We start from the raw sequence: 72,089 nt of genomic DNA, 5'->3' as shown, positions 1-72,089 counted from the left end.
TAACACCATGTCTAATTCAGAGACGCTTGCTTTGCGGTAACCCTTCTGTTCATCTCAGAGCAAAATAAACTTTGCACCGCTAAGTTAGGATTAGTTTTAGTTTAACATAAGGCAACAAGATGGGATCATTTGAAAGTTTTTAAGTGTGAAAGCCAGAGTGTTGGTAGCAGCGTGAAGTTAGGATGTCTCATCTATTATTGAACGTATTACCTCGAGAAGGGGTTGCTAAAATATACTTGCGAAATTCACGTTTTATGTGCTAGTATGTAAAGCAACAATATATTGTTCAAGTATTTTACATACGAGTATTTCGTTTTTAGATATTTGTTTAAGTTTGCTGACCTATCTATGTCCTAAAATGACCGATTCAAAGAAAATTTTACGATAATAGTATCCTGCTTAATTTTAAAATAGCATCTTATAAATCATTAAAATTTGAAGGTTATTATGTAAAGATACCACCTAATTTCATTTTTTATGAAGTGGAAAGGGAGTTAACGTATACACCTACATATATCCTGGCCGTGTTGAGATTCTAATTACACAAATTATCTTGCCCCAAACTAGGCATAGCCTGTTACTATGGGTGTAGAGACACAGATATATTTAATACAACATACTTACTTAAACATACACAAATACATATAAACACCCATGACTCTAAAACAAAAATCCATATTCTTCATATAAATGATAGCATCTACCGGGATTCGAACCCGGGACCTCTAGCTTAGTAGTCAGGGTCACTAACCATTCGGCTAGATGGGTCGTCGTATGTTGCAATAATCATGAAACACACGCTTTCCATACATAAATGTCCTTTAGCAGGTTACTGTGAGGCCATTATTAAAAGTGTAAATTAAAAAAAAAACTTTAAAAGTAGGAATATTACTAAAATGTAAAGAAAAACCTTTCTCTATATTATGGTATACCTTCCCAATAATAGATTATTTTATGTTAATATTACATTTATTTATTTAGAAATGGCTCACCTCCTAGATTGTTATAAACCATGTCTTGGCTTATTTAAATCTATATATGAGTTCTATGTGATAAAGAGGTAACATTAACAATTATTTTATATTTTTCAATTCAATTAATTGAGCTTTTTGACTTTGTTGTAAATATTATATTGTCAGGTATGTTACACTACTTTTTTTTTATGGAATAGGAGGACAAACGAGCGTACGGGTCACCTGGTGTTAAGTGATCACCGCCGCCCACACTCTCTTGCAACACCAGAGGAATCACAAGAGCGTTGCCGGCCTTTAACTACTCGTTAGAAGTAGTATTTATTTACGCATAGTGCCTAAGCATTTGTTGTTAGCAATATTCTTCAATTCATAATGTTGACTAAGTTAAGTTATTAATAACAGTTTCTCAATATTGTTTCGTTATGAATTTAATATTTATTACAAGCTGACCCGACAGACGTTGTTCTGTATATAGCAAATAAAATAATATTTTTATATGAATTTGTCAATAATATATCATAACATCAAAAATTACTTCGTAAAATATGCACCCTGTTGTCTTAATGAAATTGTTTCACAGCAGAACTATCAAACCGTGCGTCAATAAATTCTCTCATAGAAATTATGTATGGTCACATCAAAGGAAAAACAAATTTGTTGTTTTTATTTAATTCTCCTTATTTAATTTAATTTATTTAATTTCCTTTTAAACCTTCTCTGGACTTCCACAAATAATTCAAGACCAAAATTAACCAAATCGGTCCAGCCGTTCTCGAGTTTTAGCGAGACTAACGAACAGCAATTCATTTATATATATATAGATGTCACTCGCACCCGCATTCTTGCCAAATCACTGTCTACTGTTCTAAAACTTTCTACCGCTTCATTTGTTTGTTAAAATCATAATTATTCGAAATTGCATAAAAAATGTAAGTTTCACTAAATAAATTCCAATCTTGAGTCTAAACAGTATTGATTCGAAAAGATTTATATTAATATTTATTATAGGATAAACTCATGTACATTTTTTAAACGAGAGTATATTAAACTTTTAAATAATTTAATTAGGTTTGAATGTTGTCATTTTTAAATTAAACATTGCATTTTAAATTATAAGTTTGACATTATAATTTTACGATATATGATTGCTTTTTTGCTTAAACGCTTCAATCCAAATCGTCTCCAAGAGATTACAATCATCAGATGACTCACATAGTATGAATCTATACTAATATTATAAAGCTGCAGTGTTTGTTTGTTTGTTTGAACGCGCTAATCTCTGCTACTACTGGTCCGATTTGAATGATTCTTTCAGTGTTGGGTAGTCCATTTATCGAGGAAGGCTATAGGCTATGCTTTTTTTTTTTCAAAATTAGGGATCCGTAATAAAATTGGTATTTTGTAACACAAGGTGTAAAATCGAAAACCTATTTTTGCGTGCACTGCAAAAACTATTGACAATAGAACAAAATGATGTACAGGCTATAATATAGGCAATATTTTATTACTTATAAAACTATCGCGTGAATTATACTTTATATGGCAAAACAACGTTTGCCGGGTCAGCTAGTAAGATAATAACGGACAAGTGCGAGTCGGCAGCAAAACCGAGGGCTGCACTGTTGGATTAATAAATCAAATATTTTTTTATGAGAAAAAATGAAGACGAGCAACACGTTGATGGTCGTGATACGCCCGGCCATGACAATAAATAAAACGTTTAATCAAAGATAACTACGATCCATTGTTAGTCAATTTATAATCTAATTATGTTAGTAATTATACCTACGAGAAGACATATTTATTTTTATTAAATGGTCAACATACGGACAGTCCCCGCTGTCGGCTATCGCCTTTAGATAGCTGTTACTGCTGCCTCGTATTCGGCGGAGTAGAGAAGCCGCTTTTTTACATAGAACGGCGCTAAAGCTATCAGGCTACAAAAACGTAGCAGCTCCAACAGTGCTCTGAAGGCTTTGTGATACTGGACTTGCATGGCGCTGTACGATTTATTATTATAGCACGCCCACAGGCTACTTGACTAGAGCGATGTTCAGTACGCTTTAAAAAGACTTATTTTCACTTCTGTCGAGTAACGCGCGAATCTGCGTGCTATCACATTCGCTCGAAGTGACAGCGCCCCGCGTTCCCCCTACATATCTACATCATCTTTTAAGTTTTCGGTTACAAAGTGCCCAAGATATTAAATTTGCTCTACTCTTTTTAGAATGTAGTGGCGCTTAGAATCGTTTATCCCAATATTCGATATATAGAGCGGTATTGCTATTCACTTTTGCTACGGTACCCTACAAACCGAAGCAAAATAGTACGCGTATCCATCCTGTGCAAAGAAAACAACAAATCAACTAAAAAAAAAACAAAATCACTTTATTCATGTAGATCAAGGAAATGACACATAATATTATTAATGTCAAAACATTGTGTTTTTACATTTACCACCATGTCGGAAAAGGTTGAGGAAAAGCAAGTGGTAAGAAACTCATTGCCACTAATTTAAATCAACATTTACAGCTACATCGTTTTATGAATAATTTCAATTAAAATATTATAATATTATGTTAAGTGTTGCGAAAAAAATACTCAAAAGACAAATACACAATGCCGTACACGAGTACAGTAAAAAGACAAGAGTTGAGTAAATTCGATGCTTCAATCCACACACCGTACAATAATAAGTTATAATGCGAGCATTTTATTATCTTAATCTTAACTTAATATTATATATAAATTACGCGACACGTTGTTTGTCCGCGATGGACTCCTGAACTAATGAACAGATTTTAATGGGGATTACTTCATGGAGTGCAGTTTGGACCAACTTGAGAGATAGGATAGTTTTTATTTCGATTTGGTACTCATATTTATTTTTATTTTCAATATTTGTTTTGTATGGACATATTATTATGAGAGAATTTAGTGACGCACGGTTTGACAGTTTCGCTGTGAAACAATTTCGTTATAACAACAGGGAGAATTTAACGAAATAATTCTTGATGTTTTGAAATGTTATTGGAAAATTTATATAAAACAGTATTTTTTTTATTATCTAAAGAACAACGTCTGTTAGTTGACTATAAAAATATAATTATTTTTGTTTTAAAAACATGAAGTAGTGTAACCGGATCATCCAGCTGCTACTAGCAGTGATATTTAAGCGAGCATGATAAAGCCTGTCACGAGAACTCAAACAATACTCACTAAATACTTCTACTTACAATTTGACCATTTTGTTTTGATTTGCATAATATACATAAAATTCATAATTATTCATATTATATTTTTATTCAAAGCTCAAATCCTTTAGAGCAATTTATACCCAGGCTTTCTTATCATTTGAATAATCCTTTAAGATTTTTCTATAAGTTTTTGTTTAATACAGACTTTACTAAACTTAGCACCGCAGTTTACATTACTCATGCTCGTGAAAAAACGATCTCCCTCTCAATTTTTGATGAAAAAGGAAGGCTTTAAAATTTATAAAATAAAATTAACGACCACTGGGATTGCCTAGACTGGTATTTTGTGACATATTCGATACAATTTAAAAGTATTAGTACCTATTATGTGTAGGAGCAGTGTTCGTGTAGCGAAGATGTATTTTGTGTGGCTTGAGTAATTTATATCAGTTGTTTTTGTTTCAGGCATATGATAATAATGTAGAGTTTTTTTTTAAATGAAAATGAGGGACGAGACGAGCAAGATGTTCAGCTGATGTTAATTGAAACTTATTACCCTGCCCATTACAATGCAGTGCGGCTCAGGATTCTTGAAAAACCATAAAAATTCTGAGCGGCACTACAACTGCGCTCGCCACCTTGAGACATAAGATGTTAAGTCTCATTTGCCCAGTAATTACACTAGCCACGGCGCCCTTCAGACTGTAACACAGTAATGCTTACACATTATTGCTTCATGGCAGAAATAGGCTCCATTGTGGTAACCATAATCATCCTGTGCCTACAACTGGTAAAAAGTAGTAAGTAGTAAGTTCTATTTTTTGCTGACAAGAGTCCATTTAGTTGTTGCGTATCCCGTGTGTTTCCACCAGGTAACACAATTCGTAGTTAAGTAGAATGTTTCCATCATAATCAGTCACGGCGGCGCTCAGCACATTCATTATGAGTGATATTTTTCACACAGGTGTGGGGGGAGGCACGTCACGCAACGGCCGCCTCACGCTCAGAGCGACGGCTAAGAGAAATGGACACGAATTTAACTGAGCATGTACTTATCATTTTAAGTGTTTTTATTAACCTTTTTGAGCATTTTTAGTTCTTAAATTGATGTTTGGTATTTTCAACAGCAAATCAAATGTTTATTAAAGTGAAATCAAGGGGTTCTAAAGAGTTTACACCATAGAATACGTAATCTAGTTATAAAAAAGGAGGTAGGATCTAGGCTCTTTATAAAACAATGTATATTAGTGTTTTTTGGAATCGTCGTGAGACGACCTCTTACTAATAGTAATAATGTTCTAAAAGTAATGTTTGTTTTTGGGCTTCTTGAGTCACCAACGTCGTAACATTTAAATCTTAAAATATCGATTATAAATTATATTTTAAATAAAAATTACACAAATAATTTTTTCTACATAATATGTAAATATTATTAAGGTTTATTGAAAATCAAGGGTCTTCTACAGCAGCATCTGATGTCATCTCACGAACACATGAAGAGCGCATTGGGTTGATTTTCGGCAATCATTTGCCCCCATTATCATGAATCTATCACTGATGATGAAGATGCCCATGTCATCATAATGGGCACCTAAGATGGAGTATTGGACGCGGTATCAATTCTGTTAGTAAGATCGCCACCCATTTAGGCCCCAGCGATCAAAACCAGTAAAATACGGATCAGCTAGGCGGTGGTCAGGTGGTGAGCGAGCATGTCATCACTCCTCCTGTTGTTTCATGCGCGGGATATTACGGCCGTTGGTACCTGGGCGTGCTAGGGCTCCAGGTCCCACGGATGTGTGGACGTGTGGGCTCGTGCGAACATGCGATGCAGTCTGGAACACACGCACCGTCTCTAAAAATTTAGCCGCATATGCACTAAGATTCATTAAGATTTTCAAGCCGCTCACTACATTTAAAAAATTAAGTTGAATTTAGTAAAAGTCATACGCGGGACCTGATTAAATTGTGTAAGCAGAGACGAGCAACCGCTTGTCGTGCATGACTGTTAAAGTTTCTAAAATTAAATTATACTTCTGCCCGCGGGGAAATACTGGAGATCCCTATGAACCTTAGATGACAATTACTCTACTAACAAATAATATAGCCTCTCAGTATATTCTGATTATAAAATTATTTAAAGGCTATTATTATTATTGGTCGTGCAATTGCTGAACTACTAGCAGCGATTTTTAATCAATTTATCGAAAGCATCAACCTTTAGAGCTTGAACTCATTGTTTGTGTAGGGATGCTTCGTGAACACGATGGTTGTGATTATTCTCACAATTTGTAATTGAATCCAACAAATATAATGATTTCATTAACTATAACAGATCGACCTGGCACCACAAGCAGCACCCTTTCACAAGGTAACGCATGTACCAGCCATCGTACCCTTCGCACATATCTGAGAGAAGGAGACGATCCGGCACATTACGCCACCGCAAGCAATGCTACTCAATGAGCATGAAGAACCATGTTTTTTTATACGTACGTAACTAAAAATTACAAAATTAATACTCACAAAGGGATAAATTTAAAACGGACAAGTCAACAAAAGATGCAGTGACTCTTCTTACAGAAATTGTTGCCACCCATTTAGACGAAGGAAGAGCATGTGTCCGGAGTTTCTATTCCCATCCTACTGCGAAAACTTGAAGCATACGTGTTTCGGGGAATTAAACTGGAATGGTTTACCAGCTATTTATCGGATAGAATCTAATGTGTTAAAATTGGTGTTCAACTTATTGACCTGAGACTTGTGGCACCTTCGGCGTGCCGTGGCAGCATTTTAGGTCCTACCATCTTTTTATTGTATATTTATGATTAATTCATTACAAAATGCTGAAATCCTGGGTTACGCTGATGACACAGCTATTCTTTTCCACGGACACTCTTGGGGGATCGTTTACAACTATGTCGAGTAAGGTATATCGCTGGTGTCAAACTAGCTGAAATAGAATACTCAAACTTTGAGAACCTCTAAAACTAGATTCCAGTGCTTTTATAAAACTTCTGCTTCATCACGAAGCCAACAGCAGAATCTCAAACAACAAACAACTGCACTAGAATTCCAGCTTAAAAATGCACTTATGACCATATAATAATGAGACATCTTCGAATGTTCGTAGACGAAACATTAAGTTTTAGAGAGCACGTTGCTGCTGTCTGAGCTCGTTTAAGAAAATTGGTATACACTATTAAAACGCTTCGAGAGTCCGACGAGCTTTCCTTACTAAAAAGCATCTATGTAGCCCTCGGACAATCGTAAATTACTGCATTACTAGCCTGGGGAAGTACAAATTTCACCAACCTCATAAAATTGAAAAGAGTGCAAAGAGGTGTTAAAAGTAGCTTTGAAGATTAAATACCTGACGAACGATTTGTAAATCGACGCACAGCGTTCGAAAGATCTACCTGATAAGAGTATCGATGCATGTCCACAAAACAGCTCTGAACTCAACAGAGTATAATTACTTCTACATAATTAATTCTATCTCAAGCACTCTTGTCTCCTCCACCAGTATTGCTGAGTCACTTCTATTGGAAAATGATAAGGAATTTAATCAAAATTTCAAATTCAGTGTTGTTAGCCCAGTAGAAATAATTAAAACTTTCAGATCTTAAGAAATGAATAAAACTGTTGATATACCGGGCATATCTGTAAAAATAATAAATTCAGTTATTGACGTCATAGCACCATTTCTAGCGCTAGTTTTTAATAGTTGTATTGAACATGGCGTGTTTCCTGACCTTCTGAAATATAGTAAAATTACACCAATATTTAAATTGGGACTCGCTTCTGACCCGAATAACTATCACCCTGTTTCAGTGTTGCTGACCCTAAGTAAAATTTTTTAAGCTTACTAACTTTAACACTTATAAGTTACTTCATATAAAACAATTTGGCTTTACTAGGGGACGCTCTACTTCGGATTATTTTGAGGCCTGGGAGGAATCATAGAATGCACTTGGTATATTTTTTTTATTTTTATTTTTTATTTGCTAAGGCTTTTGATTGTGTTCAACATTCAACGCTGGTCAGGAAGCTATGTCACTATGGTATAAGAGGATCTGCTCTCGATCTTCTGATCTCATATTTAAATAAAATTATTCAGAAGGTCGATTTGAATGGCCGGAGATCTCCTGGGACTCTCCTCCTCTCGATATGGGGGTACCACAAGGGTCTATTCTTGGACCCTTCCTCTTCCTAATTTATATAAATGATCTACCTAACCTTGTAGAAAAATAATACAAGGTGGTATTGTTTGCGGATAACACTTCACTTATATTCAAAGTGAAACGAAGCCAAGTTTTATATGACGAAGTAAACAATGCTCTATCTGATATCGTGTACTGGTTTAGCGCCAATAACTTATTGTTAAATAGTCATAAAACCAAAAATATTAAATTTACTGCGCCAAATGTCAAAAATGTAGATGCGAATATTTTATTAAACGGAGAGATGGTAAAACCAGTGGAATCTGCTGTATTTCTTGGCATAGCTCTTGATTCCAAATTGCAATGGGGCCCGCATATTGAAGGATTGGCGAATAGGCTTAGTTCGGCAGCATATGCGGTTAAAAAAATTAGGCGGTTAACTGACATAGATGCGGCGCGACTAGTATACTTTAGTTATATTCATAGTATTATCTCCTATTGTATATTGTTATGGGGCAGTGCGGCCGATAATAATACCATCTTTGTGCTGAAGAAGAGGGCTAGAGGACCTAGGTTATAATTCGCGCGACTTATAACCTAGTTTCTTATGAATCATTAAGAGAAAAATTTAAAGAAACATTTTGACTGTTGCTTCTCAATACATTTGATAATGTTCTTTATGTTCATAAGCACAATGAGGAATTTTGTAGAAACTGTGGCATTCATAATGTTAACACGAGGAACAAACATAAACTTGTTATGCCTACTACTCGTTTGGGTCGAGTTAGTAAGTCTTTTGTTGGGCGATGATTCTACAATATAATTCCAGAAAATGTACAATGACGATGTACAATGTGTTACGAAAAAATTGTTAAAAAACATTTGTGTGGGAAAGGTTACTATAGCATAAACGATTTTCTTAATGACACCACGGACTGGGCATAAAGCGAACACCCTCAGGCTCTTTAATTTATTGAACGATATCACATTGTAACCCATATTTTTATATTAAAAAAAAGCCCGCTGAGTTTCTTGCGCCTATTCTTCTCAGGTCTGAGTCTCTTTTGAATGGGTGGTAGTTTTTGACGTTCAATAAGTGATTTTAAATCCTATTTTGAAGAAAAATATTTAAATTTGAAAAAAAAAAATGAATTTACTTAAAAACCGAGTATTCAAATTGCCTGATATCACTGTCAAAACTGCATTTGCACGTCGTTTTCCGACCTTTTGGTACCCCGGATTTATAGTAAACTAGTCCAGCTATGTAAATTTAAGGAACACTCCTTTTTCAAGACTAAAACTCTTCTTAAGGTACAATCCTAACGAATTCACGTATATGCACAACACATACACTTTCTTATACTAGGGGCATATCATCAATTAATGCGGGTACTAGACTCTTTGAGCACATCTTTGACGCCTGTTAAGAGTCACAGGATTCATTGGGCATTTTTTTGTGATTTGTCAAAAGCATTTGATTGCGTCCACCATGAAACTTTACTCCTAAAACTAAAACATTATGGAGTGAAAAATAGAGCCCTAAATCTGTTAAAATCATATTTAAGCGAAAGAGTTCAGATAGTCGATGTAACTGGCAAACGGTCTTCGGGTAAACCTGTGGGAATAGGTGTTCCACAGGGTTCTATTCTCGGTCCTTTCTTGTTTCTTATATATATTAACGATCTACCGTTTGTGGTAGATGACAGCCATGAGATTGTATTGTTTGCTGATGATACTTCACTTATTTTTAAAGTGAAGCGACGTGCGGATATTGATGACGAGGTAAGCAATGCACTCTCAAAGATAGTGCGTTGGTTTGAGACGAATAATCTGCACTTAAACAGTAAAAAACAAAGTGTTTACGGTTCATTACACCAAACACAGCGGAGGTACAAACCAACGTACTTATAAATGACCAGAGATTGAAACTTGTAGACACTACGGTCTTCTTGGGTATCACGTTAGATAAAAAGCTTTAGTGGGGTCCACATATTACCCATCTAGCAGATAGACTCAGCTCTGCGGCATATGCAGTTAGAAAGATTAGAGAGTACACGAATGTTGCGACCGCTAGATTAGTGTACTTTAGTTATTTTCACAGCATCATGACGTACGGTATATTACTATGGGGTCATGCTGCTGACATTGATATAGTGTTTGCTCTGCAAAAGAGAGCTGTTCGTCCTATATATCAGCTTGGTTATAGACAGTCTCTCAAAGAAAAATTTAAAGAAATAAATATTATGACTGTTCATTGTCAGTACATTTATGAAAATTTAATATATGTTCACAAAAATAGTCACCTTTTTGCTCTTAATAGTGATTTTCATTATTATAACACTAGAAATAAGGGATTGCTTGTAACTAATTCTAGTAGGCTTCATAAGATACATAATAGCTTTAAGGGTAAATGTATATACTTCTACAATAAAGTCCCAGCCACTGTTCAGGCATTATCTATAAATAATTTAAATGTTTTATAAAAAAATGGCTCTGTCGTAAATCCTATTACTCCACTGCTGAATATCTAAATGATCGGACAGCCTGGGACTAGATTGTGATTATTTTATAGCGATAGAAATGACTGTACAATATTGTATATTTTTATTGAAAAGAGCGCAAAAAAAAGAATGCTGGGAGAGTTTCTTGCGCCGCTTCTTCTCTCTCAGAGCGCCATTTGTTTCCGAAGCGGTAGTAGTATCTAGTACTATAAGAAATTACATTAAAAAGAATTCTAAAGGAATCAATTTTGAGAAAATAAAAGCCTTTTATGCCTTTTCACACAGTTAAAACTTTTGTTCTACTTTTGGTTTATTTCTTTATTTGATTAGTTTAGTTATAGTAATCATCTGGATGTCACTAGTCGACTGTATATTCTTATTTTGTGTTAATTTTACTATTTCCCCTACGAAACAGGCAAAGCCTAGCCAAAGCCAGGCAAAAATGGTGTCCTTGCTATAAATATCATAAAAGAAAGGAAATTCAAGAATATCACCTGAGAAAGTAGGCAGTTTTATAAGCGCAAATTAAGGTAAATGTAGTATATTATATATACATGACATAACAATAAACTTTTTCTTAATTCCAAGTGATTATTTTCCTTCTTCATAAATTAAGTACAATTGATCAATATACAGTGACAAATTGTAAATATCCACGGCAAATACGGCAATAATTCAAAATACTCACACAAATTACGCGACGCGACGCCGGAATGCCAATTTACTTAAGCCCGGCTCCGAAGAGACTGAGGGACCAACAACATAATTACAACGCTTATGCAGTGACAGTAATAACGTCTACTAATGGATACAGATGCTCCCCCTGTTCCTGTTTCCCTTTAAATCAGATGTTAATTAATGCCGATTGGACCGATTGTTGTGTAGATATTATAATGTGAAAGTTTAAGAATGGTATTATGTTTCTTCAATTCACGTGAACCAATTTTTATTCCCCGTGATACCGTCAACTCAGAGCATAAAAATGCTGTCACTTAAATTAAGTAAAGCCATTCTTAAATAGAATTAATATTATTAATTACATATCTCAGAAGATTGAATGAAAAGTGGTCAAAAACATTCTATTGAAAATTGCCACCTTGGGTTCACCTAGATCTTTAATATGTTTTGGCCAAGAATCTATGATTTTAGAGAGTATTTCCATGTTAAAGTCACTGCTTTTTTTGAAAATATATTTAGAGCGTATCTGTGTGTGAGTTAAGTTACATCTGAACTAGATGAAGCTCTATAAAATCTGAAATAAATGCTAAAAAGATTTTTTTATGTTGATAAGTGCAAGAGTATTCCCAAGCACGGGTGCTCCCGTTCACGAGTAAGGCGCATAGAATCATCTTTCGGTATTATTTTAATGAAGGGAGGATTCCACCTTGTGATGCTTCCACAGTCCACACGTTACGGCAATGACGAGGCCTGGCAGTGGAATTTAACCAAATAAACCCGAACATATGGCTGATAACAAGCTTCCCAAGCGTATTCTGTCGACATACGAACATACGGCTAATATCAAGCTTCTCAAGCGTCTTCTATCGACATACAAACATACGGCTCATATCAAGCTTCCTAAACGTCTTTTGTGGACCTTCGAACATACGGCTCATATCAAGCTTAAGAAAGAATTAATATTTGAAGTAATAATATGTTGTTACCCTTAGAAAATACGCCATTGTAAGTTGCTATAAATTTTCGCGTATTGTTTGAAAAGTTATTGTTACGTGATAACATTGGTAGTCTGTGAAAGTACAACTAACTACCCAGCTTTGTATTTTCATTCACAAGAATATAGACAATAAAAACTTTTACCTAAGACATTATATAAAAATATTGATTATTAAGATAAGTCATCGTGGAATTATATCATCTCTTCGAAAGTGATAGTTGTTACATAAAATATATTATCTATTATAAAACAAATGAAAAATCTTTATAATTAATTTAATAAATACATTTTTTGTAAACAATTGGGAATTCAGCATTTAGCATCCAAAATTTAAGTGTCTTAGGATCAGATGTAACATCTAACATCGTAGCCGTCTGAGATGAACTGCTATTACGTTTATCAGGCTATAGGGAAAGATCCAAACAAGAACTCGAGGAAAGTACTTCTCCAGCCGAAAGACATATCTGATACCAATTTTGAAAATTCGGTGGTTTTTTATTTGTAACTAATATCATTTAAGAATCTAACTACATACACTTATAAGCGATGAAGGTGGGCAATGGAGCTCCTTAAGAGATTGGATTATTTTAAGACTCACTATTTCTAGTTTTGCTCTAGCTTGAAATGGTACTGTGCCATTTTACTAAACTCTCCTAGTATTATTTTCAGTATTGTGTGTTTCCATCTAGTTGTCATAACACCAGTGGACCAGATTTACTAGTGGGGGGCTCCTTTGCACAGGATGCCGGCTAGATTATGGGTACCACAACGGCGTCTTTTTCTGCCGTGAAGCAGGAATGTGTAAGCTTTATTTATTATTTTATTGTTTCGGTCTGAAGAGCGCCTTAGCTAGTGAAATTACTGGGCAAATGAGATTTAACATCTTTAGTCTTAAGGTGACGAGCGCTATTGTATTGCCGCTCAGTATTTTTATGTTTTTCAAGAATCCTGAGCGGCACTGCATTGTAATGGGCAGATACAGATCAAATACCATCAACTGAACGTCCTGCTCGTCCCGTTCCTTAATTTCATACAGTAACATATACATAAATTTGCCCATAAACTCTTTTTCCTGCTTAAAGCGATGGGCCCTTTTAAAACTCGATGTTTTAAACGTTCTTAAACACAGTAACCGATAAGATTTTGTACAAAGAAGAGATCCGGTAAGCTGCGATCACACGACGGCGATATTATATTCATACTCCAACACGGTACTTTGGCACTGCCAACTAGATAATGTTGTGTGACAAGCTATAAGATACTAGCGATGTAAACTGATTAGGCAAAGCTTATCATTTATGAAGGACTAAGTATTTGCTATTTTATGAATTATTTCTACTGTCTCACTCGACCTCATTGAAGTGGAAACTAGAAAAATATGAGGCATTGTATGTGTGCTTACCCTTTGGAGGATACTTGCGTGAATCTTGTCTTATCGTTTGTTGAACACTTACAATTTTTTGTAGCTTCAAACTAAGTTAAATTAATAATTGACGATATTTAGTTATAGGAGTCACAAATTTATAATGATTTCACGTGTAGTGAAATCTTTAACCGCCAACTGAGCTTCGACTTGCCTCTAGCATAATAATTATAAGATACATAATAACTCACAATACATAAGCTAGGAGAGTTTCTTGCGCAGCTTCTTCTCTCTCAGAGTGCTATTTGTTTCCGAAGCGGTAGTAGTATCTAGTAGTTATTAAAAATGAGATCAAAAAGAATACTTAAGGAATCAATTTTGAGAAAATAAATGCTTTTTATGCCTTTTACATTCAGTAAGCTTTTAAAATATGAAAATTATTTTTTTTATTTTTTTTGCCTTTTTGTAGTTAATTACATGCCATTTAATAAACTAAATTATTGCCAAAAAATAAGAGATGAGACAGATATTAGTAACGGTGTTAAAAATATTGTTTTTACTCAGTAAACAAACATTATGAAACGAGGTGGTACCTGGCATCAATCTAATTCTTAAAAATATTGTGAGTACTTTCAACGTTTTAAATTATAAGTTAAAATTGTAAATTATAATGTTAGTTAAGTATAACTTTAACTTAATTAACCAATTTGAATGGACCAATTATTGATTTATACTAATTTATATTATTAATTATTAAAGGCTAAAACATTTGCATGTCTGTCAAGACAAAAGATGTGCGTACTCCAAATTTAGTAACATATAGCTATAAATACTTTTGCAAATTTAGCTATAAATACTTTAGTAAATAATTATGACTTCGGAATTTGTAGCTCAAATTTCAGTGGGTCATAAAATTGACATATTTCAACACGATGTGAACTATGTTCAAGACCTTTTCAGCGCGGTGCAAGTTAGTAAGCACACACAGTCCTTTGATATCTTCACAGATAATAATAATAATAATAATCCTTTATTTCAACTGATAATATGTGGTACAAAATGTTTTTGTGCCCTACCCTCTGCGATAGGATACCCTGAGTTGCAGAGGCTAGGTCCTTCCGAAAGGCTATCTATTATTAAACATAATTAGCAAACTCACTAAAAAGAGGTATGTGTGTGTGCGTGTATGTGTATGAGTGCGTGTGTGTGTGTGTGTGTGTGTGTGTGTGTTTTTTTGTTTTTTTTTTTATATATATATATAACTTTTATTTTTTTATATATATATTATAAAATGAACAGGAATAAATGAACAAATCAATTCGAAAATCAAACAAACATTCATAAGTGGCGGAGATCAACTACTGCTTCAAATTGATATAGTCATAGACAATATCTGCCGGATGTGGTTGTTGTGTGTTTCACAAAGCACAATTTTCGCCACGCCAAACTTTTATAACTTGTACCAATCTCGGTTCACCTAGCTCTGAAAACCATTTTAGCATAAATGTATGATAAGAATGATACTACGTAATATGGGAAATCAAGTTGACTCTATTTACAAAATTTGTTTATATTTATCCCTCTTAATATGATCTGATTACAATAATATTTTTTTACTGTATTAGCTTTATAAGTAGAAAACATTATGACGTGATTAATATGTATATTTTATAAAAGTAACAGTTGAAATTTATATTCAGAACATAATTAATTACATGTAATTAATTAAACGAAGAACTATTCACATAGCAAACAATACATTACAGTTGGAAATACTCCAGAGACTTTTCTTGTCAAATTAGAGAAGTAATTCGAGCATACATAATGCTCTTGTACTAATTTTATGTTTAGAAGATATTATTTAGTTGTTAGTTGTTATTTAAGTTTACATTACAATAATTAAGATAGGATCAGGATTATTTTGTCAGAAATGCTTAAAAAAAAAAATCGAAAAAAATGGCTTCATCATAGGGCAGGGTACTAGATTTTTCAGATACACCAAAAACTGAGAGTGCCGTTCGGCACCCTATTACCTCACCGAGTTCTGACCCTTATTTTGTTAATGAGATGACTTATTTCGCATGGTCTTATAGCTTGTTTCAATAGCTTTCTGATACATTCACTGAAATCATCCTAATTATAAGCAATCTATTGCTACACGTAAAATAATACGCATTGACAGAACGCTGATCGAGCGTCCAAATCATCCAAATCGCGATGATCTGACGCATACCGCGCGATTAGAGTTTCCCGGAACGGAAATTTTAAGTTATAGTATCATCTTTGCGCTACTTATTTATCTACATATTCTAATAATAAACAAAATATTGTTTTAAGTAAGAATCACCATTTCCTTCACGGGTCAGAAAATTTATACAAACAATTACAAATGTAATAATAATTTATGATTGATGAATATTCCGGTACAGTATAAGCAGGTGCAGTAATCAATAAAGAGTAATTTTAAATATTCCTAGCACAAAATCCTGGTTGCACCAGGAAATTTAAAGTGGACTGTAATTATAAAAGGGGTGGGGCACTCAGATGAACTGGAATCATTGTAGCTTTACTCTGGAATAGCCGGTACTCACCTCTTCTGCAAGATCCTGGGTTCTTCTATATTCACTTGAGTGTGCTGGCAAACCACAATATATATTTTGCGGGACACGTAACGAAGAAATCACTACGATCTCACTGCGGCAAACCTACAGGAATACGAGGATTTCCTGGATTTATAATTAAATTTTGCGGTGCTCAACTTTCGCGTGTGGTTACTTGACGGAATGTGCCTTGGACAACTGGCGTTACCAAAACCTAAGCACTGAACAAATCTAGTATCCATAGATTTTAAGAAAAAAAGACAATGTAAGCGCGTTGTCATTCTGAAAATTTTTATGTGTGGTAAATATTTTAATATCTTCTGTTCCCTAATAACGGACGATATATGTCGAGATCTACTTCTTAAACTCTAATAACAGAATCAAGCTCTGTGAACGGCTGGTGCTTCATTGTGTGTCTTCTACCGCATTAATCACGGGGAGTGTTCCGAAGAGCTGTTTAACCTGATTCCTGCCGAAGAATTCCACCTTCGCAGGACACGCCACAAGTTAGAATATCATCGCCACCATCTGGATGTGTGGCGGTCCTCCACAGTGCGGTTTTCAAGGAGATCTCTTCCACATACCACAAAGCTGTGGAATGAGCTTCGTTGTGCGCTATTTCCGGGACGATACGACATGGGTAAGAAAAGCGCGTACACCCTCCTTAAAGGCTGACAACGCTCCTGTGATTCCTCTGGCGTTGCAAACGAATGTCGCCGCCCCGCCAAGAATTCATTTTTTACTTCGGCAACTATTAGATACTTGGGTCATTTTGACACTCAATGGCATCTTTAAAATTTTGTAATAAACGCTTCGTGTCATTTTACATTGAGATTAATAAAATACAAAATACTTACTGATTTATGATATTATGTGACGCCAGTGTCTTTCATAGTTCTTGTAGTATTTGTACAAAGTTTTACGACGCAACCCGGCATTTTATTTTCAATTATTAGCTTTTTAAGTTTATCAGAACATTTGGCACGTCAACGTCACACATTGTTCGAGATTGGCTCGAGTACGCCCACTTGGGCGTTGTATTTGTGTTTAAATAAGAAAATACATTTCAAGTAGGCAATTCAACAAACACATTTAGATTCGTCAATTTTCCAAATGATACTTGCATCCGAAATTGTGTTAAGTCATTAACATAAACGAAATATGTCCCCAGTTGGCGGTAAACTAAACAGGCTACTCTCTCATCTCGTCCCGGCCCCAAATTTACTTGAATAAATTAGGGAAAAGGCGAAAACTGTTGAATTTTAACCCGACGCGGCGCGTGACCGGCTCACAAAATGAGACCCTACTGAATTTTAATATTTTATTCCTCCTCTACCCATCATATAAAGCAGCTGAGAGCTTGTTCGTATGTTTTATTGTGGAACACGAAATTCTCTAAATTTAGTTCTTAGGACTCATAACTAGAATATTGTTACTAACTTTGTCATAAATAGAAATATCAGCATCTTTTATTATCAACTATAACGCCTCGAACCTTATCAGTTTGCAAGTTAGACAACAATGTATGTTTTTAAAATAATAAAGTAATAAACATTAACCCCCTTATTCATAATGGTCCGCTAACTTTAAACTGCCGCTTAGGAGTGTTTTTTCTCATTCTGACTTAGGTCAATAGAAGAAGACAGAGTGAGAATTAGCAATGCTCTAAGTTAGCAGACTATTATGAATTAATATATTTGAATCAGGAAATATTTCAATTTGCGCCACACTTGGTTGATTATACCTCAATAATATTGATTGATTGATTTATTTATTTATTTATTTATTTATTACTTATTTATTAATTAATTAATTAATTTATTTATTTATTTATTTATTTATTTATTTATTTATTTATTTATTTATTTATTTATTTATTTATTTATTTATTTATTTATTTATTTATTTATTTATTTATTTATTTATTTATTTATTTATTTATTTATTTATTTATTTATTTATTTATTTATTTATTTATTTATTTATTTATTTATTTATTTATTTATTTATTTATTTATTTATTTATTTATTTATTTATTTATTTATTTATTTATTTATTTATTTATTTATTTATTTATTTATTTATTTATTTATTTATTTATTTATTTATTTATTTATTTATTTATTTATTTATTTATTTATTTATTTATTTATTTATTTATTTAGAATCACCAGTGATAATTACAATAATACATTTATAATTATTATGGTAATTTAAAAGGGTCTTATTACTAACTGCATTACCTTTTAAGGTGAATACCGCATGCTAAATTATGTGTGAAATAGTGACATAAAACAGTCGTATAAGTTATAAAACAACCATTCCATAATATAATGAAATTAAGAATTTAACAACCATCAAATTATTATAAAAACCCTTTAATGATTTACTTTATTATCTTCTGGGAATGAAAAACTTGTTACAAAATCCAAATTGTCATTATCAACATTAATAATAAATAATTAATTAATTAATTAACTACCCATAATATAGCGTCACAATTGTCGAATTTTAAAATAAAAAAACAGGTAAAAAACTTATTGTGAAAGTTCTACTTAGTACAATATTCATTATAAATAGACTTAAGAAACACTGGTAGGGACTATTAAATTGTCACACACAAAAACAAGTGATGAGACAAGCAGCTCTTAATTGATACGCCCAGCCAATTACAATGCAGTGCCGCTCAGGATTCTTGAAAAACCCAAAAATTCTGAGCGGCACAAAGATTGCGCTCGTCACCTTGAGACGTAAGATGTTAAGTCATATTTGCCCAGTTGTTTCCGAACTTCAGATCGCAACACAGTAATGCTTACACATTACTACTTCACGGCAGAAATAGGCGCCGATGTGGTACCCATAATCTAGCCGGCATCCGTTGCAAAGGAGGCTCTCCCATAGAACACTTTTTTATATCATGAAATAAATAAAAGTATACTAGATATTAATAGCGCTCGAGTGGAGAGTGTTTTTACCGCGTATACGCGAATTCAACCATCGACGTTGTCCATCCATGCGCTTTTTAAATTTGAAGTTTACTACTTTTATCTTACACATAATAAACTCGTCAAAACAAAATAAGTCAGCAAATAATTTTATCTGTTTTTATTGTATAGGTCTGTTTAGGTAAGGTATTAAGAAATTATTTGAACTTAATCAATAATCAAAATTATATTAATTATTTTAATAGAAAAAAAAACGAAAACGCATAGGAAAATTACTAATGAAAAAATTTAAACCTGACAATATTTATCCATTGCTGTTGCTAAATCAATGCGGTAGTTAGTAGCGAGTAGGGCCTCCTGTACTCCGCGTACACTCCATGAGCCTCTCTGGGACGCTTTCGATTAGCTGTGTCACTTTTTGTTTTGGTATGCGTTCCCAACACATTTTCAGAGCATTTATGAGCTCCTTTCGACTATTCAACTGGTTTTCTTTCAGGCTTCTTTTCAACTGATCCATAAATGTTCAATAGTATTGAGATCAGGGCTTATTGCAGGCCATGGCAGAACCGTAATATTGGCATCTGAAAGTGCTCTTTGAGTAACACGAGCCGTATGGGGTCGTGCATTATCCAGAATTAAAAAAAAATCAGCACCTACTCGTTGTGCAAATGGAATGACATGTGTGTGGATTACATGCTCAACATAATTGGCAGCATACAGTACAGTACCCTCATCCAGAATTACTAGCTCTGTTGTGCCTAGGAAGCTGATTCCATCCCAAACTGTAACACTTGGACCCCCAAACCGGTCGTTTTCAAGGATGCATGGTTCTTTACAACGTTCACCTTGTTTTTGCCATACGCGTATTCGTTTATCATCGGTATAAAACTTGATCTTGCATTAGTCTGTAAAGAGTACCTTGCTCCAGTTATCCATAATCCAGTCTAAATGCTCGCGAGCGTACCTTTATCGTGCTTCACGATGAGCCCGTGTAAGTTTAATTTGAACAGCACGTACCCAGGAACGATAGCCATCTCTGTGAAGTCGTTTACGTATAGTTTGATCACTTACTTGTGTACCAGTAGATTGTCGCAGTCGGGATTGTAAGCCCCGGTTGGTTACGGTACGCTCCCGACGTGCAGTAAAAATGATGTACCGTTCTTCATGAGCAGTTGTAGCTCTCGTTCTTCCTGATCCAGATCTCCTAGCAACACTCACTATTTCCTGAAATCGCTCCCACACATTTCTGATAGCTCTTCGCGACAATCCGACACGTATTGCTACTGATCTCTGGACTCTCTCTCCTGAAGCAGAGCTACTGCTCTTGCTGCGGTTTCCAGGTCTATATGACGTCGAGAACTAGCTATAGTAATCACCATTAATACAGAAATCGAGTAAAACAGTCTAAAAAGCAACCTCTTAAAACAAAACGTATAGTCAGACTATAAAAGTCAAGGGACAAAATTTGTGCAATTTTTTGTTTTTTCGTGCACTTCTCTTTTTTATCTACCCCAATTGAACAAACGCTCAAGTTGTCGCTCAACACATTAATAATGATTCGTAAAGATGACAACAATACAACCAAATTCTTTATTTCGCTAATCATTGCTTCTTGAGTTATTTTCAAACAAAAATTCTAAATGGTGGTCCCCATTTTGTTTTGACGAGTTTACAATGATAAGCCATATTAAGAGCGTTTTCGCACTACGTCCGACCCAAATCCGATCCGTAGTCGTATACATGTACGTGTAAATAACGAGTCGAAATAAATCTATGTAATATATACCAACGAGTAAAATATAAAATAATTATCAAACTTTGTATTGCTATAATCATTACTAAAACCTATAATTATTCTCTTCCCTAAATTTCACATTCATCTGATTATCTTAAAGCTAAAATTTTTGAAGGTTACACTTCTACCACGTGTGAATTGCACACATGTTTTTTTTTATTGCACGTAACACCAGCAGCTACTTGGATTGATTATTTTAATTCAAAACTGGATCGACTGTTCAGTATATGCATTTGGACTTTATCTTTTCAAAGAGTAAGTTTATCGAAAGATAGTATCTACGTTACACCTAGATAAGAGTTACAATATGTTTTATTTAGATAAAGATAGAAAACCGAGGGATAGACAAGTGCTTATTAACGATCACGTCACTCAAGAAAATGAGGTCCTGCTGAATAAGACCAAATCTATGGCACAAGACTAATGTTCTTTTTTTTTCTTTTTAAATTAGCATGAATCTTGATTTTGTAATTTTGGTTTTAGTTTATATTATTATGTTCTCGGTGTCACGAACATAGAGACTGTGTGTGACCTTTATTTGATGTACATAGATGTACTATTTTGTGAATATTAAATATATTTAGGCGTATAAGAATGTAACAATTTTTGATTCTCCTATAAATAAATAAATAAAGACCGGGGGTTCGACTTCACGCAGGGTAAGTGCTGCAAGATATTTGTAAGATAAAACTCAAATACACCCGTGACAATTATAAAAAAGAACCAGACTTAAAAATGTAATCACTGCTTTGTTGTACACATTAAAAATTTTTACTCATTTTATTTCTCTTGTTGTATCACAGCTTTAACTTGATTCCGCATACACTCAAACCGGTTCCCGAGTAACTATTCCAGCGAGGTGATCTTAATACTGGCCTGTCACTTGAGATTGTACCTATGTATAATAATTATTAAAGGAACATGTTAACTGTTGCCTCTCAGAATATTCTTGTTTATATAACGAGTTTTATCTATGGAGATAGGATAGAATAGAATGAATAGAATTTGACAGAAACTGTCACAATAATAACGTTAAAACTGTCGAGTTAATAAGTCTTTTAATAGGGCAATTAATTATAATTTTTTTTATGGAATACGAGCGCACAAGTCACCTGGTGTTAAGTGATCACCGCCGCCCTCTCTTGCAACACCAGGGCAAAAACAGGAGCGTTGCTGGCCTTTAAGGAAGGTGTACGCGCTTTTTTTGAAGGTACCCATTTCGTATCGTCCCGGAAACATCGCACAAGGAAGCTCACTCCACAGCTTTGTAGTACGTGGAAGAAAGCTCCTTGAAAACTGCACTGTATCGTACACATCCAGATGGTGGGGATGATATCCTAACTTGTGGCATGTCATGCGAAGGTGGAATTCGGCGGCAGGAATCAGATTAAATTTATTATTAATTATAATTTTCTTCTACAACAAGTTCCAAGGAAATATTAAAAACATAATATATATTTCGATATTCAAAAGAATTGTTAAATAACGTTTTGGTGGTAAAGGTTACTATAACATAAATTCTTTTCTTAATGATACCATATAATGTGAATGGAGCGATCGCCCTTGGACTATTAAATAATACATTTTATTTTACGCTTTTATATTGTAGATACCATATTTTTACGAAAAAAAGAAGCCCGCTGAGTTTCTTGCCCCAGTATTTCTCAGGTCTAAGGTATACTTTTTAGATGGGTAGTATTTGACTTTCAATAAGTGAAATCATATCCTATTTTGAATAAAAATATTCCAATTTGAAATTGACGCTAAATCCTTAGGCCCTGTTTCACAATATTATACAAGTAATGTTACAAATAGGCTACTTGCTACCAATATATCGAATCAGTCATCATTTGCGTCTCAGAATGTATAATTCATAGTGTTAAGCAGTAGATGAAGCGCTATTTAAATTAAATGATGGATCTAGTTGCAAATATTATCGTTATCTGCCGAGTACTGCATAGCCTGACAGAATGACAAAGTAATACTGTCACTTTATATAATGTTTGGCTCATGACAATTGATTAGTTGACATTCTCAGATTCCGTTACACGAAAGTGGAAAACAATTGTGTGATATATTATAAGCTATTAAGCTTGTGTAACGTTATTTCGTATAAGAAACAGTTTTATAAATACTTATTTACATTTCGTCAAACGGAACTATTGAGTGCGTGGTTACCAAACCGATCTGCCAGATAAATCAACTCGTAAATAAATGTAGTAGTGAAGTGATTCTGAAACGCAATCTGATTTATTCGGAACTTTTATGTTGCCTTAATTTATCTAGTCTATAACAACTTACCAGCGGCAGGCTCCTTTGCTCAGGATGCCGGCTAGATTATGGGTACCACAACGGCGCCTATTTCTGCCGTGAAACAGTAATGTGTAAACATTACTGTGTTTCGATCTGAAAGGCACCGTAGCTTGTAAATTTACTGGGCAAATGAGACTTAACATCTTGTCTCAAGGAGTTGAGTGCAATTATTGTAGTGCCGCTCAGAATTTTTAGGGTTTTCAAGAATCCTGAGCGGCACTGCATTGTAATGGCGTATCAATTACCATCAGCTGAACGTCGTGTACGTCTCGTCGATTATTGTTATAAAAAAAACTTGCTATTTTACTTGTTCATTGTGAAATAGCCCCTTTATCACTTACTGAAGTTGCTTGCTATTTATTTTACTCGTTTTACTGCATTTACGAACATTAGCGTCATTTTGATGTCTGGTATTCTACAAGAAAGAGAAAACGCGAGAAACTTATTGCTTTGCTCAGACACTTTGAGGAATCAATTACCAGCTGCAGTTTTTCCGAACCGATACGACTTAGCTACCTTCAACCTAAGATACTCCCAACTTAAAGGCTGCAACGCGTCTCTTGACCCCTGTTGTTGCGGATGTCCATGGGCGATTCCTCATAATAAAATAAAACAAATAATCATACTAAAAAATTTTTAATTTTTTAAAACCCTCACTTCTGGTAATAATAACATTGCCACATGACCTTGGAATGTTGGACATTGATAAGGATTTTAGTTGCATGGCTAGGTCCTCAGTAAACCTCTCTGCGGGGATCTGAGGGTCCGGCCCTACGGCGGACTCGCGCTGCTCTGGAGAAAGTCCAAGTTTCCATAGGATGATAGCTATTCGAGTGGTCAATGGTGCACAGTCATTTATGGTGTTTAGTGTGTACTTACCAACTGATAAACAAGACAAGGTTCCCGAATTTACAGATTCCTTGGTACAGATGAGTGCCATCATTGAGGAAAATGACATTCCACTAGTTTATATTTTAGGTGATTATAATGCCCATCCTAGTGCCAACTTTGGATATCAATTATTGACTTTTTGTGATTAGCAAGAACTTTTATGTGCGGACATTGACATGTAAGGTGTAAACTCGGACACACATACATTTGTCAGTGACGCGCACGGTTCTCGTAGGTGGTTGAACCATTGCGTGACGACTCAGGAGGCGCGCGAGACTATTGTGTCTGTGTGATATACTGTGTGTACACATCAGATCACCTACCACTGTGCGTGGAGTGTAAGATTGATCTCTGTTTTAGTGTAAACTCAGACGAGAGCCGGGCACTACCCGCTAATAATTATAAGATACGTTGGGGGACTAGAAATGTTAGTCAAATAGATAGTTATTACTTATTTGTTTACATACTGGCCACTTTTATAAATTGGTGTGATAAAGGCTTTCTTCCAAATATCAGCTAAAATGCATTTATTTATGGAACGTCTGTAAAGAAGTGTCAAGACAGTACAGGGATTATCGGCGCACCTGATGATTAGTAAGGGTGGAATGTTATCGGGAACAGCAGACTTGTATGAATCCAAGCATTTGAATAGTTAAGGAACTTCTTCTTCACATATTTCTATACGGGAATCTATCGGGAAATATCTCAGTGATACTGAGCGAGTTATTGACGACTATTTTTTCTTTATTATTGACGGAAACTGTGTTGTTGGGAAAGTTTAAATGAAAAAAACCTGCGAACATATTACATATTACATTATCTCCTCACGATTACTTGAGTATCGGCCCAAGGATGTAAATACAGCGGGGTAGTTGTTTGAACTCCTCTTCGACTTCACGTACGACAAGAATGACCTAGAATTTTTTGTTATATTCGTCTCAATTTTTTAAATATATTATTCAAACATTTCACGCTCCATTCTAACAGCACGATGTCTTTAAGTGACGTATGAATTAAAATCGGAAAGAATGCCATAATTTTGAATTTTTTGCGAAATTTGTATTTTTCCCTTAAGATTTTGATAAGAGGCAATTTATACCACTGGGGATATTTGCGGTTATTGTAAATTTGTTTAGATGGTATATACTCGTCTCTTAATTTATATAATGTATCATAAACAAAAGTTACAGCTGCCTCAAAAGTTTTATTATTAATATGGTATATCCAATCAACCTCATCAAGTTTGTTTTTAATATTATCGTAATCTCCTAGGTTATACTGGTCTTTAAATGTGGTACACTTTCTAATGAGTGTAGTTCAACAAATTCAGCATAAATTGTTAATGCTTTATGGTGGGTATCCTCAGGCACTAGAGGGCTGGTTGACTAAGAGACGGAAACCTCATTATTAGGTAATACACGATCTAATATTTTATTATTTACGTTCAAAATTGAGTTATACTGTAAAAAATTGCAAATCGAAAAGTTGTCATTTAATTCAAATTGGGTGGTACCTTGTATATTACATGCTTGATATGAACAACCGTCCTCAGATATTTTTCATTACAAGTTAGGTAAATTAAAGTCCCGTAATACATATAAAGCCACATTTTTGTGAGTATCAATATTAACACGAAAGATGAAAAGACTTTTTCGTGATAGTCTGATTTAAAAGTAGGTCTGAGAAAGAACGGTTGAACACCAAAAATACTTTTATATGGCAAAACAACGTTTGCCGGGTCAGCTAGTAATTATATATTTTGCATATTTTGGAATCGGTTCCAACGTCTGGGCTGAAATTTGTGAATTGATCTGTAAATGAGGGAGATAATTACCTAATAATGTAATGTAGCATACATTTGCATTATATTCTAAACAATCTATTTTAATAATGAACAATAAGTTGTATTTGCTCAATAGAGATTAAATAAAATTACTAAAAGTTACATACAAAGTTACATATTACTAAACTCCTCAAGTTATCAGTAGCCAATACGTAGACATATTGCAAAATTTCTATTTAAAAACTTCTATTTTGGGATGGGAGTTTAATATCAACTGTTCTTCTCCCCATGTACAAAGCCTTTTTATTTATATAGCTTCATAACGTTTATCCAAATGTCTCAAGTCTCGTGCCAGATTTTGGGTACTCAACATGTCCTGAAGATGCCTCGTGTAGAGGCGAAACACGTGTCGAATTGTTTGACGACAAATATTGGCGGAATTAACTCATCATTTTAATAATTATAGATTTCCGCAAAGTAGCGCCTACTTCAATAAATTTTCATAACGTTTACCAAGTGTTGTTACAATATTTTGTGTAATTGTTAATAATCGTCTTTCTATTTCTATATTCAAAAGCGCTTAATTTAAGCCTAATTGAATAAAAATTATTTGACTTTAAAAGATTTTTTGAACATGAAAATATTATGTTATTTACTAAAACAAGACACGGTATCAAATCACTGTATAATTTGTAATCAAGTAGGCAAATTCCGTCAAAGTATTATAAAAAATTCATCAAAATTAATATATGCAAGAGCATTTTAATCTCGTCCGAATAATGAAAAAGTCTCAAGAAGTGTACTCATTTGTAATCATTGCTCGTTTTTCTATAATTTGTGAAGGAGGTGAGGAGAGCCCTTGAATTGAACCGCACCAGGTCATTTGCATCTGAGACGTGGATGCTAAGTCAGCTATTACGAAGACTCAAAAACTAATCTTCAAAGTGCTAAGTACGGAGATGGTAGCAGAATAAGAAATTGCATGGAGTCGTTATTGTGATTATAAAAGAAAGATATTAAATCAAACATATAACGTTTCATAATATTTTTATTTTATTGTTGATACATTATTGTTTACAAATGGAATATCTACACTTAAAAAAACATGATTTATTTTGTTGTTATGATTATTCATTTAATTACATGTTAATATAATGCGCTCAAAATTATTTAATTAATAAGTTAACTAAATAAATATGTTGAAAATAATCTTTTTATTTATTTTATTTTATTTATTCAAGGTCCACCAACACAGAATACACAAGACAATTCATAAGATTGTTACATAAATTTTAAAAATCGTGTTCCTGCAATTACAGGTGAACACATCATGCACAATTTTGGTTAGTAAGGTTTTGAAAATTGATACATTCATAGACTTTACTGTTATTCAATTAAATATTTAATATAATACGCCATAGACAACAATGTTTGTATTTAAATTCAAAGTGAATGCTTCTCTATAGTTTTTAGTCTACAGACATGATCATGTCTCATTACACCTGCACTCTCGCATATTTGATACTACTCCACTGTTTCTTGTTGTCTTATCTTTCAATCCACATTGGTTCATATCTATGTCACTGATATTGTTTATCAGCACCAATGCATATCGCAATTCAGTTTCGATGTTTCATTTATCATTTTGATATGTATGTTGTATAAACCAAAAAAATAATATACCATCTAAGTAATAACACCATTAATGGACCCGTATGTGTACTCGTTTATCCTCCTCTTCACCGAAAATAAAACTTTTTATAATGATTAAAATTTGTTAGTTAATTATATGAAATTTTATATACATTGACAACATAAACATAATTAATTGTTAGAGCATTAACTAATTATCCGGGTTAATTAGCATACTCGCACAGAACACCGGCGTGAAGTTGGAACAAGGGTTAGTATCGAGGATCGGAGGACATAACCCCCACCCCCCTCCACCAGAATACGACAGCGGTCCTTCAAGAGATTTTACCCCAGAAGAAATCTCTCTCCGATCATTCTCGCTGGGGCTGCCCGTCGTATTCTGGGGAGGGCACAGTAGCGCGCATAAGGCCGGCAACACTCCTGTGTTTCCTCTGGTGTTGCAAAAGAATGCGGGCGGCGGTGATCACTTAACATCAGGTGACCCGTTCGCACGTTTGTCCTTTTCCATAAAAAAACGAATATAGAAAAGATGGTATTAAGAATATAAAATACAATTCAGTTATATTGTAATCTTATAAAATGTGTTATTATCTAAGTAAAATACTTGAAATGTGCTACAAATTTTAATATTTTGTTTTTAATTTGTTTCGCTCGGTACAGTTTAGAACAAAAGCCCATAGGATCAGGTGAAATTTCCTAAAAATTCGAATTCGGCTTATTTATTAAGTTTTCAGCTACGTACTTATATCGGAAGCCAAATGTTCATCATTCATGAATCACTAACGGTTTCACTTGCAACCAAAAATGTAAATAATCATCCCTGTAATGCTAAATGCAGTGAAACTAAAATAGGATTGCTGCTGAACTTTTAGGTGGCGCTTTTCTCGAATATATAATATAGTATATATATATATATATATATATATATTAGAGCACGGCAATACTTCTACAAAGTGCAGGTCCGGCCACACATGGAGTATTGCTGTCATCTCTGGTCTGGCGCACCCCCGTATCAGCTCGACCCATTTGACCGCGTGCAACGTAGAGCAGCTCGAATTGTTGGGGACCCAGTGCTCTGTGAACGGCTGGATCACTTGGCGTTGCGTAGAGATGTCGCTTCAATGTGTGTCTTCTACCGCATTTATCACGGTCGCTTTTCCTCCTATTCCATAAAAAAAATAGTGGAGGTATTTCTTATTCTTCTTCATGACACTCTTGGCAGACCAGTCATGGTCATCATGAAGTGATATCTTTTGGGGCACATGTGATTCGACCCACGAGCTTTCACCATTTTTCTCTGCTGGCTGACAGTCTGGTACATTCGTTCAATGGACCGCCCATAGTAAACATAACTTGGTTGGTCCATCACATGGGCGACCTTCCTCACCCTCTGATACTCTCCACTTTGCCCTGCACGACAAGGCGCTCGATGGACAAACTCTTGCTTCGGGAGACGTGCCCGAAGAACTTAAGTATGCGACTCTGTACTAATAGTGAACGCGTTGTTTTATGCTTAGGTCTTGGAGAATGGAGACGTTGGTGCGAAATTCGGTCCATAAAACTCCCAGCATCACATCTCCATAGTACCAATTTTCTTTTTCTCGACTTGTCGAAAAGTCCACGTCTCTGCAGCATTTAAAAATATGGAAAAAACCAGTGTTTTGACGAGCCGAAGTTTCGTAGCTTTTGTGATGTTTCTGGGGGTTTCTTTTGTGATGTCTCTGTTCTGTTTATTCTGTGACTTCCCGGGGCAGGGCTTGCCATGCTCGCATAAATGGCACTGCTCGTGGCGGCGACGATGCTCCATATTGTGTTAGTGCCTGCTCTTTCCCGCATATTATTCATATAAATATTAATATACCATTTTAAGTAATTTGTTTTAAACATATAATAGCTCACATAATACCTATACTTATTAACAATGAATGTGAATTAAACTACTACTGTACACGTTACTTTTATTGAGTTTTTTTTTAACTTTCATTAAGTTAAAACTTTTGATGATTTCGGTGCATCACTTTCCAGTGTATAAAATATAATGTAAAATGAGGTATTCAAACTATAAAAGCTATATTATATAAATGAATTGCTGTTCGTTAGTCTCGCTAAAACTCGAGAACGGGTGGACTGATTTGGCTAATGTTGGTATTGAATTATTTGTGGAAGTCCAGAGAAGGTTTAAAAGGTGAATAAATATGAAAATGCTCGGAATTAAATAAAAACAACGATTTTGATTTTCCTTTGATGTGTCCCTCGTCGTTCAGGAATCAAATTGAAATAATAGTTTAAAATGAATAACTAATTAGAATTTTTAAATCTTTCTAACTTTCTCAGGAGGTTAAAGATAAACTTAATTTTAGGTAACTGTAGTAGGTAGATTAACTACAGTTGTTAACTACATATATAACAGATTATTTTTATGTAGATTGATAAATCTTAAGTTTAGTCCAAAAATAAAATTTCTTAACCTAACCGCACCAACAAAACAAAACTAAACAAAAAGTTTATCAGAAAGCTTCGATTTGATTAATTATATCATAACTGTGTGTGTCTATCAATATCAAAAAAAAATTTACAACCGTAAAAATAGCCAGTATATCAGAATAACTTTATTTTGAAAGTAAGGAATATCGTGTGTTATTTATCGAAAATAATAATAAAATTTCATTCGTATCGAGCATTTTATTTATTTGTTTTTATAAAAAAGGATTCCTTTTGTTAGATATAAGTTTATTTTATACAAAAGTTTAGGTATTTTTTACCGATTGAGGCAGTACGAAGTCTGCCGGGTCTGCTAGTAAGTAATAAAGATTGAAAAGAGTGGCAGTGAGTTTCCTGCCAACCTTCTGATAAAAACTCAACTTTTCTGAAGTGCTGGTAATATCTTTCACATTCATAAGTGTCACTTTGATCTAATTGAATAAATGTTTTTTTTTTTCATATAACGTCATATGGAACTGGACACACATTCATTTAGCAACTGTTTATACTTGGCGTTCTTGCACTTGATGTCAGCATACTAGGAGTCACGGAATACAAATTTAATAAATATATTAAAGCTATTCTGGTAAAGAAAGCTTACATTACTATAAATAAATTTAAATGTTTTATAAAAAAATGGCTCTGTCGTAAATCCTATTACTCCACTGCTGAATATCTAAATGATCGGACAGCCTGGGACTAGATTGTGATTATTTTATAGCGATAGAAATGATTGTACAATATTGTATATTTTTATTGCAAAGAGCGCAAAAAAATAATGCTGGGAGAGTTTCTTGCGCCGCTTCTTCTCTCAGAGCGCTATTTGTTTCCGAAGCCGTAGTAGTATCTAGTAGTTATTAGAAATGACATCAAAAACAATTCCAAATGAATCAATTTTGAGAAAACAAATGCCTTTTATGCCTTTTTATGCCTTTTACAGTCGTATAATAGGATGGGTTGGGGGTTTCTTGTCATTTCCTGTGTCAAAACCCCTTTACATACTGATGTAGCTTCATCATTTAAGTGTCATTGCAATAAATTATGTTATTGTCAATCGCTATGGTAAGTCAATATATTTCTTTTCTATAAATTATCAAATGGAGAAATATATATTACTAGCTGACCCGACAGACGTTGTTCTGTATATAAAATTAAGTTTATTTTTTATCTCCTGAGAAAGTTAGAAAGATATAGATTCTAATTAGTTATTCATTTTAAATTACTTTTCTTTCAATTTAATTTCTGAACGACGGAGTCACATCAAAGGAAAAACAAAATTGTTGTTTTTATTTAATTCTGAGCATTTTCATATTTATTCACCTTTTAAACCTTCCCCGGACTTCCACAAATAATTCAAGACCAAAATTAGCCAAATTGGTCCAGCGGTTCTCGAGTTTTAGCGAGATTAACGAACAGCAATTCATTTTTATTTATATAGATGTCACAATTATGAATAATAGGTAGGTAGTGAAGAAATTACAATGCCTGAAGTCGTGATATATAGATGTATAGATCAAGTGTTGTAAGAAGTAGTTGAGGCTGAATATTATTCATGGAAAGTATTCTTGTCGGAACTGCGAATTACTGTGCGGTGTGCATGACCTATATATATATACAAGCTGCCCCGACAGACGTTGTTCTGTAGATAATAAAAAAAAACTGTATTATAGGAATTTGCCAATAATATTTCAAGACATCTAGAATTATTTCGTAAAAAATTCTCCCTGTTGTTGTAATGAAATTGTTTCACAGCGAGACTGTCAAACCGTGCGTCACTAAATTCTCTCATAGAAAATATATCCATACAAAACAAATATTGAAAATAAAAATATTTATGGTTCCCAAATCGAAATAAAAACTATCCTATCTCTCAAGTTGGATGCAAACAAACAACGTGTCTCGTAATTTATATATATTAAGATAATGATGAAGTTAAATATATACGGTATTATTACAAAAAAAAAAAAAAACTTGGTTTAGACATGTTTTGTACAGTGACCTAACTATAACAACGCCAGTACAGTGATTAAAATGTAGTTTATTTTTTCTACTACAAAACAGTGTTTAGCTTCTTTTTAACTAAAACGTCACAAGCACAATAAAAACTGAAGTGTACTGGAACAATAAAAGGAACACAACGCAATTTTTGTCAGATGTCACCTTTTTTTATCACCTGGTGTTAAGTGATCACCGCCGCCCACATTTTCTCCAACACCAGAGGAATCACAAGAGCGTTGCCGGCCTTTCAGGAAGGTGTATGCCCTTTTTTTGAAGGTACCCATATCGTATCATCCCGGAAACACCGCACAAGGAAGCTCATTCCACAGCTTTGTAGTACGAGGAAGAAAGCTCCTTGAAAACCGCACTGTGGAGGACCGCCACACATCCAGATGGTGGGGATGATATCCTAGCTTGTGGCGTGTCGTGCGAAGGTGGAATAAACCTATCTGTCATCATATAATTTAAATCTTCCAGAATAATATGATCTACACGTTAGACACACATTAGACAAGCTCCGACTCGTGTTAAAATTTGTGCAATGTCTAAAGTTTGTTGAACGCTAAACAAAAGAAAGACACAGATTTGTAATAGAACTTTTTTAAAACACGCGTTTAACACATGTTTAACTTTTTCGTTATAACAGATAGTATTTGAGATGACTTCAATGGAATTAATCTGATTTCGATGTAGTTTTCCAAAATAACGAAAGTGCATGCGATCTTGGGTAAGTACTGCTACTCTTTAAGATCATTTAATATGATTGCTAGGTTGCATTAGCTAAACAACACTGTTGCATCTTATACATGAAGTTTCTTAATATCAGATTGAAAGGTTTGTCAGTATCTTTCGATCAATTAAAAGAATATTTGAATATTATTCATATCACATTTTTTTGCGATGATGGCTGTTCTAAATGACTATGATGGTCGTTAAATCAATCTATAAAGTTAACTTCTCCGGGAATTATACATTAATTGAAACCTTATATTACTATTTTTCTCATATTTCGTATAATTAATCTGGTAACTATATTTTATTCGCGTCAATTCTGGACGTAATCACAAAAAGTTCATACATTACCAACAATTGGATCAAACTATTATTTAGCACTATCTATCGTTATAACATAATTATGCATAATGCTTACTCTCGAGCAGGTTCATTCTGCAGACTTTTAATTTTCAACAAATTAAGAAAGTAACACTAACAAAAAATAAGATAAATATAAATTTAATTTTTCTCATTCTTAGCTTCCTACCTCTGCTTATACGAGTATTTTGATAGATTCCTAAAATCTGTTGGCACTCTCTGTAAGAATTATATTTCTCTTTCTTAGTAATTATTAAACAATAATATTTTTTTTTATATGAGAGGGGGCAAACGGGCAAGAGGCTCATGGGATGGGGAGAGGTGAGGCAACCGCCCATGGACATCCGCAACAACAGGTGTGTCAAGAAATGCGTTGCCGGCCTTTAAGGTATGCTTTTTTTACTTTGATTTTAAATTAATTTGAAAAAATAAGAAAAATTCTACTTAGATTTAAATAAAAATAAAAGAATAAGAAAAATTATGTATATTTTCAATTACAGTAAAAAAACTTAGTACAAAAATTTTAGAAAAATAATGCACGCTCCGCTACTAGTCACGCCATTTTATATCATCCCCTCTCCTCTCCTCGCCTCTCCCGCCAGCCTCCTCTGCTGCACCCTTCACCCCTCCTCCGATTACCGCACAACTCCACTCCGCCCGTTACACTTTTTTTTCTTGAAGGTCCCTAAGTCGTATCTGTTCGGGAAGACCGCTGCCGGTAGTTGATTCCACAAAGTGGTTGTGCGAGGCAAGAAGTTTCGAACAATATGCGCGGTTGTGGAATGCCAGACGTCTACGTGATGCGGATGGTACTTTGCACGTAATGTCCGGTGGTGGAATTCGGCCGCTGGAATCAACCCGAACAACTCCTCTGAGCACTCCCCGTGATAAATGCGGTAGAAGATGCAGAGAGAACCCACATCTCTACGCAATGCTAGAGAATCAAGCCGATCGGTGATGACTTGATCGTCGATGATTGAGCCGCTCTACGTTGTATGCGGTCAAATGGAAGAAGCTGGTACTGGGGAGCACCCGCCCAGAGATGAGAACAGTACTCCATACAAACAATAATATAAAACACAAAATTAGGTGTGATGTGTCTTGACTTAACCTAAAACTCTACAGTTCTCTTAAGTTCAAGTTAAGACACAACACACCGCGATATATAATAACGGTGTAATGTTGCCTCACACTGTAATCTATTTCGCAGAAACTTCGAGCGAGTGTAATGAGAAAACTTGATACACCTAAGAGTGTTTCAATTATTTTTCTCTACAAAACTACTCATTTAGTTGATACGCCAGAACTCAGTTAAGATTATTAAAAATTTAATTTAAACATATCACGTTTCTCAAAAGCTTCAAACATCCATCCATCTATTGAGCGACACAGCGACTCAGATGAAATCAGAATCACTTTATTCATGTAAGTCCAATGATATTGTGTAAGTCACGGAAATGACACTTATGAATGTCAAAAAAAAATATTTTTCTTATTGAATATACCGCTACTTCGAAAAGGGTTGAGCTAATGAGAAGAAGTAGCAAGAAACTCATTGCCACTCTTTTATATCAAGATTTACATTTTCATCTTGTATTTTTATTTATTACTAGCTTTTTATCCAGACTTCGTCCGCATGGGATAGTTATAATAGACACACAAACTGTTCTTTACGCTGCCGACGCGGCACTCTTCTACGATACAGCAGATATCCCTTGTTATTTTGGACAGTCTCTTTAAAAGTATTTCCCTGTGAAATTTAATCTCCTATTTCATCCCCGTGTAGGTAAATTTCAAATATGCTCGAACAAATGTTTACAAATTACTTCTTATCAAGTGCCTAAATAAAAAGTTTCATGGTTTTATCTCCGAAAATGACGAATTCCCATGGAAAATTTCATCCCTTATTTCAACCCGTTCATAATTTTTTTGCTAGCTTGTGTCCTTTCCCAATCTCTAGTCTATTTTTCAACCAAATATAATCAAAATCAAATAATATGTAATTCTTTTGGTAGTTCATAAATATATAAACTCATTAAAATATCATAATTTAACATTCCTTTATTAAGAAGGTAAGTTATTTTTTTTCGTTATTTATTTCTATAGAAGGTAAGCTGACATTAAGTTTTCTATATTTTTGATAAATTCCTTTCCATAAGTCGTAAGCTTTCTTATCAGGCATCGGTCCCATTTTTGATTCTTCATCAATATATAGAAACTTCAAGCCTTCAGTCTTCGAACTGGGCTCCCATCTAATTGGTACATGACTGTTCTTTGGTGTAGGATCCCTGAAGAAAAAATAAAAATTATATGTAACTAAAAATAAAATTATAAACACAATTGAGGAGCATGGCTTGGAATAAGTTCAAACATACATGATACATATACGACACGAAAACTTAAAATATAAAATTGAATACATTCAACTTAGATAATTAATATGTCTAGCTAGAGTCAAAAACAGGCAAGGAATATTAGTTTAGTATGCTCAACAAGCTACATCTTACACGCGCGATTTATATGACATTTTGTGTAAGTGCGCGTGAGTTGCTCAAAATGAGCTTAGTACTAAACTCATTTTTTTCGACGTTTGCGTAACTCTCATAGTCTTTTTATGCGTATAAATGTTCTAAGGCGAACGTTTCATTCAGGGACAGGACCTAAAAACCTGTTGAATCTGCTTAAATTCAGGGAATTAATACGCTTGATTCTGAATCATAGTTGGGCCACCAAATTGAAGTATTAGCTTATAGAACCAGTTTTACTGCAAAGGAAGTTAAAAAGATAAGATAATTAGTTGATGACATAGATACGGCTCACCTAGTTTACTTTAGTTATTTTCATTGTATTAATTCCTATGCTATTAATTCGCGGAAATGCAGCCGATACTATGACGAACTTTGGTCTGAGATAATAATTAAAAGGAATAATTAAAGAATAAAAAATGAAGAAAAAGCAATCTACTGTTTCCTTTGAACACATTACTCGTATTGATAATGTAATGCATTTACGTAAGCATGTCACCGAAATATCTAGAAATTGTGTTTATCATAATATTAACATCAGAAAGAAATGTAAGCTTGTTGTTTTGCTATATCGAGTTAGTAAATCAAGTGGATAATAAAGGAGCCTAGACAGTGTACAAAATTTTGATCCTAGATTTGTATAAGAACGTTTATTAGTTTTTTTTATGAAAATAAGGGAGGAGACGAGCAGGACGTTCAGCTGATGGTAATTGATACGCCATACGCATTACAATGCCGTGCCGCCCAGAATTCATGAAAAACCCAAAAATTCTTAGCGCACAATTACAACACTTGGCGACAATTGCACTCGTCACCTTGACACATAAGATATTAAGTCTCATTTGCCCAGTAATTTCACTATCTACGGCGTCCTTCAGACTGTTAATGTTAATACATTACTGCTTCACGGCAGAAATAGTCGCCGTTGTGGTATCAATAATCTAGTTTCGTCGTCGGTAAGTTAAGGATTTGTTAAGGGTTAGTAAAGAACAACAATCTTTCGTAACGTTGTCGTAACTTGGAACTCGTTAAACATTTCTGTCACCGATAGTACTTTTAATGTTTATTACATAATGCCTACTAAAAATAGCATGATTATAGTTTGGGGCCTGTCCGATCGGGGGCAGACACACACAAACACAATGGATATACCCCTACATCAAAGAGTTGTAAAACTGTATCACGACAGCAGCCATATCGATGTCACGACTGTAATAATGCATATTATACGAGTATTATGGTGGATTTATCTATGTATCTATGAGTAGCTCCACACCATATCGAATTAATGGGATTTTAGTTTGATGCTTAAAAAGAAACAATTGTTATTTTGTCATTTTAAAAGATACTCTTTTAATGATCATCATCATCATCACTAGCCGGAAGACTTCCACTGCTGGACAAAGGCCTCCCCCGATTTCCACGATCGGTCTTGCGCTGCCCTCATCCAACGTATTCCGGCGATCTTGACCAAATCGTCGGTTCATCTTATGAGGGGCCTACCAACACTGCATCTTCCGGTACGTGGTTTTACTGCCCAAACGGCCATTTGTCCGTCGAACCATGTGCCCTGCCCACTGCCACTTCAGTTTCGCAATCATTTGGACTGTGTCGGTAACTTTGGTTCTCCTACGGATCTCCTCTTTTTATGATATTGGATAATAATTGACATAGGTTATTAGAACAAGGGTACTTCTATTATTTTCGACACAACTAGCTGGCATACACAAATTGTTTTCAAATTTAAGTTGTGTAGGTACTTAAACCCAGAGGTGAGGCTATCACTTTAAATAAAATAACAAGTTGATGAGATTTGAAAGAGCAACATCTCAATTCAATTTCCTAATCAAGATACTAAAGTAGATCTGCCTGATATGTTATTGTTTTGTTCAAAGTGAGAGTTCGACAAAACATCAAAATTTATGAACCTTACGTCACTCGAACGGTTGGCTCAGTTGGAAGAGCGCTCGCACGGAACGCGAGAGGTCGCGGGTTCGAGACCCGCATCGTTCATAAATTTTGTGTTCAAATTTAATTTGTGTATTTAATCCCAAAAGTGAGGGTAATACTTAAAAAAAATAACAAATCGTTTAGCTAATAATGTTACAAAATAATGTATAATATATCATTACTTACCCATACTTTGCAAAGTTAGTCCACATATTAGTAAATTGTTCCATCACATTCCAGTCTTTTTCTGTAATTCTGAATGGCAACAAAAGAGAATTGAACATGTAAAATAGGTCATCGCCATGGCATGCACCTTCTTCATTGGAGAAGATAGTTCGTTGCTTTACAAAATTACGTCTACCAGAGTAGTTGAATAGATAATTAAATACTGGTGACTCATTTTGATTTAATAAAAGTTCTGTTTCTTGCATAGCAGGTATTTCAAAAAATAAATGCGTATAAAATTTAGTCACATTTTTTATATTCTTTGTTGATAAAGGCTCATTATCAAAATAAAATTCCCGAATAGTTTGTGATACCTCCATTCCTTCATCCTCTGTTTTAAATCGTAAATCACTAGCAACTAAGTATCTGCTATTTCTTGGACTCAAGCTTTCATCCGTTTCAAAAGTTGTCAAGAACATTCCTTCTTTCGTATTTGACCCCATGATCATAGGTATATCTTTTACTTTTTTTGATAGAATATTAAACGGTAAATCAGTAATAATGGGTTCTTCTCCTGGAATAATACTTTCTATACATGGCAGATGTAATAGTTCAGTATCAAAGAAGAGTTCCACAGGTTTACCAGGTGGGACTGATATCAAATCGTTAACATTTGCTTCACTAAATATTTTATAAAGATCATATGGATCCTCGGCATCAAAACCTAATGCTTTGGCCACAAGACTTGCCCTCCATACTGGATTTCTGTTTATTGCCCAGTTAGATATAGAAGTCCCACTTTGAATTATAACTCTATTAAACAGACCTTCAGTCGAATTGCTAATATTCAAAATGGCAGTAGAAGTCGCACCAGCACTCTCACCGAAGAGGGTTATGTTATCTGGGTCACCGCCAAATGCAGCAATATTTTTCTTAACCCACCGCAATGCAGCTCTTTGGTCTTTCAGTCCTGCATTTCCAGGTGCTTCTTTTATACCTAAGCAAGTGAATCCTAATGCTCCTAACCTATAGTTAAATGTCACTAATATGACTTCTTTCCTCATAAAAAACTCTGGCCCATACAAAAACTTTCCACCGCTACCGAACAGAAATGCTCCCCCATGAATGAAAACCATGACAGGTAGAGGTCGTGATGTCATAGCAGGTACGTAAACGTTAGCCATGAGACAGTCCTCAATACCTATGATAACATTGAAAAGACCTGGCTGAATACAGACTGTCATTCCTTTATCGCCGATTGCTTTGTAAATACCCTTCCAGGATGGAGCGGGTCCGGGTGCCTGAAAATATTTACATAATAGTAAGATCAGAATGATCAAAGGCATGTATTAAACATGAAGTAAACATCATAAACACAACTCTTTACTTTCATAAATTTGAAAGACTGATGCCTTTTATTAACCTTGGATTCTTTATTAATAAATAGATAGTTTTGTAACGTTCCTGTGATTTCCCCTCACTTCTGGGATCAAATATACAAATTTACATGCCATGCCCGATTTGATTACGCGTCTCTCGGGATACACCTCAGTTCTTTCATCACAGCTAAAGAGTTGACGAAACATACCAAGATTTATGGATAATGTGTTGGCTAATTGGTTTAAGAGCTTAGGCGTCTCTCCCGAGAGGTGCAGGTACGACTACCGCAACGTCCAAAAAAATTGATAGATTGTACATCACATATTATTTTGTATGTAGTACAATATGTGGAAAATATATATAATTACAGTTCGCTTTACATTTTGCAGCTATTTAGATTTAAGTAATATTGATTAAGTATTCATTAAATATGCGTAGCTTTTATTGTAATTACCTACATGACTAGTTCATACGTTAATTAAGAAAGTAAAGTACAATTATCGCGATTAATTATTATTAATTACTAAGTGGTCTAATTATGCAAAATATTCAAATTTATAACAATAAACAATATAATTATATAAACAAAAACAGTATTTACCTAAACTAACCTTAAATCGTGTAGTAATGTCAGATGTTGCATAAGGAATTCCAATGTATTCAAAAAAGGATCCATCTGTGCTTATTTTACCGACCAATTTCCCTTGCTCCAATACTACTTCTGGGGCCGGCTGATCGATCAAATTCATTAAAAACATAGAAAACAACACTAACTTCTTTCGATGTCGCATCGCGAATATTATGTTAACACAAATAACATTAAATTCTGTGTTGATAATGAATACACTTCTATGTCAAGAGTGAAGGCCGTCGTAGATTTAAGGTTATGTATGTCATAACATTACACAAATTCAATACACTTTATTTATCGTTTGTGTTTGAAAATTCACTTATCATAATATTAATTATGTATGAAAAACTGAGTGAACACAATAGCACTATGATTTGTATACATATTTTTTGTATAAATCTAGTTATATACGGCGCGGGGACACGTGCGATGCGTGAGCGCTGCGCACGCCTACTGATTTGTGTATTTACTTTTTGTGTAATTTGTTAGCGAATTATGTGAATCATGATTCACGATACACGTTCGACCGCAGCGTGTTATAATATTATTATTTATTATAAGAATGTTGTTGCTGTGAACGGTGCAGTGTAAACATTTAACATATCAGTGTATCAGTTATAAGTTATGACTAATTAGTAATTACTAGTTACTACTTTCGCTTACTGATACGTACCGTTCAAAGTCCAATTTGGAACCGTAATGGTATATTACGTCACAAGATACAACTTCGGTTTTATCATTTTACTGACAATCTAGCCTTAGGCTTATAAGCAATGATTAAATTAAAAAGGTAAGTAAACGAAACTAAACTAATAAAGTGGCAATTAGATCTTTTCCTAATATAGGTACCTATTGTTCACTGCAATTTAGTTACCTATTATTACACTGTTTTCAGTAGGTACACTTACTAACCAGGGTAGTTTCTTTTTCTGTTCTTTTTCTTTTTTGTCCTCCTAGGTCCACGTAGTCGAGGAGTTGGATATTCTCGGTGTTGATAATATTATGATGGTGAAGTTAATGCTTTTTTATGAAAATAAGGAACGAGACGAGCAAAACATTCAGCTGATGGTAACTGATACGCCCTGCCCATTACAATGCAGTGCCGCCCAGGATTCTTGAGAAGCTCAAAAATTCTGAGCGGCACTACAACTGCGTTCGTCACCTTGAGACATATGATGTTAAATCTCATTTGTCCAGTTATTTCACTAGATACTGGTAATTTTTGATATCGTGGTAAACTCATGTAAAAGTGCTATTTTTGTGACACACTTACAAAATTAACATTTTGTACCTACTTTAATTTGAATTTGATGGAGGTCGTTTTGAGGAGTAGTAGTCGTGTTGACGTACCAGGAGGATCGCCTGCAAGACAAGACTCCTCGAATTGTCGCGGATCCAGTATTCAATGAACAGCTAAATTTTTTGGCTTTACGTAAAGATCTCACCTTATTATGTATTTTCTCCATTTCCAAACAAAAGGTTTGAAACTTATCTTCTGTACTGCCTTAACCTTAATTTAAATATAATATATTAGTTACAAAGCTATTATTTTGATATTATAAAGAAACATTTCAATTTTGATATTTATCGCGTAAGCCAACAGGTACCTACTAGATCTTAGTCACTAGGAACAGTCTACGTGATACGTAGGTATTTCTAATGGTAATGGGAACCTAAACGAAAAATGAGAATCAAACTCACGATATGTTGCACGAAAATTTCACGTAAATAAAAATAGTTGTTCAGTCACTCGTCAGACATTTAAGCAATATTTCAACTTTGGAATTTGCTTTTCCAAATAAAACAGTGAATACTTAATTAATCAAGTTTCAGTTCACTACAAATACATGCTCGTTCAGTAGTTCAACAAAAACGTGTTTGAACAAAAGTCCATTTATGGATACGACAATGTAAACTTTGAAAGTAGTCCAAATGTTGGACGGACCACATATGGGCCGCTAGGGTTACCATTTAATACTGATTTTAATTAACTCATGCTAACTACACACTCACATATACCATATATATCACCTATTTACAATTGGATATTAATCTTTACGTTTAAAATCTTTATGCGTGCTTGATATTCTGAAAGAACAGAAATGCGAAATTTAATTACTGTCATTAATGCCATCACTCTTGGGAATCAACTGCCTCTTAATTTTCGTCAAGCACAATCATTATCCTCCTTTAAAAAAGTACAAAAAAAACATTATCTGTCCTCTATATGATAGTATCTGTATGTATTGTATCCATCAACATAATTCAACAATATTTAACATCAGAAATGTAAATTATTGTTTAAATTTTTTTATTATGTATTATTTTACTCTCTTATATATTAATCTATATTTTAGTATAGTCCATATTATTATGTTTAAGTATATTTATTACACCTTTCTTACCCTTTTAATGTACTTTTCTCTTTTCTTGTATTACAAATGGTTACCTGGAAGAGTATAATATATAAGGCCGTCATTTGTTCCATATGGAATTATTATGTACGTTATTATCTATTTAAGTTATATTTTGTTTACGTGGTGTTAAAACAGTGTAATAAATAAATAAATAAAATGTGAAATTTACAATTCACTTGCAATCCCAAAAGATATTATAATAAGTATTACACTCAACTAGTTATTAATTAACCTTTTCTTTTATCCATACTATGACTTATGAGTTTATATTATAATATACTTTATCGACACCCATGCTTTAAATCCTCTATTAAAGATTCTGAAACAGTTAGCTTATTGCCAACATTAAAACACCCAATGTTCATTAGAACATTGGGTGATGTAATGGTTATTAAACCATTACATCATCCAAACGGATGATGTAATGTTGTACTGAATTTCATAATAACACTCCTTTGTTATTTATTCGATCACTTCATGCGCAAAAAGCTTCAACAGACAGCCACACATTTATTGCTCGATGCGTGGTATCTGTATGAATTTCAAAAAAAAAACATTTTCGTTTACGCGCGTTCCACACTACCAGAACGTCGCGCGCCGGTAAAATAAAAAAAAAGTAGGTTATTCGAAACCCCGCCATTTTTCTTCGTTATTTTTATTGTTTTGTTTACAAAAAAATGCGCGAACGCTGCAATTTAAATTACTACTTAAATAAATAATTTTTTCATGAATACTTAGTTTATTTGTATATAATATGTAGTGAATGATATTAGGTTACTACTAGGACTGGCTGTCTTAATGTTAGCAGTAAGCTAACTTTTTCAGAATCTTTTAGAGGATTCAAACTATGGGTAGATAAAGTCTTATATGCAACTGTTGATAATTAGGTATTAAAACACGAATGTGGGTGGATAATCGTATCACATGAGTGACCCCACCCCTTATTACACACCATTTGCATAAATAGCTATTGTCCCCCAGTTGAGAAGATTATTAATAAATCTTCAGTAATGCTTAAATTGTGGTAAACCTACCTGGTTACGTTATTATTCTGTCGGACAAAATACTACAATGCACTGGAGTATGCTCTACTCCCGCTCTTCGGCACGTATGTGCACTTTGTACGTTTTTAAAAAGCCCAAAACTCAGTTCATTCTGTCATTTCGCATGTAACTCTTGCCAAGTGTTAATATCAGTGCTGTTTTCGTTATATGCCAGCAGCATTAAGCTTGTCATTATTTGTATGTATGTAACGAGCAATCGTTAGTGAAGCTTACTTGTGTTTGTAGCTCAAATCGATTATTTATTTGACTTTAATCTTATCGGTATTTGATTGGGTGTTCAGTTGTAGGAATATTCTATTGTAAGAATATGCTATTGGAACTGTATTTGGTGTTCTAACAAAGAAGGTGTGTCTTCTACCGCATTTATCACGGGGAGTGTTCCGAAGAGCTGTTTAACCTGATTCCTGCCGCCGAATTCCACCTTCGCACGACACGCCACCAGTTAGGATATTATCCCTACCATCTGGATGTGTGGCGGTCCTCCTCAGTGCGGTTTTCAAGGAGCTTTCTTCCACGTACTACAAAGCTGTGGAATGAACTTCCTTGTGCGGTGTTTCCGGGACGATACGACATGGGTACCTTCAAAAAAGCGCGTACACCTTCCTTAAAGGCCGGAAACGCTCCTCTGATTCTTCTGGTGTTGGAAGAGATTGTGGGCGGCGGTGATCACTTAACAACAGCTGACCCGTTTGTCCTCCTATTTCATAAAAAAAAAACAAAAAAAAAAACTCACGCGCCGTGCCTTTCCGTGCTGATGAAATAACAAGAACATACACATGCAATTTGATTATAAAATTCACAATAACAACTATTTTAATAAAATACAGTTCGAAAAACTACAGAGTTCAAATGTTAAAGAAAATATTAATATTTTTCTTTGTAACCGACTTCAAAACGGAGGAGGTTCTCAATTCGATCGGTATTTTTTTTTATGTATGTACACCGATTTCTCTGAGACTTATGATCCGATTTACATAATTCTTCTTTAGTTCGATGCGGAATAGATGCCATTTGATACAATAAAAATTTTACATAGTTTGGACCAGTTATTTCATTTTATGAAAATTTTTGCATATCTTGATAATATAATTGCTTTTGTACGGCTTTTTTAGGAGTTTGCCATTCAGGTTGATTTTAAATTATTATAATGAACTGACATTAAAAAGTAAAAAATAAAAATAAACACTACGTTTAAGAAAATCGACTTCAAAAACTGAAAGTTTTATTGCTTTAAATGTTTATGTGAAGTTGGTATGTTTTAGTTAAAGTATTTTTACCCTTTTGTGTACCGAACCTGTGAGTCCAAGCACGGCTGGTTGACATGAAGAACACATGCCTTGGTCAGTTATCACCTATCTCTCTTTGCCCCTTCCACGACAATATAGAAGTTCCGGTGACCATGAGTCACAGGTCATATTCATCAGTTCTAATTCACTGATGATGCATTCTTTGTAAGTAATGTATGGCTTGTTTTTGTAAGCACTAATCAATTTTATTTAAACATTTATGGAGTTCTCTCAAGATTATATATTGTCTCATCAGATTATGATTTTTATAATAGCAGTAAATTGTTTGATAACCCCTCCAAATGAAAAAATCCATTTGAGTACGTAAACGGAATGATGGAGAAACATAAATAGAGGTTACAATTTTTTCTAACTTTATGCATATTCCAATTGTTAATACATTATCTATTTTCATTTTTTATTCATTACAAAACTATTTATTATATAATTCTGTCGGCCTTTTTTTCCGATATTATGCCGTAAAATCTGGAAAGATTTTGACGGGAGCTCGATGACAAATTGCTTTTTTTTATTAATAAAAATAAGGGACGTGATGAACAGTATCTTCAGCTGATGTTAATTGATACGCCATGCCCATTACAATGCAGTGCCGCTCAAGGTTATTGAAAAACCCAAAAATTCTGAGCGTCATTACAATTGCGCTTGTCACCTTGAGACATAAGATGTCAAGTCTCATTTTCCCAGTAAAATCTCTAGCTACGGCACCCTTCAGACCGAAAAACAGTTTTGCTTATACATTAATGCTTCTAGCCAGAAATAGGCGCTTATGTTATAACCAGTAAGTTATCTCATTGAATTAAAAAAAATAATATCCACGAAATAGTGAACAAAATCCAATTAAATGGTCGCATTGTATAGAAAATGAAATCTATCTATCGAGTTGGACTAAACGATTCATTTTCTTGCGCCCATTCTTCTCAGGTCTGAGGCAGTCTCTTTCGAACCACCCAGGTAGTTTTTGACGTTCAATAAGTGATTTTAAATCCTATTTTGAATATAAATATTTGAATTTGAATTGAATTTTAATTAAAACTCTTAATTTTAATACAGTTTTTGAAGATTTTTATGTTCAAGTATAGAAATTAATTGTGACATTTCTTATCACTATATTTAACACTTAACCAAGTTTTGGCGTTATGCATATTACCTTTTATTATTGTCATTTGTTTAAAATTATTCATTTCGTAAACGACATTTTTCCAACACATCATAATATTATCATTTTTAATAGAATAAGAACGATTGCAGAGATAAAACACAAAGATCACGAACATTCCTTCATATTAAATTTATGACGAAGCAAGTAAAAACCGTGCACACACTTGAGCGAGCGTAAGACAATAATAAATCTAATGTTCGCGACACATCGTCATTTTATCTCGAGACGTTGATTGATCATTCGCTAAGTCTTTTACATTTACTTCATTTATAACGAGCATTAAGCTGTACTGTTGTGTGTAGTGTGTACGCAGCGTTAGACAGGTTTTATTTAGCCAAGCAGACGTGCAGTATTAAGTAAGAATTTAATCTATTTTGGAGTTTGTACTCAGAAAGGTATTTTGCATATTATTGGCGAGATATATTTTTATAAATTCGAATAAAACACACAGTTCAAAAGGTGGGTGTGTACTTATGTATGCATGAAAGAAGTTAAACTTCTTTGGCGTAACAAAGCAAACGTTCTTCATGCTATTCTACGTTTGTAGAAAGAACAATATTGTTAAAATCTTGCAAAGATGGCTTTGATAATTAATTATTAAATAAATGATACGCCTGTATGGACTTGAACCTTTTGCCTATCCTAATAGACGAAACAGAAACAAAAAAACAATAACGAATGTCAGAAAATTTTAGGAACCAACTTCACCCTGTTACTTTTGTATTACAGTGATGCGCGCGCATCTTAAAATTTCACTCTCATATTACTTTCATAACGCGCATAAAGAAGTATTAATTCAAAAAGTCTTATTCGTACAACTTATATAAAGTAGAAGTGGAATGTAATTTGTTTACACAATAAATAAGATAATTGATTCAACGTTAGATTGATAGTGTGGCTAACTGTATATTATATAATATGTCGCAGGTATATTATCAAAGCCGTCATACTACAATTTCACTGGTGATATTATACCTAAACAAATTGGCTTCAAAGAAACTGGGCGTCATTAATAGAGCATGGCAATACTTCAAGCCGGCCCACGTTCTAGCGCTGTACAAAGCGCCGCGCAGGTCCCGGCCACACATGGAATATTGCTGTCATCTCTGGTCTGGCGCACCCCAGTATCTGCTCGATCCAATTGACCGCGTGCAACGCAGAGCAGCTCGAATTTTCGGGACCCAGTGCTATGTGAACGGCTGGATCACTTGGCGTTGCGTGTCTTCTACCGCATTTATCACGGGGAGTGTTCCGAAGAGCTGTTTAACCTGATTCCTGCCGCCGAATTCCATCTTCGCACGACACGCCACAAGTTAGGATATCATCCTCACCATCTGGATGTGTGGCGGTCCTCCACAGTGCGGTTTTCAAGGAGCTTTCTTCCACGTACTACAAAGCTGTGGAATGAGCTTCCTTGTGCGATGTTTCCGGGACGATACGACATGGGTACCTTCAAAAAAAGCGCGTACACCTTCCTTAAAGGCTGGCAACGCTCTTGTGATTCCTCTGGTGTTGCAAGAGAATGTGGGCGGCGGTGATCACTTAATACCAGGTGACCCGTACGCTCGTTTGTCCTCCTATGCCATAAAAAAAACAGCTAATAGTCAATCGACTTCATTTCTTACAATTTAACGAACTGGTTTTAGTGACATTGTAAAGGGTCGGATACATTACTGTGATATCGTTTGGCAATGACATTTTGACAATTTAATCACAACACAACAAATAAAATTGCCCAATCAGAACGCTCGACGTCTCACACTGCTAACTTCATTTGTCATATACCTAGATTTATAATAAATATCACTATAGGTTACCTGTGACATTGACAATCTACCGTTTAATTATAATATTGGTGCTTTGACAATATACCTACATACACATATACAACAATAATAAACTTACATAACTAACACTTCCATAAGTAAAGTAGTGGAAAAGCAATTTAATCTGATAAAATATAGCTCATAAATTAGAAAATAAGAGTCCAGAAGTGAGTGCCAAGAAAAGCGTTAAATAATCCAGTTAAGTATGTGTAATACCAGGGGATCATAAATCTAGAAGATATTACAACATGGAGTTTTATCTGGAGATATGACGTTGATGAATCGTTCTGTAGACAATCTTGAGGCTATTTGTTTACGGAACCCTTGATGCTGAAAAAATTGGGAGATCATTGGGTTGGGAATGAATGACGCCTGATCTGATGTGACTTTGACGTAATATAAATAACGTATGCTCTGTTACACGTTAATTTAATAAATTTGCGTTACGTTTGTCTTGAATAAATACTGAGATTCTTTTATTAAAATAAATAACACAGAAACAGAATGAATTGAATATACCACTGGACTGGCTGGCTGTCAATGTGCTTTTGTGCCTGTTTAATATTCGCCATTTTGGTGCTGTTGGCCATGTAGCGAGAGTCTGCGGTACTAAAACTAGTGATGACAAACTCAGCAAACATCGATCTACGGTGGGAAACTATTTACATAAAAATGTGTACTTTATTATGTTGATTCTTGAAGTTTTAATAATACGGAAAACGAACGAAATTAATTCAAAATGCAAAAATACTTCAGAGTATTGTACGATCCATCGCAGCCATTTGTATTAAACGTCAAAATTAGTTCTCTGGACGCTCGCGAGTGGCGCTTCAAATAGGCACAAAAAATTGTTGACACTGAATAATGCCGCTATTTGTAGGCAAAAAATGTTCAGTCAGTCAAATATAATAAGTGTGTGTAATATTAATACTAGCTGACTATAGTAATACTAGCTGACCTGACAGACGTTGTTCTGTACATAATGAATAAAATACAATTTTTAATGAATTTGTCAATGATATTTTATAACATGTTTCAAGAATTATTTCGTAAAATATGGTTCCAAATCTAAATAAAAACTATCCTATCTCTCGAGTTGGACTAAACTGCACTCCATGAAGTAATCCCCATTAAAATCATTTCATTGGTTAAGGAGTTCATTGGAAACAAACATAAGGGCACTGGATTTATTTATATTAAGATTATGTAAATTCATATCTTATTTTTTCGAAACAGCACGCAATACATCAATTATTGTTGAAGTACATATATTTAAATTTTTTTATTAAACGAGCCACTAATCTTTACTATTTTTTTATGAAATTCAGGGATGAGACGAGCAAGGACGTTCAGTTGATGGTAACTGATACGCCTTGCCCATTATAATGCAGTACAATCCGCTCAGTATTCTTGAAAAACCCCATATATTCTGAGCGGCACTACAATTGCGCTCGTCTCCTTGAGAAATAAGTTGTTAAGTCTCATTTGCCCAGTAATTTCACTAGCTACGGCGCCCTTCAGACCGAAACACAATAGTGCTTACAAATTACTGTTTCACGGCAGAAATAGGCGCCGTTGTGGTATCTAGCCGATTTCTCGGAGCCTCCCACTAGTACCAAAAACATTCCATTTTTATCATTATTAATAGTATCATGTAGTTTAAAGTAATTTTAACCTACTACGTCGATTCTATTTAATAAATGTAAAAAAATAGAGTGCCAGTGTATAAAAATAAAATTATTTTACTACATCATAATATTTAATAACTTATTTCATAAAGATGTAAAAGAAAACGCTAAAATTACCTCGTACTTGAAAAATTAACTGACATAAATGCAAGCTTAAAATTTCCTTCACGGTATCTCAAGACATTATTTTAAGTCACACACTTATGGCGTTATATAAAGAATGTGAAATACACACACCTTTTAGTTATTGCCTAGGGGGTTCATGATTTGCTTCCACATTTCAATAGGGTATATGCATGAATTTTAAAAAACTTAAATTTGATTTTTTACATCCTAAAAATTATCAAACACATCAAATTACAGATAAAACATTCTTATTCAATTAAAAAATAAATATTCTTTCCCGGCAATATATTTATTTCGGCTATTCAAACCCGCCATTTTGCGCGGGGTTTCTGTGACGTCAGAGTCTATCCCAAGAATCTATATTGTACTAATAAATGTATGGCCGGTTTTTTCCTTCGGTTATACTGCGAAAACTACTGAACCGATCAGAATAATTCTTGTACCATTAGATGCAGCGTGTTTCGGAGATTTTAGTATATGTAATGTAATATGTTGGTGATTACTTATTTAGAACCTATTTTTTTTTACCCAGAAATGCCTATAAATTTGCAATACAACTAAATCAGTCCATGACATTTCATTACATATAGTGATAATTCGTACAATGAGCGTGCGCGGGGTATTGTTGGGTCAGCACTTGTCTTCTGTTAACAAATTTGTAACAATTCTGGTGAAATGCATTAAATTTAATTACATTTTGTGATTTATGAAAGGCAAAAACTTACTTAAAAGTATTTTCTGGTGCCAAAGATACTTCGAAAAGTGCACTAAATAAAGTAAGAGTTCCAAGAGACTCAACTATTCAAGCAAAGTGATATGAACAGTAACCATTCGACCGAGTGCAACGCAGAGCTGCTCGAATTGTGGAGGACGCAGTGCTCTGTGAACCGTTAGATAACTTTGCGTTGCGTAGGGACGTCGCTTCATTATGTGTTTTCGACCGCATCTATCACGGGGAGTGTTCCAAAGAGCTGTTTGATTGTGGCGTTCCTCCACAGTGCGGTTTTCAAGGAACTTTCTTCATAGAACATTCGTACAACCAAGCTGTGGAATTAGTTTCCTTCTGCAGTGTTTCCAGATACGACATGGGTACCGTCAAAAAAAGCGCGTACACTTTTTTTAAAGGGCCGTCAACACTCTTGCGATTCCTCTGGTATTGCAGGAGAAAGTGACTGGCGGTGATCATTTAACATCTGATGACCCGTACTCTCGTTTCCATACAAAAAAATCAATGAGAAGAGATAAAGTATCTCCAATAACTTGCTTATGTTATTGTGGTATATAATCAAGGTACCAGTTTTGAAGTGAGTTTAATGAATATGTTATTTTTTATTTAGTTTACAGCTTGAATGTTTTTTACTGTAAAAATGTAAAAACTTAAAACAAAATCCTAACATTGATCTCAACAAAAATCATATGTTAATGATCTTAAATAACAGAAAAAAGCAATAGATATGGTAATTCCAATTTAATTATATTTTCTGCATTTATATATTATGTTTAGTGTTAGAAATTAGTGTAAGAAAATTTGTAAATTCAAAAGAAATAAAATCTCGGTTTGAAACACAGAAACACGTCATCAAACAGCATCATAAACGCATCTATGGAAGATTATCTGATTGCGTTTTAACTAATCCACTTTCAGTCATTGAAAATAATAATTATACAGATTATTCAATAATAAAAACCAACATATAATTTAATATATCGCTAACCACCGAAAATAATATCTGGGAACCATCCATTGCTTTATCTAGACTTTGACGTCACACTGCGCTTCATCCAATAGCAATGCGTTTCGATATTTTATATTTCACGCGTTTTTATTGCACTTTTGTATATTTATTATTCAGCACAAATTTAATAAAAAAAGCTATTAGAGATAAAATAAATAATAATTAAGATTAGAAAAAATAATATTTCAACTAAATATAAGTTACATGCATATACCCTATTCCGTTGCAAGAGTCTCGAGAATTGTTTATTTACTGGCTCAGTATTATTATCATTGTATCATAATATTTAAAATACGTCTATTATTTTTTTAATGTATAAGGAGGACAAACTAACAGGAGGACAAGAATAACAGGAGCGTTGCCAGCCTTTAAGGAAGGTGTACGCGCTTGTTATGAAGGTACCCATGACGTATCGTCCCGGAAACACCGCACAAGGAAGTTCATCCCACACCTTTGTAGTATATGGAAGCAAGCTACTTGAAAACCGCACTGTGGAGGACTGCCACAGATCCGGGCAGATCCCCGGTGGGGATGATATCCTAAAATGTTGCGTGATAAATGCCTACCGCATTTATCACGAGGAACACACACAATGAAGCGACGTCTTTACGTAACGCCAAGTTATCCAGCTGATTATTTAGTACATACTTATATTATTAAACCATTCCTGGTTAATATAACATTTATTATGTGTATTTCTGTTTACATTCAAACATATAATAAATTATATTGTTTTTAACCTGTACTAATTTAATATAACGAACTACCAAAAAAGTATTCCAAATGCGAGTGTAGTGTACAAACAAATAAGCTTATGTCTTAGACCACACACCGATACTCGAGTGCACGGTGCTTACCGTTCCCACCGAGAGTCATAGGAGAACTTATTCTGCAAGAAGAACCTTTAAACTATGCCAATTAAGATATATTTTCGCGTGATATGATGAAGCCTCAAAAGTTCAACACGCATCGCTGCGTTCAGACGTTCAGTGGAAACGCTCTAGCTTTGAAACTTGTCCGCGAAATTAAATTGAAAATGAGAATTATTAAAAATTTTACATTTAATTTTAAATTACGTTGCCATTTCAACCGCGGCGGCTTAAGCCTTTACGTAAATTGCAAGTTTTATTTTTAACGCTTAACACAACGTTTGAGCTAAGAGTGGTACAGCTTGTGTATTTTAATATTGTGGAACTAGTTACAGAGGAGAAAGTGGATATTATTATTTTATTGCTTGTCGAGGTAATAGTGATTCTTATGTTATATGTAAATTATTATAAAATTTCCAGAAATTTATTCAATTTTATATTTGTTTAAGAGCTTCGTAATTATTTTTATATTCATTTTGATGCAACAGATTTGGTATTACCAAAAATATGTACAGATATACCCCCTTATTCATAATTGTCTGCTAACTTAAAGCATTGCTAATTCTCACTTTGTCCTCTTCTATTGACCTAAGTCAGAATGAGAAAAAACACTCCTAAGCGGCTTTTTAAAGTTAGTGGACCATTATGAATAAGACGGATAAAGTTGCATTGTTTTTGTATCCTGATGGCACTATTATAATGCTGTACATAAGCCTCTTGTTCAATTTACTGAATTGGACCGATTAAAATAATATCTTTTATGGAAAAAAAAGTGTGAATATTTTGGTGAAATAAAAAAAAAAACATACAGAGATTCTAATTCTCCCAACCTCTCAGACTAGTCTTGTACAAAACAGATTATTATAATTTGTAATGTATTTTAATATATCATGCCCACAACTAACATTACATTAATATTGGGTGATGATCATCAAATCATATGCAAAACTTGTCAAATATCCACTACCGTCAATACTACTTGTGAAGGCAAATGTTTATCTTATTCATTGTAGATGCTTAATATTCTTTTTAGACTTTCATTTTAAGTAATTAGACTATTCAATAATAAGATTCAAATCTTATGGGCATTACTTCATACATATATTATACGTATTGTATCACTATTTAAAAAAATATGAATTATGGGTGCCTCATAATTTGACTGATCTGCCGAAAGAAACGCGTATTAAAATTGCCTTGTTAAATTATTACAGAAATTATATAATACTAGCTGACCCAGCAAACGTTGTATTGCCGATAACAAAATCGCGATACATAAGTAACTGTAGATGGGTGAAAATTTGAAGTTGTATGTATTTTTAATGCATAATCAAACAAATTTAAAAAAAAATGTCAAAAAAATGAAAAGAAAAATCGTGTGGACCACCCTTAACATTTAGGGGGATGAAAAATATATGTTGTCCGATTCTCAGACCCAATCTCAAATTTCCAAACTCAAAATTTCATGAGAATCGGTCAAGCCGTTTCACACGAGAATTTTATATATTAGAAGAGATAGGATCGAATCGTGACATACGATGAAAAGTGGATTCTGTGATTTGGAAACCATTCGTCACCCTCCGTATTAGCCATTTGTTTCGTGATTTGGACAATTTTCTACGTGATAAAAAGTTTTCTTCTCCGAAAGCAGTACAAAATACTTTCACACAGTTTGTCGAAGATCACTACAGATCTATCGCAAAGGCGGAAATGACCTTCCTATTAGATGGCAGCAATATATAGATAATAATGGTCATTATTTTGTTTAAATAAATATGTTAAATTAAAACAAATTAACAATTTTCTATTACAAATCGGCAATTTCATACTTTTAACCCTAATAGAAGCAAATAGAGATACTAGTAAGCATTGATCTGTTGCATCATTTTACATTTTACATATTATATTGTAATTTGAAATGATTTGTAAATCTTGTAATTTGTACTTAAATGTAAATCTTGATATAAAAGAGCGGCAATGAGTTTCTTGCTAATTCTTCTCATTAGCTCAACCCTTTACGAAGTAGCGGTAGATTCAATAAGAATTTTTTTTTTTCTGACATTCATAAATGTCATTTCCGTGACCTACGTGAATAAACTGATTTTGATTTGATTTGATCATGCGAGCCGGACCAACAAGTACAAACGTGAATGACGCTATCTTACTCACACCCCACACACACATTCCCACAGTGGTTTTTAGAATATTTCTTTAATACTCAAACATCCACCAAATAATTCCATAGATAAGTTTTTCATATGATTTGTTAAAATTTGATAAAAGAGAATGTATGTTTGTATGTTCCCTAATAACTCCTAAACTATTCGACCGATCTCAATGAAATCTTTTGTAATAGATTCCTTGACGCTCAAGGAAGGTTTACATATATAATTTATATGGCGTATTATAGGTAGGTATCGTATTATATTATAGGTAGTATTTAGTAAATGTATACCTGTATTGGTAGTGTTTGTTCCAAATGAAGATATAGTTACTTTCTTACTATTATTATTCTTGAATCCGTATGTCGTTTAGAAGCTTTAAAGTTACTCTGTGAGAAAAGCGTTGAAAAAATTCAAAATGTAAAATGAATTCGGTACATTGGCAGCGCACTCGGCGAAGACACGATGCTCTCCGACTGATTTCCCAACGGAAATAAATACGATGTGTTCACTACTCGCGTTTCATTGAGCGGGGCCCCAGACTCGAACGATCACTAAACTTTTAGAAGCCCGTCTCAACTTTCAATACTTGCTGTTTGAATCAATGATTTGTGTGACAAAACTCGAAGGGGTATTGTTCAAAGATTTTGTTTCTCTCGTTCAGTCCTTACCTTAGTACTGGTAATTGGAGTGGAGTGGAGTTTACTGCTAGTATTCCTAAGTAGCAATTCCTAATACAAAGAAATACTTTAATAAATTATTGATTGTGCCTGCTTTTACGGTAACCAACCATTCGTTTTAGAAATGATGAGGATCATTGGTCCGATACAAAACGGACCTATTTTTTTTTTGGACTTACTCGTGTAAGGCGTTGACTATTTGACGTTTGAGTATTTCTGTTGCATCACTTTACATATATTGTAATTATCTGTAAATCGATGAAAATGTAAATGTTGATTTAAAAGAGCGACAATGAGTTTCTTACCACTTATTCTCATTAGCTCAACCCTTTACAAAGTGGCGTTAAAAAAATTGTCATTCTTAAGTGTCCGTGATCTAAATGAATAAAGTAATTTTGATTTGATTTGAACCAGATATAAACTTGATATAACCTTTTGTATTTATATTTTATAGAATAATACTCAGCATATATCGGAAACTTGTTTTTTCTGAAGTCAAATATGACAAATGACCAATGTGACCTGTATCAGTAGTTGACGTCTTCTGGCTGAAATGATAATAAAATAGTACAATGTATTTTTTATGATCGAACAACAGCGACAGATGGACAGTCTACAACAGATTTTTTTTGATAAAGTATCCAAGACTTATCCAATGGGAAACCTATAGCATCTACAACGCCTAGTAGTCAAAAATTATTACTACCATTTCTCCAAGTATTCAATAATCTATGGTGAGGAACCTTTCGTTTGCGAGCGCAACTCTGATCAACCAATTTTATTATATTAAAGGTACGGAAACATTCGATATTCAAAATATGAATGAATGCCTAATCATGAAAAGTTTTAGTAAGGTCGTTGAACATATTAATATTCTATATTTTACTAGCTGAACCAACAGACGTTGTTCTGTAGATAATAAAAAAAATACTGTTTTATATAAATTTTCCAATAAAATTTCAAAACATCAAGAATTATTTCGTAAAAAATGCTCCCTGTTGTAACAATGAAATTGTTTCACAGTTGAACTGTCAAATCGTGCGTCACTAAATTCTTTCATAGAAAATATGTTCATACAGAACAAATATTGAAAATAAAAATAATTATGGGTCCCAAATCTCTCAAGTTAGACTAAACTGCACTCCATAAAGTAATCCCCATTGAAATCCGTTCATTAGTTTAGGAGTCCATCGCGGACAAGCAACATGACATGTAATCTTATATATAAAATTCTCGTGTCACAATGATCGTTCCCGTACTCCTCCGAAACGGCTTGACCGATTCTCATGAAATTTGAGCATATTGAGTAGGTCTGAATTTTTTTGACATTTTTTTTTAAATTTGTTTGATTATGAGTCAGCATTAAAAAATACATACAACTTCAAATTTTTACCCATCTACGATCAACAGTTACTTTTGTATCGCGATTTTAGTATCGGCAATACAACGTTTGCTGGGTCAGCTAGTTTATATATATTAAGATTATATCTATTCGGTGATACATGGTGCAAATTGTCTTATCCTTATACAAGACGAAGATGTTGCAATGGTCATTCTGTAAAAAAAACGATCTCAAAAATTAACTTTACAGCATTTAAAAGTCATATGACAAATGTTGATTTCTCTGAGATTTATATACATTAAGGATGCCAACATAGCAACCGATTTGGTTATAAACCTAATTACTGAGAATATCTTATCACACACAGTTAAAATACATATACCCCAACGTAAGAGAGTCATAAAACCATGGTTAACGCCCGGTTTGGTACGTTGCATTAGACATGGCGATAAATTACACGCTAAAGCTAAAAGAGAACCAAATAGCCCATTAATCCAAACCATTTATCGACGGTATCGTAACTTTTGTAATAATCTTCTAAAAAATCTGAAAACAGCTTACGAGAAATCAGAATTACTTAAAAACAAGTCGAATACAAAAGCTATGTGGAGAACGATTAATGAGAATATATCAATGTTTAAACAAAAGCAACCACCTCCGTATGAACTTGTTCAAACTATGCAAGATAACATTTAAGCAACACATAAGCTATTGATGCAGTTAATAAATACTTTGCAAATGTAGGTTCGAAATTATGCCAAAATATACCCAATCCGAACGGTTCCACCTCCAGTACCACCTCAACTTCTAATTTGATACTGACTTCAAAGAAGTGGAGAGTCAAATACTGGACTTGAAGAATGATTCTGCTGCTGGCATTGATAACATTCCGACACTAGTCATTAAAACATGCAAAGATGCCCTAGTACCCCCACTGACTCATATCTTTAATATATGCCTGCAAAGTGGTACCTTTCCGAAAGCATTTAAAAAAGCACTTGTTTGTCCAGTATATAAAAATGGTGACCGAAACAGTTTTGTTAACTACAGGCCGATATCGTTACTACCATATTTTAGATTACCAAGATTTTAGAAAATATTATAATATAATAAAATATAATAATAGACTTACAAAAGTTTTGCATAAGAATAAGATACTTTCTGAAAATCAATTTGGCTATGTTAAGGGTAAATGTACAGAGGATGCTTGTCTCCTTCTGACTGAATCGATTGCCAGACACCTTGACAATAAGCAAAAAGTGCTTGGTATATTTTTAGACCTTGCTAAAGCCTTTGATACTGTCTCTGTTCCAATTCTTTTATCAAGATTAGAAGGAGTTGGTGTTCGTGGAATAGTGCTAGAGATGTTTCAAAGTTATCTTTCTGAACGTACACAATGTGTAAAGATTGGCAAATTATTAAGTCAAGAGACAAATATTTACCATGGAGTTCCGCAAGGGAGTGTACTAGGGCCAACACTCTTCCTTATATATATAAACGGATTGTGCAGTCAAAAAATTACCTCTTGTGATATCATTTCATATGCTGATGACACAGTTTTGCTTCTACATGGAAAAAATTGGAACGAGACTCGTACACATTCTGAAAATGCTTTGAGAGAAGTCGTGCTGGTTAAATGACTGTAAACTCACGTTAAATGTAGAAAAGACAAAATTTATTACGTTTAGTCATCGCCAAAACACTCTACCAAAACAAAATTATAGTATAAAATTGCATACATGCACTGATAGTACTAATATTTGTAATTGCCAATCTCTACATTCAGTAACGAGCATTAAATACCTGGGGCTCACTGTAGATCGTTTTCTCAATTGGAAAGAACATATCCAAAACCTTACTCTACGCCTGAGGAAACTCATTCCCATTTTTCGTAGGCTTAGAAATGGAGCTAATCTTGAAACACTAACTACAGTTTACTATGCTCTAGCTCAAAGCCTATTAAAATATTGTGTGACAGTATGGGGAGGTGTCGGTATTAGTACACTTATGCAGCTAGAACGCGGAAACAGAGGAATTCTAAAAATCCTACTCAGAAAACCTCTCAGATATAGCACTAATTGTGTCAATTTAGAATCAGATGTACTTACGGTCCGCCAACTTTATCTGCAAATGACTATCTTAAAGAAGCAAAAAACATTTAACGTTCGGACCTATTCTGAAACGAAATAAAAGTGAAGTATGTAAAATTCCCCCACATAAAACAAATCTGGCAAGACGACAATTCTATATTTACAGTGACCAGATATATAATGCAGCCAACGCAAGACTAAACATATACCCACATACTTTATTACAATGCAAAAAAACAACCAAAAACTGGCTCGATGGGCTGAATTTCCATGAGACCGAGAATTTTACACAATAAAACAACTTAATAAATATAAACAAATCATAATAACATATCTAAACACACACACACTCACACACATACACACACATTCTTAGAAGTTATACTTTTATTTTATTTTATCTGATTTTGATAATTTGATTGACTATATAGGTAATGATATCTTGTACCGAGAAGTCTCTGACAGCTGAAACACAGTTCATACTAGTTTAGCTGTCTTTGCCCCCTGTTTTGTATGTAAATAATTAATAATATAATTTAGAACTATTTGTAACTACTAACTATTATTCATTATTGTAATGTTTGGGAAATAACTTTATTATTATTATTATATCTTATTATGGGCAGTTAATTGTTCCACCTTCTTTCTCCTTTCATTGGAAGAATAAATATGTTGATATCTGTGATGATTGGTTTTTGATAAAAACAAGGTTCATCTACAGATACATTAAAAATTTGAAATTTGATCACATTTCGTCCGAAATTCCCATTATTTGATGTTATTTCAATCACACTTTCATCGTATTTACACTTCCATTTTGCTAAAAGATTATGTATTTCGCGTCGCTTAACGCAGTTTTCTACGTTGTATAACCAGTGGGAGGCTCCTTTGCACCGGATCCAGCTAGATTATCGGTACCACAACGGCGCCTATTTCTGCCGTGAAGCAAAGATGTGAAAGCATTACTGTTTGTCGGTCTGAAGTGCGCCGTGGCTAGTGATATTACTGGGCAAATAAGGCTTGACATCTGATGTCTCAAGGTGACGAGCGCAGTTGTAGTGCCGCTCAGAATTTTTGGGGTTTTCAATAATCTTGAGCGACACTGCATTGTAATGGGCAGGGCGTAAAAATTACCATCAGCTGAAAGTTCTGCTCGTCTCGTCTCTTATTTTAATAAAAAAAATCTGCTCAGTAGTCAATATCTCAAAGATAGCACATTTTTTAGGTTCTGGGCTCAAAATATATTCGGGTTTATAAATAATAAACAAATTTAATAAGATTTCTGTTTTGTTTTATTGTAATGCATGAGATTAGAACATAATATAACGAGAACATAGTATAGAGAATGTAGCTTAAATTATGGATAATTAATGGTTCCACTTAAATTTTAATAAATTTCAATAGTTTTTAATCTCACGTGTTATGTTTTAAAGTGATAATCCTCACTTCTAGGATCAACACACAAATAAAATTTTATGAACGATGCGGGCCTCGAACCCACTACCTCGTGAAGTTGAACCTGAGAGTTGAACAAAGCCATAAGATTTTATGACGATACGTCACTCAAACGGTTGGCACAGTTGGATTCGAGTCCCGCATCGTTCACAAAATTTTGTTTTTAAATTTTATTTGTATTCTTTCTTAATAGCTTTAAGAAAGCATTGGCATCATACTTTATACTTTATCATGATGATTTACATAACACTGTAAATTTTGTTCAAAATTCTTACACCAACTTTCTGTAACATAGTTTGTGAACTTCCTCAAAATGGTAGTTATTGAAAGAGTAAGTCATTAGTTCCAATTTGAGCTGGTTGCATATTAAAGTTTAAATTGAACGCGCACACCCGCGATGTAATGGTCTAAGTCTGTGTTAGGAGACGCGAGGGAACACGACGGAGAGAGGACACACACATGAGAGGAGCGGTTTGTTAATACTTGAAGCTCAAAGGCAAACTTACTGGTAATGACAAGTTTTTCGTTTTCATAATAGTATTGATTTGACAGTGGAAGCCCCCTTTGCATCGGATGCCGGCTACCGGATTATGGGAACCACTACGGCGCCTATTTCTGCTGTTTAGCAGTACTGTGAAAGTATTACTGTGCTACGGACCGTAGGGCGTCGTAGCTAGTGAAATTACTGGGCAAATGAGACTTGACATCTGATGTCTCAAGGTGACAAGCGCAGTTGTAGTGCCGCTCGGAATTTTTAGGGCTTTCAATAATCCTGAGCGGCACTGCATTGTACTGGGCAGGGCGTATAAATTACCATCAGCTGAACGTTATGCTCACCTCGTCCCTTATTTTCATTAAAAAATGTGTTTTTACGGGTTCGAAATTCACTCAAAGTAGGTAAAAAAAATATGTACCTTGCTCCAATTTCTTCAATATAGGTAAGTCTTATTATTCAAAATATCGTAATTCACAAAGTAACAATAATTAACATACATAAAATGTAGCAATAATGTATCCACGTTTTCCCAGTTCACGTCCAATAATGCTTTTGAATGCTGGGAGAGTTTCTTGCGCCGCTTCTTCTCTCTCAGAGCGCCATTTGTTTCCGAAGCGGTAGTAGTACCGAGTAGTTATGACATCAAAAAGAATTCCAAAGGAATCAATTTTGCCTTTTATGCCTTTTAATGACTTGTGGCGACAAATATTACAAACTCTTGGGTTACATTACTAGAATTAAAAGTTTCTATTAGACATCTAAAATAAACTTGAAAGTAAATACAGTCCATGTTATTCGCTGATAACGTATTCTTTGAGTGAAAAGTAGAATAAAAACTTATTAGCTATAATAAGTTTAGATAAAAATAATAATTATAACATAAATTATAAAGGAGTAGGTATATTATCCTACTAATATCTTGCCTTTCTTGGCGTGCGTCCGTGCAGAATGGGATATCACTATGCCAATTTTATTACGAAAAAAAATAATATAAAATAATTCACAAAGCGTATTGATAAAACCCACAAGGAAAATTTATAAATACTAATAAACTATCGAATAAAATAAGTTTTGTGTTTATAGCTATCATAGTTTTATGATAATATAAGACAATTCAAATAAAAAAGACTATTTTTCAAAAAATAAATCTATCGAGATTTTTTTTCGTTATCGTGTTTTTGAAACTGCGATAATTTAGATTAAGAAATGAAGATAAACATGTCGAAAAATTGGAACCGTAGTATTTGTAGAAGTATTTCAAGTAGATTTTCAAAAATGTTACTTTTTAGGACAATAGCGCCATAATTTGCTTGCCCTGCAAGTTTCAGTATGACGAATCTCTCTGTTATCCTGATAACAGTGAAGATTAATAAATATGTACTTATGAGTACATATGTAGTTTTTTTAAAAATGAAATTTAGCTTTCGAATTTCCCCGATATTCCACCTTTAATTTTGACGAAATGGGCAAATAATATTATGTTACAATAATATAAAATACTATAAAATATAATATGATAAAATTTGAGCCGTGTAACCGCAGCGCACATCTCAAGGGTCCAGCACAAAGTATCGCTGCAGTTGTCTGCATAATTCACTTTATTGCAAGCGGCGCCTCGCTGGCAAGATGCGAGATATCTCATCATAACTACGATCTGCTTCCTACTCTATCTCCGCCCATTGGGACCAACACACAGCACAATGTTAGGCTTAAGATATTATTACGTTTATTAGAACTGGCATTGCATTCAAATAAATCTGCTTCCAGTCAGTTTCAGTAGTTATTACTGTACATGTGAAATTAGGACGAAATAAACATCCAAATGTTTTGAGTTTTCTTTAGTGTTAATTCCGCCAATATTTATCCTTAAACAATTTAGCTTTGAGTCACGTGCCACAGTTTGGCGGGTCAACATCTCCTGAGGATGCCTCGTGCGAGGCGAAACACGTTTCGAATTGCTTAAAGACAAATATTGGCGGAATTAACACTAAAGAAATCTTAAATATTTGCATAATTATGGATTTGCGCAAAGTTACAACATGTTTATTTCGAAATAATTATTAGTATTAAGTTGCGGAACTTTAACATTGTAATTATTATGACAGGTACTCAAGATATATATTTTATTAATTTGATGCCGATATTTCGATCCAATTGCATGAATTGCGGTCGCGGCGGCACTGCGGAGGCGCTGAGAAACTCTTGACATTTGACACTAATAGTACATCAATCTGTCCACGTGGCGCCTAATTCGTTTTGGTCTTTGATTCCCTAATTCACGACACACACTACTAACGACGACTTACTTGCGGTTCTTTTTGTTGCATTTGTGCTGCAGATTGAGACCACGGGATTCCATGCAGTAGTCTAAAACCATTCTCCCTATTAAATATCGGCACCAAATTATTAAAATATATATCGTGAGTAGTCATAATAATTACAATATACATTTCAGTGACTGTAATTTATGGTCTGTTGAAATCTACGCGGTTGTCTATATATCTAATAATGTTTTAATTCTAAACAAATTGTTATGTTTTTAAAGTGATAACCCTCACTTCTAGGATTAATACACAAATTAAATTAGAAAACAAAATTTTAAGAACGATGCAGAACACGAACCCGCGACATGTCGCGTTCCGTGCGCGCACACTTCCAACTGTGCCAACTGTTCGAGTGCCGTATCGTTGATAAAATCATTTATCCTTTGTTCACCTCTAAGTTTATGGCTTCATCTACAATTTCTAATTAACAATTGATAACCTGCTCAACCCCAATATTTGCATGTTAGCAAATTTACTTGAGATGTTTTGACTTTCCGCAATATGCTTTCGTAGGTTGCTGGAATTCTTCGGACATATTGCTCGTTAAGGGGGTCATACTCTTCAACAGATGATGGTGACAGGCAAGGTAGATGGCAAACATCCCAGAGGAAGCAGTCCCACGAGAAGGTCGGACCAAATACGATCTTCTCTGAACAACAACTTCAATAATGCCCTTCATAAAGCAGCAGATGGAGGAGACTCGTACGGGAGAAACTGATGCAGCGGGGGAGTCACGACCCTCAGTAATGAAGAAAATGATGCGTGGAGGAGGAGGCCTTGAGATGTCGCAGAACAGAACAGATGGAAGTGTGCTCGCACGAAACGCGACAGGACGCAGGTTCGTGTCCCGCATCGATCATAAAAATTAGTTTCCAAATTTTATTTATGTTTTAGTTCGTAACATTCATACATATAATTCACACCACGAGCGTTACTTAAACCTTGAGAGATGCTCTAAAGATAATTTTAATGACCACAAACCACCTCCGTACTCCTTTATCGCTCTCATTTCACCTCCAAACGGAAGTATTAAAAGAATATTGCGGCCATAATACCATAGAATTCTGTGAGCCCCGTCTGAGATACAAATAATAAAATAACATGTTACTTCGCGATAAGGGTGGGTAGCCGTAAAAAATGAATAATGCTTGAAATCTTTTTTGAAACATACTTTATCTGCATAAAAGGTTTTACAGCAGCGGTTATTGAATCCGAGTGCTTGTTTATGAGTTTGTTCTTATGTATATTACCTCTGGTTCATTAAATGATTTTAATAGATTGCCATTACCTACTTTCTGCTGCTTTCTTTTATAATAAATTTTGTTTGCTGTAGTTGGTTACCTTCATTGTTATTCTTTAAACAAATATTAATCATTTCGATTTAAATTAGTATAGATATTTAATGAATTTGATGTACACTATCTAATAATAAGTCGAAATATGTCTACATCTACAAAATTTTGCAATACAGCAATAATTACGATCGTTGTAATTTTATAACAGACAGTTAGAAATTCTGCCACAGCTCGCACTCTTACTGAAAGTCGTTAAGGAGTTCCATTGATCATCACATTTGACTACAACAATTACTTGACCATAACGACGTTACGGTAGGTGACTCAAATATCCGGATAGCATTTAAAAGATTCGGCCTATTATCGTTAATTACTCCTAAGAATTGAAGCGTATTTGAGATTGTGTTACTTTAGAACAATTCCCGAGATAAATTTCGAATGAAATGCATATTAAAGAGTCATCTATTTACAAAGCTGCGTGATCAAGTGGGAAGTAGATAACAAGATCACTGACTCGCTTAGTATTTGCACGCAGTCAAATATTTTGATATTTGGATGTAACAGACCGGAGACAAACAACTTTACTAGTGTATTTTATGTATATTATGTGTAATAGACTATCAAACCTTGCACAGTGCGAATAGTATGCGTGCCATATTATGTCTTGGTATTAATTGATCTAACATTCCTTAGTGATTAACCCCCTTATTCATAATAGTCTGCTAACTTAAAGCATTGCTCTCACTCTGTCTTCTTCTATTGACCTAAGTCAGAATGAGAAAAAACACTCCTTAGCGGCTGTGTAAAGTTAGTGGACCATTATGAATAAGGGGGTTAAACTCAAAACTTAGTCTTCTTGCAATTAAACTCAACACGATTTGTACACACCATTCCACGTCGCAACTTTCTGAAAAGAAGAAATACAGAAAGAACCTGAACGAAGTTACAAATTTCATACGGAATTTGTCAAATATTTGTCGCCTGTGGTGGGTGGATAAAGAAATGAATCAATGAGACCAGCTGCTCCATTTCATCATGATTTTACAGCAGTAAGTTTGGGTGAAGTCTCCTGATGGTGCAGAATATGTTATTAATTGTATCGTGCCATATTTCCACCTGGAATAATATACCCTTAGAAAGGTGATAAACGTCATAGATCTCCAACATTCAGTCTCAAAAATTCGATTATAGTGATAATTAAAACAAATTCGTTAGAGGTTAATAAAATATAGGATGCCAGAAATTTGTGCTAGTTGAATTAATTAATGTTAAACCGAGAGAGTCGGTTAGTATATTAGAGTGACTGAAAGTTACAGTAAGTACGTAATCAGGTTATGCCGTAGTATACAAAGGAGACTTGGAACAAAGTACAGCTTTGTGGATGAACTGACGTTAATTAGTAAATTTTGTAGGCTTCTGTACGAGCGTAGCTTACCGCTTCACCGCTCTACTGTCGAACTTCGTTATATTAAATTATTTGCTTTGGAATTACTCATCTTTAGTACTATACTTTAGGTGTGATATTATTAAACGCGATGTAAAGTTATTCCAAATTTAAAACTTTTTGTCTTTATCATACCTTTGTCACAACAGAATTACATGACAGGGAGAAGTAATTCTAAGGTTGCAGTAACTTTTCATTGCGTTTATTAATAAGTCAGTAGGAGATAAATAAACTTCTTTTTATTAAACATACTGTCATAAAACAAACGTAATATTCAATTCTTATATGAATACGAAAAATATTATGGTATCAGGAAGTAATTAGGACTAATTTAGAAATATTATAGATAATTTCTGTGTTTGAATGAATGTTTGAATAAGGCAGTACTCGTATTTATCTTTATGAACACTTTTAAGTTTTCTAATACGTCAATTGATTAAGGATAATCGAGTCCACAGGTATACATTATCCCATCGTCAAAATAGGTTAAGATTGAGAGTCATAACAGTCTGTAGAAATTGTGTATCTTGTACCCTATTTATTTTATTAAAGTCACCTGCGATAGCGTTTATTATTATAATTAACAATCAAAATTATATAGTGTCTACCAATCAAATTAAATCTAGGTGGGGTTTATTATTTATTAGTTTCACCTGTATGCATGTTTGTTTGTAGCCGACTCATTTGGGCGCAACATTGACCCGCTCTAAACGGCCAGATTTCGTTCAAACTTCGTAAATTTATCGAGGACCGATGGCAATACATTAAGATTTTTGTTTATTTATAAAATTTTCCTCTATCGTCGATAAGGCAGGAATTGATGTTAATTTTAAATTGCTTTTCTATTTTTTATACGCTTTATATTAGCTTCACTTGTATGTTTGTATTAAGTAAAAAAAAGCGTGGGGTGTTCTACTCCCCATAATAAAATATATTTTTTTACACAATTTTTTAGTTCGGCTTTCTTTAAAAAGCGTATTTTTATTTTTTTTAGCTAATATTTATAATTATTTAAAGCATAAGTGACATATTGTCATATTAGTGTCGCGTATTCCATTGTATTATAGAGAAGTATGTTTTGTTACGAAATTTACGTAAACAGTGCAGATTACACCTCGGCTCTTGTTAGTAGAACCACATTTTATATTACGGCAAATGTTCTCGATACAACATTTTTATAAGATTGTCTATATGAAGAACGTGATGAGCTTGCAAAAGTGTCTCAAATGGCTCACGATACGTATTGTATCCGCCTACATTGTGCGTGGTTATGGGCAGTTATGTGAAAACATACAGGTAACATTCTGTACCGAACCGTCACTGCAACTACCTACTGCATCGAAAAAAAAAATTATCTGTACGCGCATTGTTCACTGTTGCTTAAGGTATGAGAATAGTAAAATTAATTACTTGATAATGACAACTCTTAGTTTGTACATTATATAATATTCATTTATTGCATCACTCTGTTGACTATGAATGGGGGATGTTTTGTTAAACGAAGAGTTGGTGAGATTGGCAAATAGACTTATTTCTGCAGTATATTATCCTATTAATAAATTAGACAATTAGCTGACATGTATACGGCGTTACTAATTTACTTTAGTATTATATCCTATGGTATATTATTATGGGGCAGAGCAGCCGATATTAATACCATCTATGTGCCGCAGAAGAGGATTATTCGCGCTATTTATAACCTACGAGGTAGGTCGTAGGTCCTAAAAAATAATTAAGAGAAAAGTTCCAAAAAATAAAAAAATTTTACTGTTGTATCTCAATATATTCTTGATAATGATCTATAAGTTCATAATCACATTAACGCTGAGCACGATGAATCCGAATCGCAAAGTTCTATAGAGGAAGTACAACCGTGCCCGTGCGAAATATTATCAGCTTTCAAGTTATCCTACTGAAACACGCAAATTCTGGGACGAGACGAGCATGACGTTCAGCTGATGGTACTTGATACGCTATGCCCATTACAATACAGTGCCGTTCAGGATTCTTGAAGAACCTTAATAATTCTTAGCGGCACTACAATTACGCTCGTCACCTTAATACAATATCTTATATTAAGTCTCATTTGCCCAGTAATTTCACTAGCTACGGCGCCCAAACCAAAACACAATAATGCTTACACATTACTGCTTCACCCATAATCTAGCCGGCATCCTGTGCAAAGGAGCCTCCTACAGGTGAAAAATATTCGATAATCCAGAGTCTTCCTCGGGCAGCTAGTCTGGCGGGCAAGTCCAACTTTTTCATTCGTATGTTTCACATAAATAGAAGCCATCAGTTGCAATTCGCGCCACGAGCAGCTCGTAAAATGGGGGCGCTAGTGCAATGCACATGTGGTGCCCGTCACCCAATAACACATTATGCACTGTTGCGGTATTGTAGTTAGCGTCTAATGGGCTCGATGCAATGCTGATTCACTAATTTCTGTACTGGAACACCCATTAAACACCAATACTGGAGTCCAACTTCACGGATTGACTCAGCTGATATTTAATTTCAACATTATTTTACATCTTTAGTGAAAATTTATTCAATTTGTATTTTGAACCGTATTATATTATTGTATTATATAAATAAAATAATTGATGATTTAAGAGAGTTTTAATGATTTTACGTATACTTATAAAGGCATTTGTAAAAAGCCATAAAATAAATTACGGAAATTAAAAAAATCATATAAATTTTAAATCACCTACCTAAACGAACTGAACGTTAAATTCTGCCACCACTTTTGAAAATATATTTTTATAAGATTGCATTACGTTAAAATTAATTCACTAAATAGCCCTGAAGTTTCATTTAGAAAGTTATTTAATACTATAATAACGTTTACTACACAAACGCTTTTTCACAATAATTCTATCCAATTTCGACAATTAATATTTGTATTGCATATTTTTTGTAAAAGCCAACAATAGGATTTTCAAACTAATAACTATATTGATCGTAGTACCTTTGTTTTACTGTTAATAAACTTAAAACTATAACATAAATGTTAAACTTACAAGTCACTGAACACTAGATAAGTCATCACCGCCGCCAATCATCTAGTGCCGTAGTAAAATAAGGAACGAGACTAACAGGACGTTCAGCTGATAATAATTGATACGCCAAGCCCATAACAATGCAGTGCCGCTCAGGATTCTAGAAAAATCCATTAATTCTGAGCGGCACTACAACTGCCCAGTAATTTCACTAGCTGCGGCGCCCTTCAGACCTAAACACAATAATGCTTACACATTACTGCTTCACGGCAGAAACAAACGTTGTTGTGGTACCTATAATCAACAATCAATCTTTAATCAATCAACAACAATCAATCTTTAATGAATATTAAAGTAATTCAAATTACTTTTTGTTTCATTAAACTGGCACGCACTATTTCCTAACTAAATTCTTGTTAAGGTGTGTTATACTAAATAAGTACAAAAGATTTGTATTCACAATCTGCTAAGTTGAAATAAAAATGATTAAATTACAATTAATAATTCCCTTGCTTTGAAGAACACGACTACGACATAATTTAAGCTCATTTTGCACATTTCTGGTCGACCAATGTTTCGTATGTGAAAGATTGAACGTGCCATATATTAAAGAAGGCAATTTATTTTGTGACTAAGATCCTTCAGACGATATGCTTGATCAACCTTTTTCAGGACTCAGCCAACTCGTATTGTTTTCTTGTGTGGTCAAAAAATGTGTTTTACATGGGAAACTCCCGGCTAAGTTATAATAGTCAATAACTTAAGGATGCTTAAAAGGCTTGCTTTTTTAGTATTTACTATTTTTTTTATGAAAATAAGGGATAAGGAGGACGTTCAGCTGATGGAAATTGATACGCCCCACCAATTACAATGCAGTGCCGCTCAGATTTTTTGAAAAACGTAAAAATTATGAGCAGCCCTACAATTGCACTCCTCACCTTGAGACAAGATGTTTAGTCTCATTTGCCAAGTAATTTCACTAGCTACGGTGCCTTTCAGACAGAAACACAGTACTGCTTCACGGCAGAAATAGGCGCCGTTGCGGTGCCCATAATCTAGCCGGTTTCCTATGAAAAGGAACCTCCCACTGTTTAATATCCAATGAAACCTTATTACTAACACTCTAATGTCCGTCTTTCCATCTGTGTGTCTGTCAGTATGCTGTACATCTTTAGTCATAATCATTAGACTGTTGAATTACTTTAAATGTTTTAGTTCCGTTTAAAGGTCCTAAAATATGAACGATATTTGGCTCATATAAATTTGCAATTGTTATTAACAAATTAAAATGAAAAAAATATGGTATTTAGTTTCATTAATAGTTCAATAACTTTTAATATTAAGGAAAAATTTAAAGGTCTCTTAAAGAGGAGGAAATTTCCAAGAAAAGTCTACAGGCAAGGAATTGTACCTTTATTAGGTTGCGGCGAGCTTGGGCGCACTGCCGCTAAAAGCTACATAAGTTATTTTTATAGTTACAAATGTTAAAAATGTAATTTAGTATGTTTATAATAATAATAATAAATCATTTATTTTCAGGCATTACCCAATGATATACAAACAATCTTAATTTAAATTAAATTTAAAGTTTAATTTGATATTAATTAAATTACAGATAAAATTACAGTTTAAAATTTAAGATATGTCATAATCACAATTAAAAAGAAAATAATTAATAATAATAATATTAATAATTTAAATTCGGAAAAAAAATCCATTATAATTGTTCGTAAAAATGTCCTAAATTATGTTAGTATTATAACTAAACAGGCACATGAAGCCGCATAAATGCCTTTATAATTGGCACATCATAATGACTACAATGGTTTGCAAAATGATGATAGGGCTACCAACCTCCTCAGCAACGACGCGGTTCTTTTGCGTTGGATGGCATAGAAGCCGTCCACCCTCGCATCCACGAACATTCAACCTGAAACCATTGTTGTACTGAACTCGAATGATATGATTATCATTTAGACACCTAAAGAATAAATCTGTATAAAAAATATAAGTAAATTTTTCAAGATTATTATCATCAATTATTTTCAATCGACATATATGTTTGAATAATATATGTATATGTAATAACTAAAAACTATGTCGAACAAAATATCTAACTTTTGTAAATATTTAACTAGTTTAAGAGCCAGAGTTAGCCGATCCTACAAAAAAAAATATCGCGAGAAATGAAGATTCCCTCTAGGACTCTTTCGCGTATCAAAAAAGAGAATATTTTTTATATTAATAATTCTTATTAATACTTAGTAATTTATGCTAGGCCGGGCCTGTATTCTAAATACTCTTACTGTTATCCTTTTTACTAGGTAGTGAAAAAATATTCACAATTGAAAAGCACCACATAAGGAAATTTATTGAATTAGGCGTTACTTTTCGGAAATCCATAATTATACAAATTATTTAAGTTTTCTTTAGTGTTAATTCCGCCAATATTTGTCTTTAAAACAATTCGACACGTGTTTCGCCTCTACACAAGGCATCCTCAGGACGTGTTCTCTCGCCAAAATCTGGCACAAGACTCGTGTAGAGGCGAAACATGTGTCGAATTGTTTTAAAGACAAATATTGGCGGAATTAACACTAAAGAAAACTTAAATAATTTGTATAAGCACTACATGAAGTAAAATGACAAGTGGTCGGAAAATTGTAACGTGATAGTCACCCTGCGTCACTCATGGTTTGTTCAATGGTATCTTATAAAGGAGTCAATATGTTTCATTTTTGTGTAAAATATTAACGAAAAAAAGCAATCGACTTCCAAAATACTATTTAAATACTTTGAAGTATAGTTCGAATCCAATTAAAAAGAATCATCGATATCGGTTCGCGTGACATTGAGTTATTCGTCCAATTGTATCGCACATACTTAATATAAATTTAAGACTTGTAAAGTTTTCTCATGGATGGAGCTTTTAAATAAAAAAAGAACTATCAAAATCGGTTCACCCAGTCGAAAGTTTTGAGGTAAAAAACACAATACAAATACCAACGAAATAAGAACCTCCTCCATTTTTGAAGTCGGTTAGAAAGGAGAAAAATTTTTCAGCTAAAATGTATCAAGAGATTGTCTAAGATCGTGTTGTGAAACCTCTTAGCAATACGCCTTTTAAAATTGTTAAAACGCCTGTGCGTAATTCCGTGGCCAGCCAAATAGATGCCTGGGCCTGCATGCAATTCAAAGTAGTAATATATACAATTCAATTCAGTTTTATTAAACTTATATAAAGTCAAATATACATGCATTTTATTTGTAATTCTTCCTAGAACGACTAGTTTATCCTACGTTGACGAATGCCTTTCCACGAACTCCGGTATTTTACATTTCGCCGTTTGAATAAATAATTTTAGGATTAATTTATAAGTCTGAACGTTGTACAAAGTAAATACTTTTATGATTACGAGATACTAATATAAATCCTTTTTAGAAATAATAAATCTTTAATAGGAAACCCGAAGTATAAAGTTAATAAGTCTCTGGTATGTTCCACTGTTAGCGGCCTTTATCTCATAA

General features: G+C 34.0%; 1 protein-coding gene across 1 annotated transcript; it reads right to left on the bottom strand.

Moving 5' to 3' along the window:
* Positions 1–35,502: 35,502 nt before the first annotated feature.
* LOC126972973 (bile salt-activated lipase-like) lies at positions 35,503–40,194 on the bottom strand. Its single transcript, XM_050820080.1, has 3 exons — positions 40,047–40,194; positions 38,087–39,366; positions 35,503–35,713 (listed from the first exon to the last, which is right to left on the bottom strand). Exons 2-3 carry the CDS (start codon positions 39,307–39,309, stop codon positions 35,503–35,505), a joined length of 1,434 nt encoding a protein of 477 aa, XP_050676037.1. The 5' UTR covers positions 39,310–39,366; positions 40,047–40,194.
* Positions 40,195–72,089: the final 31,895 nt, after the last annotated feature.

The sequence above is a fragment of the Leptidea sinapis genome, chromosome 28 (assembly GCF_905404315.1).
Source record: "Leptidea sinapis chromosome 28, ilLepSina1.1, whole genome shotgun sequence".
NCBI classification, from domain to species: Eukaryota; Metazoa; Arthropoda; class Insecta; order Lepidoptera; family Pieridae; genus Leptidea; species Leptidea sinapis.
The sequence above is the reverse complement of the archived record's forward strand: the minus strand, read 5'-3'. Positions and strand labels throughout refer to the sequence as shown.

What these genes read in the sequence shown, in the direction of transcription:
- LOC126972973 (XM_050820080.1), bottom strand. Translation starts at nt 39,309, where the DNA reads ATGACAGTCTGTATTCAGCCAGGTCTTTTCAATGTTATCATAGGTATT. An exon ending in ACTAACTTTGCAAAGTATGG is followed by an intron (nt 35,714 to 38,086) that starts GTAAGTAATGAT and finishes TTTTTTCTTCAG; the next exon opens with GGATCCTACACCAAAGAACA.